Source organism: Dermacentor andersoni, chromosome 3, assembly GCF_023375885.2.
Source record: "Dermacentor andersoni chromosome 3, qqDerAnde1_hic_scaffold, whole genome shotgun sequence".
Lineage (NCBI taxonomy): Eukaryota > Metazoa > Arthropoda > Arachnida > Ixodida > Ixodidae > Dermacentor > Dermacentor andersoni.
Genome location: NC_092816.1, coordinates 120174307 through 120246395, shown reverse-complemented (window position 1 = coordinate 120246395; position 72089 = coordinate 120174307).

The window sequence follows — 72089 nt, the reverse complement described above, 5'->3', positions numbered from 1 at the left end:
TTCTCTTACGCCTTGAAAGTTAAATCAGATATTCAGCATCCATGTCATTTTGCAATTAGCGACTTGTCCACTGCCAGGCTATTCCGTAACCGCCCAGCCATCAGGCCTCCTCTGTCCCTCCGAGTGGAAGCACTGTCAGAAGAAACAGGCGTCCCTTTTGTAGAAAATATCCTAATGGCTCCTATTCGGTTCCCACCGCCTTGGGACTGGCAAACTATCCAATGTGACATATCTTTCCTAGAAATATCGAAACGAGCGCCTGAGGCTCACATAAAATCACATTTTCTTGAACTAAAAGAGAAGTATTCCTGTGCTGAATTCTACACGGATGCTTCGAAGTCTGCTGATGGTGTTGCTTACGCAGCTCTTGGACCATCATTTTCAATATCTGGGACACTAAACCCACACACAAGCATCTTTACAGCGGAAGCATACGCTATACTCTCGGCTATTAAACACATCAGGCTCACAAACATCGCTAAGGCTGTTCTCTTCACAGACTCGTTAAGTGTCGTGAGAGCACTAATTAGTTTACAAAAACATAAGAATTCCGTTTTGAATGAGTTGTATAACTTATTGTGCGCCCTATATATGTGCAATCAAGTGACTGTCATATGCTGGGTACCCGGTCACAAAGGTATAAAAGGGAACGAAGCAGCTGACGAAAGCGCTACATCCGTAAGTTTTAGCGACAGAGATGGAAATATTCCCATCCCTACGACATACCTAAAGCCTTTAGCCTTTTCTACGCCGTAAATTAAGGAATCATTGGCAAGGCAAGTGGGATACACAAGTAATGAATAAGCTTCACATAATAAAACCAAAACTGGGGAACTGGACCAGTGGGAAAACAGCACGTTACAAGGAAGTAATTCTTTGCCGACTAAGGATAGGCCACACATACGGTACTCACTCCTATCTCTTGACTGGAGGCGATCCCCCGACTTGTGGTAAGTGCGGCAAGAGTCTCACAGTACTCCATGTTCTTATTCAATGCCCTGCAATAGAAACAGAGAGGAAAAAGTATTTTCCTTCTGCATATCGTGAAAATACACCTCTTCACCCTGCATTTTTTCTTAGTGATGAACCGCTTTTTAACATGAAATTAGTCTTACAGTTTTTATTGGAAACAGATACTCTCAAAATCATTTGGACAGGAAATGTTTAGCACACGACTAACAGCCCTTCTGATAAAAGGGCTCTCTTGACTTTCTACTATCACTGTTATGTGTTGCCTTGTTCCATCATGTTTTTTAACGAAACCGAATTGCCATCGTCCGTGCCCTAATCAGTGTCATCATTTTAGTACCTATTTATTTTACGCCATTTACAGCGACAGTTTTTAGGCCTTTTTACAGCCATGTCACATTTACCATGATAAATCCACTATCCACTGCATTCACAATACATTGTTAAAATTACCTTTTGGCATGGCGCTCTTTGGTCATACTTGGCCCTTGCGCCATTAAACACCACATATCATCAGTAGTCTGGTGCTAGCTTGATGATCCGGGGCGACCTTGGCGTAGGCTTCGGAGTTTGCGCACCGGAGTTTGTTTCAGAATTCACCGCCTTTAACGCGGTGAATACGACACGTGAACATAAAAGCACCTCCACCAGATGTCACATTGTCTTGACGGTGAATTAGACCACGGCACAACGGCGAGTTACAAAACTTACGGCGAGTTACAAAAAATGTTACACTCGGCAGAACGACAGTGAGGGGAACGTGCGTCGATCGTCGAAATCTGATCCGCGGACAAGATGCATAGGCTGATTCTACATGACTCATTGAACCTTATAACGTAATCGCTGTTGGTGGCGTTAGTTCTAAAATGTACACCACTATCCTCGTCACGCACGCAATTTGACCATGGAAGGCTTGGCGTCAACAGAAAGATCAGATAGAACGAGCCATAGCAGTCACGAAACTTCCGATACAGGAGAGCGCGTCTGGAGCTTGGAGATAACTTTAACACTTGTTAGCCGCTCAAGGACTGTAACCGGGAAAAATAAATAGATAGGCATTGGAATATGTCCCTTCAAAAGATTCCACCTTTTTTTTTTTCTAGCGAGGGTGATTCACCGAGAAGACGCAGCAAATGCTTGTAAATGGGTCCAAACTCGCAGGGCGCTTATTAGCAAATGAAAACGCATATTCTCTCAGAATTAGTCACATCGAAGGCGCCAAATAAAACAACGGACGAAGGAAGGAGACACGAGACAACCACGTAGGCGCCGTGTCTCCTTCCTTCGGCCGTTGTTTTATTGGGCGCGATCGTTGTAATCATGCATAACCAACTCGCCCACCAGCACGTGCTCAGAACCAGTCGCCGTCCCTCACTTATTTAGAATGAACGATAACAGATCGGCAGTAAAGCTTTAAGTGTTTGACTGTTTTTTACGCGAGAGTATCAAAAAACAAGCAGGGATATAGAGGCAACGAGTAGAAAGGCAAGCTGAGTCATAAATAGCTGAGAAAAACCGTTCTCTACAGTTAAGACATCGCGGTTATCTATTTGCACCACGTTTCTTTTTTGAGAGAATCAAATAAATTGGAATGTGGGTCAAGCTCATTTTCATGTGAGCCACATGGGGCACCAGCAGAAGTCGAGATGAGTGATGAGCTCCATGAATCGCTGCATTCTGAATGAGGAGAAGGAATATGATCATAGCGTTGAAAGTCATTACATGATCATAGCGTGGAAAGCCATTAGACAGTTTTAGAATAGCGTTCGCAAGCAAGCCTAAACACATTACGTACATTAAGAAAGAGCGTCGTACTGACTGCGCATGCTCCGAAGGTTATTGCGTTTCTGTGGGTTACGTGCGTTATGATTAGGTACATTAGTTCGCTAGTTTGATACCGGTGTCACACGTACACTTCTGATCACAATCGGGGCCGATCCGGATAGGATTTCTTGATTGAGGTCAACAATGGTCGCCGCTACACGGTCCTAGTGATCCGGATCGAATTATTGTCTGCTGATCGTCAGAAACTCTCGGAACTGCATAATGTGTTGACTGCAAATTCAGATTTGAAAATATGGCTAAATTCGCAGAATATTTCAATATTGCGGCTTATTATTGGTGGTAAAAGGTTTTTATACTTTTTTAGTGAGCTGCCTTCACTGCTTGTATTTAGCGTTTTCGGTATACTGCGCGAGAGGGCGCAGACGTCAACCTGCGATCGCGATCGCCCAGATCCGGATCACGCAGGATTCCGATCGCAAATGACCATGTAGCAACACCTGATCCGGACCAAGCTTGATGCAGATCGGCCTCGATCACGATTAGAAGTGTACGTGTGACGTCGGTATAACGTTCGTGATCTTTACGGATGCTAATAAATAGCGTTGTCGAACATGGCTGCGCCAATGGCTCCCGCTTGAGCGTGAATTTTTGTGATGGCTACACTCGCACGTCATGTGGCGGCTTTCGGGTATGGGCCAGCGTTGTAGTGGGCGCTCACAATGTGGCGATGCAATTTGAATGTACAAGCTCCAGGAAGCTTCGCATCCCAGGAAGCAGGGGACGCACTGGGCATAGCAGGTCAGTCTCTGTTGCGGGAAAGCCGTGACGTCTGTAAGTGGTGATGCCTACGGAGCACTGCTGCGCCAATCATGAACAGGTACAAACAAGGTGCTCCAGAGTCTCGGGGCCCCTGCACCTCTCGCAGGCAGTCGACGTGGTGCAGCTCTTGGTACACAGCAGGGCCGCAGTCCAAGTGCAGCCAGTTCGGCAGCGCAGGACCGTGGAACGATCTCTTCTAGAGAGGCCATTCTCTGGAAGCGGCTTGGGAACTCTGGCACCAGCCACGCGAGGCTTCGGGTGGATAGAAGTGAGCAGGCACCGTAGTTGATGTCTCGTGTAGTCCGAGGCCTCTACCGCTTTCGTAACCGGGACTCCATTGTAGTGGACAGCTTTGGCGTAGTTGTCCACCCCATCGTTACCGGCTATACCGACGTGTGAGGCCACCTGTCCGTCGTCGGTTGATGAGGGCCTGGAGGCTTAGTTTCGCAAAACACCGCCACCGCCTACTGGGGAGGATCCTCAGCAAGGAGGACGGCAGCCAGATGCAGCCACGCAAGCTTAGTTGCAGTGGGGCTCGCTGCAGAAGAAAATCGGCACTGCCTGTGGCAGCCGTGGGCTGTAACTGTTCGTGCAGGCGCTGCTGACTAGAGTAGGAGGACCGAGCCAAAACGTGAACTGATGTTGGTGCCCTTACACCTGCTCCTAGCACGCCTCCTGCAGGTGGCGTTCTTTGTTTGTCTATCCATCCCTTTGAGGTAGAACATCAGGAGGCTGTTGACTGGGAGCAGGAAGAGCGGCTACCATAGGTATTCGGGGAACTAACTCCTTATGAAGGCCGCAAAGGGTGCCCATGACGAAGCTAGTAATCTGCGGAGCCGGGTGAGAAAAGCTTAGCCGTCTAGTGTGCTGTGCAGCCTGTCAATGTGCCACAGTCCCCGCTACAGCACGAGGAGTGAAAATGGCCATTAACCGGCCTTAGCCTGTGCTACGGCGATCAAGGAGTTCCTAGGAAGCTCAAGGACATTTGTGATGGCCGTCCCATGCAGGTCCTCCCGTTGACCTGTGCTGACATGTGTAAGTGAGCAGGGCATGTAAGAAGGACGACGTTGCTGCAGGATTGTTTAGGCGCAGGGCCCACTTCATGGAGCATCCTCGGCCTTTCTGCAGGAGTCGGCCCACAGCTTCACGTGTTCGGTGCCCCTTGGTGCTGAGTGCCTTACTAGCCGGGATCCACGTCACCCGGTTGTCTGTGGTGAGACCAAAGTAGGTCACTGGGGGGAGTGGGCAAAACAGAACAACTGCTGCCGTGATAGCGCGCCAGGTGTTCTGTGACGGAAGAATGCATCGCCGTGGCGCCACTGCAGCAGCGCGCTTTAACGCAGCAGATACGGCGACGCGACGCCGCGGGGCGTTGCGTGGCTGCCCCGTTAATAGCCGCTGCTCTTCCCTTGGTCTCTCATCGCGCCGGACGTCGGTGGCATGTGGCGTCCTTGATTTCTCAGCAATACCGCCCAAATGATTACTGCCTACAGCCAACGTTATTTATTCACAAAACTCCATAACATATCCTGCAGCGAAACTGGACTACGTTACTAGCTGCGCAAAACTCGATGAACCACTCTATGGCGTTCAATTTGACATTGCTTTCGCATTCACAACTAATAAGAAGTACTCGGATGTCCCTGAAATTTTAGTGGCGCTTATTTAATTTATATGCTTTTCTAAAATGATCACTTTACAAATTCACGAAGCCATATCGAGGACAAAGTCTAGGCAAATACATGTACAAATTTGACTCCCATCCTGGCTGAGAAAATATTGAGTCGGAGTATTGTGCGGCTATAAGTAGGTGGCGGTAGGCGTACAGAAGTTTGTGTATTTACGGAAGTTCACCAGTTGAAGCCTAGATGCCGGCACAGGTATTTTTGGACATGGAACAAAAGCGCGAGCGGAACGGAGCAGAAAATTGCCTCGAGTGCTAGCCAAAGAATGACACGCATTGAAATGGCTTTTATTCTTCGTCTAAAATCAAGGAAAGGACAATTGCTAAGAAGCGCAGTTTCACCGACAACTGCACGCAATTTGTCCGCCGAAGCTCTTATCGAGTCTCTAGACAAGAACGCGGGGATGTCACAGAGCAAATCGAACAAATGCTGTGCAATGGCGACATTCAACCATTACAGAGCTCCTCGGCATCACACTAGAAGAGGGATGAAATGACAAAATTCTTCATTGATTACAGTCGGCTGAGCAGCATTATAAGAAACACGTCTATCCGCTACCAACCATCGACGACACCTTCTAACAGCACCATCATGCTAAATATGCCTCCTCAGTGGGCTTACAGGGCGTACGTTGCAAATTGAAGTGGTTGAAAGGATGAAAGAAGAGACTGCGCGAGCCACTTTCGAGACGGTTGTGGACACTATGCTGGGTAGCCTTAAGACGTGCCTTGTCTATATGATTGACGTCGCTGTCTTCACATCAATGAATACTTTATTTAGCACAAAACAACAGACACAAGAAAGACGACAGGACTTGTGTCTGTTGTTTTGCGCTAAACAAAGTATTCATGTATTCGCACCAACTAGCCCGCCAACGCATTGTGCTGAGCTATCTTCGCAACAAACTTTGACGAATGGCTGAACAGTATAGAGATTGTGCTGGAGGCAATTCAATCTTAACAATTTATTCTGAAAGTAGAGAAGTAACGGTTTGCTTACCAAAGCTTTTACTTCTTGGCCACATCACCAACAATTATGGGGTACACCAAGATTAGCCTGGAAAATGGGTACACCAACCTTTACCCTAAGGAAAAAAACACAAAACTGTCCGAAAGTTTTTGGGGCGATCTGTGCAGAATTTCTCCAATATGGCTAAACCGATGACACGCCAGAAAAAATCAGATGTTAACTCGACAGCGTTCAGGGCCCCCTGTCACAGGAAATTGAGTGTTGCCATCGGCGTCCCCGTGAGCGAAGATTTCGGTATATATTTAGGTATATCTATATACCACGCCTTGCTATGCGACATGCGGCACATCCGGTTTGCTTAGATTACCGCGCGGTTGTTTGCCCGGGAGTGTATTCACAGTTGCGTGATTGCAATTGTTTTGGCCACCCCTGAGGCGAATCCAGAATGGGAAAAATAAATAAACAACGAAGCCGATTGTTATCGAAACATAAGCAAAACAATCCATCAAACAAACTAAAGACCAACAAGAACGGTCATTAAAAAAAATTAAATTGTGGGGTTTTACGTGCCAAAACCACTTTCTAATTATGAGCCAAGCCGTAGTGGAGGAATCCGGAAATTTCGACCACCTGAGGTTCTTTAACGTGCACCTAAATCTAATTACAGGGGTGTTTTCACATTTCACCCCCATCAAAATGCGGCCCCCGTGGCCGGAATTCGATCCCGCGACCTCGTGCTCAGCAAAGAACGGTCATGCAGCTCTCCATGTTCTTAGACAAGTAAATAACTGTACGAAATACTAAGGTCCGTGACCAGTCACAATTACTTGACATACGTCCAGGTGCAACTGCAGAGCGTCGGTCGCGTGAGTATCAGTCGCAGCTTGCTTCTTTAGGATCGCCCACAGCTCGACCAAGGAGTCTCAGGAGGAGAGTGGCTTCAGCACCATGTCACCAGGACCCGACCACAGGCCGGATCGTCGCTGCAGTCTTGAAGATTGGGCCCGCAGCCCGCGAGCTTTGCTTGTCGTGCTGACGAGGGTTTCGACGGAAGTTTAGAGCACAGGCATTTGCTCTCGTTGCGCTGCTGCGAACTTTGTCCTGAAATGCCTTATTTTGAGAAGAGATGGCACACAAAGTTTTTTACCAGCATACTCTTGAAGAGTGCTCTCTGCCGCATCTTTCACACCGCTCTTAAGAACGTAGCTCATTCGCCACGTTATTCTCGGCATGTTATCGCAATGGCGTATACCCATTGCTCAAATTCGGCAGTCAAGGAGTTTCCTGGAACAGTGGTATCTACCATATCCCGCATCTACAGTGACCCGTGAGGACGTGAAAGAATTGGTTGTAGGTTGACACTTATTTACACATTGTCACATACACAGTGACACAACTTGGTGGGATGGTTGCTTTCAGACCCTGTTCTCAGCAGCCCTATGCGCTGCCTGTTCGACCACGATCTACCCAGTTACCTAGGTAGGCGGGGAAACGGTTACCTACAAATAAGCGTACATAGATATAAACAGATAGACACATATGCATCCATAGCCGCCGGAAAGTGGATAAAGTGACCGATCAATGCTACCGTATTAAAAGCCTACTGAAACGGAAGCTTCGCAAACGGCCGAAAATTGTGCATTGATCAAATTTGTAAACTTGCAGGCGCAAGTTGGAATCAGCTAGAGTAGCGCAGGGGTAACTTGTGGTCGCTGGTAGAGGCGTTCTTCCTGCACTGTACACAGAATAGGCTGATGATAAAGAGTCGCTGTGTGATACTGGGCATGCCTCTCTTTTCAACGAGCTTCTATAATGCCAACTTGGAGCACTAGATACGTGTTCCTTGATCTGTGCCGCTCTTTGATACTACCTTTTATTACTAGGTATGTGCCACCCCGTCTGTGCCACTCCTCAATAATATTTTCGAAGCCAACTTAAGTAACGCGATGTGTGCCACAGCATGTGTGCGGCTGTTCTATGCTTATTCTTGGCGGCTATTTGAAAAATCCTTTAAAACTTCTTCGGTGCTCGGTGGCATACTCGTGGACTACGTGGTTGAGCCAATAGCTGGCACAGCCTGTGCAGTTGCAAGCGCTAGATAAGATCCTAGCTGCATAAGTGTTTCGGCGTCCGCCATGCGGTGTGTCACTGCATTGCAGAAATGCTAATGGCATTTCCGCCGACATTTATCCTGAGATGGGTTATGCCAGAATTAATGCGTTAGCATTTTTTGGGTACTTGACGCACCTTTCGTGGGTTTATCTATCTATCTATCTATCTATCTATCTATCTATCTATCTATCTATCTATCTATCTATCTATCTATCTATCTATCTGTCTGTCTGTCTGTCTATCTGTCTGTCTGTCTGTCTGTCTGTCTGTCTGTCTGTCTGTCTGTCTGTCTGTCTGTCTGTCTGTCTGTCTGTCTGTCTGTCTGTCTGTCTGTCTGTCTGTCTGTCTGTCTGTCTGTCTGTCTGTCTGTCTGTCTGTCTGTCTGTCTGTCTGTCTGTCTGTCTGTCTGTCTGTCTGTCTGTCTGTCTGTCTGTCTGTCTGTCTGTCTGTCTGTCTGTCTGTCTGTCTGTCTGTCTGTCTGTCTGTCTGTCTGTCTGTCTGTCTGTCTGTCTGTCTGTCTGTCTGTCTGTCTGTCTGTCTGTCTGTCTGTCTGTCTGTCTGTCTGTCTGTCTGTCTGTCTGTCTGTCTGTCTGTCTGTCTGTCTGTCTGTCTGTCTGTCTGTCTGTCTGTCTGTCTGTCTGTCTGTCTGTCTGTCTGTCTGTCTGTCTGTCTGTCTGTCTGTCTGTCTGTCTGTCTGTCTGTCTGTCTGTCTGTCTGTCTGTCTGTCTGTCTGTCTGTCTGTCTGTCTGTCTGTCTGTCTGTCTGTCTGTCTGTCTGTCTGTCTGTCTGTCTGTCTGTCTGTCTGTCTGTCTGTCTGTCTGTCTGTCTGTCTGTCTGTCTGTCTGTCTGTCTGTCTGTCTGTCTGTCTGTCTGTCTGTCTGTCTGTCTGTCTGTCTGTCTGTCTGTCTGTCTGTCTGTCTGTCTGTCTGTCTGTCTGTCTGTCTGTCTGTCTGTCTGTCTGTCTGTCTGTCTGTCTGTCTGTCTGTCTGTCTGTCTGTCTGTCTGTCTGTCTGTCTGTCTGTCTGTCTGTCTGTCTGTCTGTCTGTCTGTCTGTCTGTCTGTCTGTCTGTCTGTCTGTCTGTCTGTCTGTCTGTCTGTCTGTCTGTCTGTCTGTCTGTCTGTCTGTCTGTCTGTCTGTCTGTCTGTCTGTCTGTCTGTCTGTCTGTCTGTCTGTCTGTCTGTCTGTCTGTCTGTCTGTCTGTCTGTCTGTCTGTCTGTCTGTCTGTCTGTCTGTCTGTCTGTCTGTCTGTCTGTCTGTCTGTCTGTCTGTCTGTCTGTCTGTCTGTCTGTCTGTCTGTCTGTCTGTCTGTCTGTCTGTCTGTCTGTCTGTCTGTCTGTCTGTCTGTCTGTCTGTCTGTCTGTCTGTCTGTCTGTCTGTCTGTCTGTCTGTCTGTCTGTCTGTCTGTCTGTCTGTCTGTCTGTCTGTCTGTCTGTCTGTCTGTCTGTCTGTCTGTCTGTCTGTCTGTCTGTCTGTCTGTCTGTCTGTCTGTCTGTCTGTCTGTCTGTCTGTCTGTCTGTCTGTCTGTCTGTCTGTCTATCTATCTATCTATCTATCTATCTATCTATCTAATGTTTTCCCGCTACATACCCTAAGTAACAGGGTTCGAAACCAACCACCGGACCAACCTGTGTCAATGAGTATGCGGCAATGTGTACATAGGCCTCTCTTCACGAAGATCTTTCACGCGGACATGGGTGACTGTAGATGCAGGACTGCGCACGGACCGCTGTCAGAAGAAACTCTTTTAAGCCGAGTTAGAGCGCTTGGTATGTGCCTCAAAGTATGTGCTAGTCTGCAATCAGCCTCTTTTTATGCTTTGTTGGGTCAATGGCTAGGTGCCAGTAGATGTGTGCCACTCTTCGATAAACGTCTTTGACGCCAACTTGGGTGTCTAGGTATGTGGCACTGGGAATGTCCCGCTCCACAATCACAAAAAAGATCGCTTAAATATATGCGATGCTATGCGACACCAAAGCAACGTCATAAGAAATCCTCATGGACAGCAACTCGACGCATCAGCAGGCAACGCCGCAAATACATTGGGTATGTCCCGCTTTTTAGGGGAAGGCCTTTCACGCCAGCGCTTTAGCGAGCTGAGCCATGAACGCACTGGCCATGTGTCACTCTTCAATGAACTTCGCGAGAATTTGGGTCATTGGGTATGTATCGCTGTGTGTTCGGCTAATCGAGGGAACAATTGCTTTCGCTTGTCGTCACTGGCGCGCCAAGCTTTTCGCACGGCGTGCCGCGCTTGACATCACGGAGGCCAGGCGCGGACTTCTGGGCAGTGCCACAAGATGGCACAGCGTGTAAAAACTGAAGTGCGAGGGAGCATCCGGGTTGCTCATGACTCGTTTGTCAGCATTCACATGCACCCGTTAGCGAGGCATTTCCGATGCCACCCCAGGCTTCGCGGTGGCGGCGCTTGATGGAGCCGAGTATTCTTATGGAAGCCCTCAGTAGTACATGTCTCACAGATAACTAGGCTTGACAGTCCCAATACGTTGTGTGGCTATATTAATTGAATGCTAACGCATTACCGTCGGCAGTCATCGTGAGATGTGTTCTGCCGACTTTCTGGTGCGAGAAGCATCGAATGGACCATTGAGATAAAAAGCCGGCGTCTGTAGCATCGAAACGGCACCTGAATTTCCATTGGCTGCAATGCCACGTCACGAGCGCGCCTCGACGGAGTGGGCGAATCGGAACACATGCACCCGCCGTGGTTGCTTAATGGCTATGGTGTTGGACTGCTAAGCACGAGGTCGCGGGATCGAATTCCGGCCACGGCGGCCGCATTTCGATGGGGGCGAAATGCGAAAACACCGATGTACTTAGATTTAGGTGCAAGTTAAAGAACCTCAGGTGGTCGAAACTTTCGGAGTCCTCCACTACGGCTTGCCTCATAATCAGAAAGTAGTTTTGTCACGTAAAACCCCATAATTTATTTAATTTAATTTAACACATGCGGCAACACTAGCGCGCCAGGTGTTGCGCGAGGGGCGGGAGCATTTTCACGACGCTCCGTCGCCAGCGCTCCGCGACGGAGCACATATGGCGACGCGACGCAGCGGGGCGATCCAGGTTTTCATTGCCGAGACACTCACGTGACGCGTGCGTGCAGGTGCCGCCGTCTCCTTCTCCGAAGGAGGCGCACAGATCGTATCTCTGCATCTATCTCATTCTCTCTGAGCTTAGCTGGAGCGCGCGCCTGTCGGATTTGGTGGCCGCTGCTGCTTCTTTGGTCTCTGGCCGCTCAGCACGTCCGGCGGTTTGCGCGCTGGCATCGCAGACTACTGCTGCCTGGTGGCTCGGGCAGCACGTACCGCTATGGCAGATTACGCGCAGCGCAGCTTCTTCAAGGACAGCTGAGCGGCGTTCAGTTGGCCATTAATGCTTTGCCATTCACAACTCATAAGAAATGCTTGGGTGTCCTTGGTTTTTTTTAGGAAAGTTTATTCTAGAATGATAAGCAGGTAAAAGGACCGTTTCAAGCATGTCTACACGAGATCAGCATTAAACTGAGGAAACCTTTTAATTTTTCACGTCGTTTATTCTTGATCGGGAGCAAATGAAATGAAAAATATTCAAAACTTACTTCTACACACATTTTTTTCACCGTAATGGCAAATATCTGAACAATTCTTTGGGAAGGTAGAGATAAAGGTCGAAAACAGAAGCAAAGTTGTCATAGGCTCCGTTTTCTTTTTTTGATATTCGCGATTCGTGTTTGCGGGTTGGTGTTCATACTTGCAAGAGGTGCGCTGACGCTTTCGGTGACCGACGTGAAAGGTCCTTCGCCTGGGTCAGTGCAAGGGATCTCTTGCTAAAGCCACACGTAACGAAAGCATGTTATAATATTATTGCTTATCACTTTGCAACCGTACTACCTACGTTCCTACCTTCGTATTGTAGTGCAGGGAAAGGAAAGCATTACTCAATCATGCATTGGTCGCGCGCGCAGATGGCGCCGCTTTCTTTCCCCCCGGTAGCGGATTTGTAGCGAAATAAGCCTCTCGCTTGTCGTTCAGAGACATATCTGGGCAGTAGATTTGTCCATCTGAGCGGGCGTGGTAGCGTTTGAGCGAGCTCGCCATTCCAATCTAAACCATGGAACGCAAACCTGTGCTCATACTACTCCTACAAATTTGGAATATTTTGCAGAAATATCACGCTTGCTCGGATATGGCGACCTGTGCGCTTGGCCACCTAGGGTATAGAAATCACGTGAAGAAGAAACTCGGGAAGCAATACACAGGGATACCTAACTCCCTCAGACCTCATCGCAACGTGTAAATGGCAGTGGGAGGCGCAATCAGACTGAGATTGAGTTAAGCGCAGGAACCCCAGTGGTCTACGACTGAGGTGGGCTCGAGCAGCGCAGGACAGTCGCGAGCGTCACCTGTAGGCGAGTCATTTCTGTGACCTTGTGACCAAGCACACATTGCGAGAAAACGGACCCACTGCGAATAGTGAACGAGCGCGGTTGAAAAATAAGAGCGAGACCCACATTATAGCTGTAACGTCATTTAAGCATGCACGTTTTTTAATGCGCGAATAAATGTTAGCTTGTGTACTTGCTTACGTCATTTCTGTACCTTAGTACGTACACTCACTCCGAAGTACTGTGGCTGCGTCCCTGGTACAGCCTACCCGACTTTTTTTCTAACGCGGATATTACGACCTAACGCAACGGCGCTGTAGAAGGAAAAACATTTGAGTTAATTGTCACTATGCAATGCTTCCGAGAATCTTGTAAGTACTCCAGGCTAAATATTTTATCTTGACTGAGCAACTGCAGCTCCACTGAACAGACACAAATGCTCTCTTCAGAGAAAGCTCGTTTATCCGACCTGGACGTACAAAGGGAAAGCGGAACCAAGCAACCTGTCTTCCCATCTATATAGTACAATTTGAAATCATCTATGTCAGCTTTGTCATCTATGTTAAATAAAGACAAGGAGGGCGTGGCAAGCGATTTGAACCACAAACACTGAGCATGCGTATCCACTCAAAGGAAAGCAGGCAAATAGTCAATGCGTGAGCCACTGTCTCCGATCTTATTGTGCGACAGTTCCCTCTGTATAACTCTTCACAGCAAGCATTGCATATTAAGGTGAGAATCAGCACTCTTTCAGCACTCTTAACAAGGCATATTGAACGTGATGCTTCCGTTCAGAAAACTTCAGCACATACAAAGCACCAATCGGCGGACACATGCAGTGCGTTTGTGACAGTACACGAAGGTCTGTCTGTCAGGGCCTCTGTCACCAGGCAAATAAACATGTTTACGCATGCACACATGAGCAATATCGGCGTGAAACAGTAATATTGAACTCACGTGACGACCGCAGAAAAGACAAAAACGTTACGTCCTGCTCAGCGAGACTTCGGAAAAGCACAGTGAACTGATTACAAATAAATAATGAAAACAAAAGTACTTCGCAAGTAAGGACGCAAAATTACATATGACCCGAGTTCTCAATGCTTGCAGTACTAAAAGGCACGCGCTGTGTACAGTCATGAACAGAACACAAACACGCCAGGTAGCGATAAAATAAACGATCGCTTATTCAAGGCACGAAAGAAAGCGACAAAATAGCTTCAACTACACCAAAAAGCTCCAAGCCAAGTACTAATGTTTCCCAGCGACGACCAATGGCCCGGAAAAACAGTCAGCCTAATTGTTGCCTTCCATAAGGACTGCCCGACTATACAGAAAACCCTATCCGGTTTCAAGCTTGCTTGTGTGCACGATGCGTATTAAATACGCGTACACGAGCAGGGAGCGACCGCCGAGCCCCTTCACTCGCGCGCACGTCCCTAGATCAAGCGAAAAAGGTGCACCTCCTCCTTGGGTTCATCGGCGACCCCAGGGGGCAGCGGAATGATCGAGCGAAGGCCTCCGAACTGCGCACGGCCTTGTTGCAGTCCACAGTTTGCGGACCGACGGCTCCGGGCAACGTGCACGTCATGTAGCACAAGGTCATGAAGAACACCTGGTCGCCCGAGAGACCACCGGGAATGCCCCGCGGCACTTCGTCGCCACCATCGATCAACGAGTGGCGGTAAGCCGCATAGGCCACCTCGACAGCGGGGATCTCGGGGAAGACGCTGGCTATTTTTCCGGTTCCGCTCTGGTTGTGCTCGGCGTTTCCACCGACGTACCTCTGGCTCTTGGCCAGGCAGGCGTCCCGTTCTTCGAAACCCTTCGCCGAATCACTGAAAGTGAATCGAGGGATCAACGTCACGGTGACGGACAAGAATTTGTTGGTGGACAGAACGCCGTCAGCGCACGGAACGCCCAGATGAAATAGTATGGTCCCTGTCCCCACAAAGATATTGATATTCTCTTGTGTTTTACGGATTGCTTGCTTTATGCTTGCTATGATTCACGGTTTGTGCAAAGGCAAGCGCACTAAGACACATTTAAGCCCAGGCAACACTGCAAATCTTAGATTAGAGGGGCTATCAAACACGTTTCTAACTAATCATAAAATGACCTAACTATTGTGGTGCGTCGTCGCACAAATCTCATGACCCAAATTTTTTTCGAATCCTTCACCTATAAGCGCAGTTATCTCACCGATACCTGGCTTTCTCTCTCTTTTTGTCTCCGTTAGCGTGCTGCCAGCTAAAAAGCGGAGAAGGCAAGATAGCAAAAAGCACCGATGAAAAAAGCTAAGTGTCGCTGTGGCGAAAGGGCTCGTCGCGGCACATTCTGGCGGCCGCGTAATATTACGCTATGCAGCACAGCGCTGCCATGTGTGAGGCCACGCGCAGCAGACGCACCTACGCGTAGTGCAAAAACGAAATAATTTTTATCTGCGCCTTTTTGAAATCGCAGACGTATATATTTTTCATTGATTTAACTAAAGATTAGAAGTTATGCATTACTCGGAATGTTATTGCAGTCCATAAATCAGCCCAAATAGCGTTGGTGGACCAACTGCATTCGATGAAGATGATTGCGGATGCGAGAGCAAGGGACTGCTCAGTGCTTTTGACACGACGTTGTAAATTCCTGTGCTGCATGCAGTGAAAGAATATTTGGCACACATGTCTGCAGGAAGCTCGTTAACCGATCAGCAATGTTTTTTACTATTTTCAATAAGTGTTTCAAAGCCGCTTAAGTATTGTTACGACGGTAATTTTACGCACTTTTTCGTATTCTTCCCCACGCTTGTAGAGAAGTCGTGGCGACCGGCTGAGCGAACACGCCTGGAATTTGTTGCGTACTTTTTCGGACAAGAATCCGTGAATAGAGCAGAGCAAGGGTCGTCCGCTCCTCAAAGTCATGTCACAGGTTCAATAACCGACCTCGATAGCCGCGGTTTGTTGGACGCACGTTACAAAACCACTGATTTACACCTACACTTACCTGCCTTTGGGAGCCAATTTCAGACGATTCATTAAAAATATATTCATTGAATCATTGTGATTACCTACGTGGACGTCGACCTGTTTATGCAGACCATTTGCGCATGTTGTAGGAATTCGCCTAGAACTGCAATACCGCACAATCTTTCTCAGGCAATGCATAAAATGTTTTTGGAAACGGTAATAAATGAAACGTACAAATGGCCTAAATGTATTATGTTTCTTAAAAGCATTCACTAAAAAAAGACAGAGCTTGTGCTACCCTTATATTCTTAGCACACGGAATATGCTGTGCCGCTCTATTTTGCTCACGACATGCGTAATTACCACGAGAGTGCGCGCTTCCTAAAGCTATATCGTGACACAGTATCTGAAGTCCTCGACTGGTGCGAATATCAGTCGATAAACTTATATTTGCCCTGGAATACCATTAAGTGACGATTATTATTCATTTAGAAGGGTTGATTGAAATATGAAGTGTTGTCTTGGTTCTATGTGATGCAGATTTAGGCGGGGGTTAAAAACTCGGGTCGAAAATTCTCTTGAACTCTCCATTACGGCGGCCCCCCAGGCCCAGATGCACATTGTGGAGATAAAATAGTCGCGCAATGAAGGCGGCCAATCTCATGGCTCTCTGACTATTACGATGGGACACTGAAAACACAGGTTCAACTAGCTAGTCTGTGTCACATGCAATCGTCAAATGGGAAGCGCAATAGAAATGCAATATTCGAGGCAACAATTATTCTGTCAGGTACGCAATTGTCCTGAAAAGCTACTTACAGTCGTTATCGAAAGTTTGAAGTCAGCGGCATCAGGCAAAATTATATTTTCTTCTATTGGAGATCTGCCACGTAGAAATGATTTAACGCAGTGCATTGGCACAGCGCGCGCACCTAGGCTTTACATTTTGATTTCAGCCGGCCATGCATGTACGGGCTGCGAATAAATAATTTTTTGAGGCACCTTTGATTTCCAGACTTGTCCACGGGAGGGTATGGTAAACCGAGCAGCACAATTTTGACATTTTCATTTGCGTATTCTGTGACAGGAGGTACCCTGCAGGCTTGTGCTAGGGGACCTCCTTCTGAATACTCACATATCCATGTATATGTACAGTCGCCGACAGAATAAAATCGACCACGGGATCTCTGAAAACGTTCAATTCCCGAGCAGCCTGTAGCACTAACCAGTAAAACTGCCCACGACAACATTGTTAGCATATTCTAGTCGAGGTCCAAAATGCAAATACCAGATTGCGTTGTGAGGTTGCGGAGATAGTCAGCTTTTTCTTAGATTTCATGGTCCGCAAGATTCTGTCCGCGACTGTACATATTGTGTAAATAAATAAATAAATAAATAAATAAATAAATAAATAAATAAATGATTGATTTATTGATCTCAAGAACACACAGACCACCCATTGAAATTGCGCATTATATTCAACAGATACTTTGCTTTTCTAGAAGTTTTCTTCCAGGCCTATTCGATAATCACGCCACTGGGTAAGCGCTTATTTCTGGCGCGGCCCCCTAGAATGGGTATGATGCGAACTAGGGTCGTTGCTTGGGCTAGTTGATAATTCATGATCAAAAATAACGTACAGAGCGAAGGACAAGGACTGCGATATACGACATGCACTGCGCTGTACTTCCAACAATATTTTATTGCGTTGCCACATCGTGTGTATATATTCAAGAAAGGGCATGCGCAGAAAATGTAAGACAGTCACATGGGGTGTTCTAACAGCAAGTCAATGAACTAAGAGCATGGTCACCTGAAAAAAATAAAAAGAAACCATTACGATTTCTATCTGTTTAGATACGTGACTTCACCAGGTGTCAGCGCGACAGAGGGGGCACTAACGCAATTACTACCAAGATTTCTGATGAAATCAGCTTCCACAATTTCCCGGGTGAGCTGTGAGCTGTGTTTCGCTAAAACTTCAGTATCTTCAAAGAATGGCACGCAGCCGCAGTACCGGCAATGGATGCCCAAGTGGCCTCGTACAGCGTTGTGGACGTTGTTACAGTGCTCTCTTAGTCGATCGTTTAAGCACCTGCCTGTCTGTCCAACATATTTACTGCCGCAAGACAGGGGAATTTCGTAGACTACATTCCTTGTGCACGTCACAAAACGTTTTCTGTGCCCGACAGAACAACAGCTCTGATGCGATTTAGGCGCGTTTACACGCTTACAGAGCCTTGCCAATTTATCCGGGGCTGAGAAAACGACTGTGATTCCTGCACGCTGCCCAATATTCTTGAGCCTGTGGCAGACTTCATGCGCATACGGTAGCACTGCAAACCTGCGTCTTTCAGCCCGCTGGTTCCCTGATTGAGCGGGATCATGACGTTTTGTGCGCCTCAGAAGCTGTTCCGTTATGGCTGAAATTAAGGCCAAAGGGTAACCAGCCCAAGAAAGGCGATCAACCTGAGCAGCAAGACTATGTTGCATCTGGTGTGGGCACGATTTATTGAGGCTGTTAACGAGACAACTTTATAATACCTCGTTTGACGAGTTTTGAGTGTGCGGAGTTAAAGGGGCTTCTTCTCGGTTCGAAGCACCAGCACACATGTTTGTTAGCAACGCTCAGCGTCAGATCTAGAAAGCACAAGAGATCATCAATGGGGACCTCATGCGTAAGTTCTAGAGGCTCCAGCTCTTTCTTAAAGATCTCCAAGACTTCAGAAACAGTAGGCTCAAAAGCGGGATTAGTGCAATCACTAAATATCAGGTAGTCGTCCACGAACCTGCACACTTTGACCAAAGGGGACGCGGCTAGGTGACCATGAATATTGCGATCATGATGAGCTAGATAAATATCATTTAGTATGGGCGCCAGACATGATCCTATACAAACACCATTCCTTTGTATGTAATTTTGTTCATTCCATGAGATGTGGGTTGATTTCAAGTGGAAGGTGAGCAATTCAAGAAAGCCGCTAACAGAAACACCTGCAGCCTTCTGAAAGCCAACTGATCCAAAGTAATCAATGCATTCTTCAATAATTAGAAGCAACATGTCATGCAGGAGTGAATAGTACAGATCTTTAACGTCGATCGAAAACATATTGAGTCCCTTTTCATTCTCTTTTAAAAAACTAATAACTTCACCAGAATCTTTAACGAGGAAATGATCTCGCAAAAACAAGCCAACAGCTTTCTGCCAAGTCGCTGCTTCAGTTACGATAAACCGCAGAGGTCAGTCATTCTTATGCCTCTTAGCTGAGAAGAAAATGTCTAGGCTTAGCTTTTTAGTTTTTTCTATCACTTTTGCTAGCTTGTCAAGGCTAAGGGATTTGCATAGTTCTTTTGCTTTCAATTTCACGTTTGGAAGGAAAACACTGTCATCACGTTTAAAAACTGAATCAATAACAACGGTGGCATTCGCACTGAAGTGGCCCAATGGCAGGACAGCAAATCCACCTCCTTTACCAGAGGGTAAAAGTGATAACGAGTGCGCTTTCAGAAACGATGTAACATATCCGATCGGGAGTACCTTTGTGGAAGGTTTGCAACGCGTTAAAACGTCCACACCTTCCGCAACACACCTTTCAGATTCGGTGTCCGGGGCACGTCCAGCACCTTGCCTAACAAGGGAGGGAAGTTCGTGTGGCGAATTTCGAGGTTCCACGGCAAACTTAGTCCCAAGGGCTAACACATGCTGCACCTTTTCTGGAAGCGTCACATCTCCAACACGGTGCACATTGTTCCTCGGCAGAGGTTTCTTCTTTGGAGTAATGGCACGTAGTTGGAGAAGCGCATGTTGCCAGAGCCAGAGGTGATCCCGCTCAATCAGGGAACCAGCGGGCTGAAAGACGCAGGTTTGCAGTGCTACCGTATGTGCATGATGTCTCCCATAGGCTAAAGAAAATTGGGTCAGCGTGCAGGAATCACAGTCGTTTTCTCAGCCCCGAAAAAATTGGCAAGGCTCTGTAAGCGTGTAAACGCGCCTAAATCGCATCAGAGTTGTTGTTCTGTCGGGCACAGAAAACGTTTTGTGACGCGCACAACGAATGTAGTCTACCAGATTCTCCTGTCTTGCGGCAGTAAATATGTTGGACAGACAGGCAGGTGCTTAAACGATCGACTAAGAGAGCACTGTAATAACGTCCACAGCACTGTACAAGGCCACTTGAGCATCCACGGCCGGGACTGCGGCTGCGTGCCATTCTTTGAAGATACTGAAGTTTTAGCGAGACACAGCTCACAGCTCACCCGGGAAATTGTGGAAGCTGATTTCATCAAAAAACTTGGTAGTAATTGCGTTAGTGCCCCCTCTGTCGCGCTGACGCCTGGTGAAGTCACGGATCTAAACAGATACAAATCGTAATGTTTTATTTTTTTATTTTTTTCAGGTGACCATGCTCTTAGTTCACTGACTTGCTGTTAGAACACCCCATGTGATTGTCTTACATTTTCTGCGCATGCCATTTCTTGTATACATACACACGATGTGGCAACGCAATAAAATATTGTTGGAAGTACAGCGCTGTGCATGTCGTATATCGAAGTCCTTGTCCTTCGCGCTGTACGTTATTTTTGGGTATGATGCCTTTGTTATTTACATCTTTCTTGTATTTTAGTGCTTAAAGTGTCTGATTTTGCTCCATTATTTATTAAGTAATTTCTTTACATAAGTTTACACTAACAGTTTAGAGTGCTTTGTCAAGGTATTTTTATGTGAAATCCTCTATTTGATTTCTTTAAAATGTTGAAGCATTGTTAAACTTGCAATCTTATGTTGTCATTGTCATTACTTGGCTCTTGTTGATAAATTTGCACAGTATACCATATAAGTTTATGAATTTACTATTTACACACGTGAGAGGTGTTTATTGCATGTGTTCGCATGATGCCATGTAGTTATGCCATTATTGTTCTTTTTATTATTAGCCTTTTTTTTCATTGGGTGTGTATGTTTGCTGCCCTTTATCGCTCCCATATTTCGCCAAGCTGTTAAGAGTTCTGAATCCGTCTCTTTGTGGCTTCTTCTTCACCATCCTTCATTGTTCAATGGAAAACAAAAATTCATTCATTCATTCATTCATTCATTCATTCATTCATTCATTCTAACTTTATCTGAAGCAAAGAAAACTAGCTTATCGCACTAAAATTTTACCCAGAGCCGGTCACTTTTTTAACACTACGGCCTTAATTCACATAAAGTTACATAAATCATTGTATCACAACATGGGGCAACATTTACCTAATTAATTTATCCCCTATACAGCACGTACAAAACAAAGCCATTAGAATAATAACGTCAAGTTCATATCGCCGCAGTGGCTCTTCATAGCTTCGTAGTTCTGATATAATCGAAATTTCTAGTTTATTTAAATGTCGCCTCGTCATTATCGTGTTCGTAATTGAATCATCTTATACTATCAAGTGCACTTTGTGGTAGCTGATCTTCTTAACACTAATCCTACTAGATTTGCGTCAGATGGAAATTTGCTACTATCTGTAATACGGAATAATCGTGGTCGACTTACCGCATATTTTTCTGCTATATCTAATTGGAACGCTCAACCAAGATATCTGAAACACCATTCATCACTTGGTTCGGTACTTTAAAAATATGATGGTGTTTTTACGCACTAAATTATTCATCTCTTTAGAATAATGTTCCTTGTATGGCGTTTCCGTCTCATAATTTTTGTACATTTATCTGTGATCTTCCTCTTTTAATGAAACTACGTTTACTGCTGTCATAATCCTGTTCTAGTTAAGTCACCACACTGTTTGTAACCTTGGACAGAAGTAGCCTAACAGCCTAGTGCTCTCAGATGTCCTTTTGTATATTTATCTGCACGTTGTTTTTTTTCTATGAACTTAATAAAGTTGACTTTAATTCTCACATCACCACGTTTTTTCAACTTTTTCTACATCAAACATCGTTTTAGTTCCGGTGCCATTGCACAGCCGGAAGCTTAAAGTGTGCTTATAGATGAAATGCTTGGATTGTGGTATCACTTGCGAACAGCGTAGTGCATAAAGATAAACACTACATGAGACTAAAGCTTTAACTAGTGCGGTGCACAACATTGCAAGAGAAAAACGTTGTGCAACTCGAACTCATCGATTCTGTCACACAAGTGGCTGAAGCTAGTGTGAAAGTAAATAATTTGTCATATATAACCAGAGCGTGCTATCCGGCTACATTGTTGCCATCACGAATGGACCGAAAAGGTGGCCTTAAATTTTTTCAACGCACTCACTTCGACAGAAAGGAGTCGCCAAAGGTGCCGCTGGGATGCCATCTGATCCCTTGACTGTCCAAGGAGGCGACCAGTTGCAGTGCCATAGAAAAACCCAGCCCGCCGTACAACATTGCTTTTGTGCCGCCAGCGTAGTAAAGAGGCTTGGTCACGGCGCCGACGGCCACCTTCACTGAGTTGCTTGCCGCGTCGTAGATTAGATACGGCAATGCGTAGTTCACTGTATAGCCCAAGACATCGATGCCGGGGCGCGGACGGTAGATGTCAGCGGCGCAGCGGCTGGACTTGACCCAGTACTCCGAGAAGGACGACTCGGCGCTGGGAAAATCTTTGTACAAGCTGTCGAGCGCATCGCTTTCCAGGTACTTCGCTGGGGGCCACAGCTTGAGGCGCGTGGATGACAGCTTCTCGGCGGCGAGCTGCCGGCTCTCGGTGTCCAGCCATTCCGAAGCGTTCACCATGTCCACTGCGGCCGAGACGAGGCTGTCGAAGCAGGCGCTGACGGTCGAACGCTCCTCTCGCGAGAAGAGTGCCACAGAGCCGAGCGCTATCACCAGGAAGCGGTAAGGAGTCTCCACGAATCGCTCGCAAAAGTACGGCCGATATATCGTGACGCCCTGGTCGTAGCGGTTCTCCAGGAGCCTGTAGTCCACCGCGGGAGAAAACAGCTGCACGAAAGACCAGGCTATCAGAGACAACAGTTCGGGGTCTTTGTACGATGCCATCACGTCTGCGAATGCCCGAAAAAAGCCCGCGTCGCTTAAGAGAACCTGGTCGTTATGTTGCACCTCAGGCTCGAGCTTGGACTGCCGGAAGGCGTGAAGCCACTGCTCGGAGTCCACCGACGGCGTGTGCGCTCCGATGTCGGCGATTGTCGCCAGCACTGGATGCACGAAGGCCGGCCGCATGTTTGTCAGGAGTCTCCTATAGACATCACCTTCCATCGTTAGTGCTGAGTCTATGAGTGTCTTGTTTACCGCAGAACCGTCGTGCTTGCCGCTCAAGATGATGTAGAACGTGGCCCAGTACTTATCGTATCCCCCTGAATGTTTAACCGTGAGGTGATGTTGGTACATCAAGGGTATAAGGGAACCAGGATTCATAGTGATCCGCCAGTTTGGCGCAGATTCTAAGCGCAGTGCCCTCACTTGAAAGAAGAGCGGGACCTGCCACTTGAGCGCCAGCGTCATCAGCACTTCGAGAGCAGAGGCGCTAGCTGGCTCTGATTTTTCCGGCCAAGTGAGCCTGCATTCGTTGAAAAAGTTCCAAAATATTTCCACGTTAGAGCCGTACTCTGAGCGGTCGCCCATGCAAGACGAGTACATGGCTAGTGGCTTGAGGCCGGCGCGAATTATCTTCGACCCCTGACGTAGCACGTCATTGAATCTTGGGAACCACGACTTGCGTACGTCATCCATAGCCGAGTTGGAGTGTTCGAGGTAGCCCTGGGGAGGCGACCACGCAGAGCAGACGTAGGCGCTGAAGTTCTCGCACGGATCGAGACTGCGGTTTAAATTGCCCAAAAGACGATAGCTGTGACGCAGACAGTCTTCAGTCTCGCACAGCGGCTCGGAAGGCACAGACCGGTTTTTTCGCATGAACATGATCGCAACGATAATTGACGCGACTGTGATGAAAAATACGAAGATGGTGGTAACGACGACTTGTCGTTTGGTTATCGGCACGCCTGCTACCGTGACCACGAGACCAGAAACACGCCTTGCCTGCAGCGAGAACAATCGAAAAGAGAAGTAACAGTAGTTAATCTGGGTAGTCTATTTAATGAACAAGAAAAACCTCCATGGCTGTTTTGTTATTCGTGTTAAAATTCATCGTCACTCGGTGTGTATGACTGGTCCTCTATAGTCTTGCTTCACAGTAGTGCAATAACACTTCGAAACCTGATCTTGAACGCTCTGTATTAGCCACCGCGGTAGCTTAGCGGATATAATGCCGCGCTGCTAAAGACTACGTCGTGGGATCGAATCGTGGCGTTGCGGTCACATTTCGATGGAGGCGAAATGCAAAAACGTACGTGTCCCGTGCGTTGGGAGCACGTTAGAGATTCCCTGGAGGTCTAAATGATTCCCGAGTCCCCACTTCACGTGCTCCTTAATGGAGTCATGGTTTTAGCGCGTAAAACCCCAAACTTCAATTCTAGATACAGCTGTCTACATTAGGAGAAGCACCTACAACGCATATGAAACCGACCATGGCGAGACATACCAGAAATAAGTTACGCCATGCATAGTTATATAAAGTCGCAGTTGCACTGTGTCACCTGATGGCATAGGCATTGCGATTTCGTTGTACGGCGAGGAAAAAAAACTAGATCTTGAAAAATATCTACATCGTTCTTCTGGCAATCTGGGGCGATTACTCAATGCCCGTAGATGTGTTTTTACTCTGTTTCACAGTACAGCTGCAGGTGACTGTTTGGGTCGGTGATCCTTGATCTATGTTAGTTAATAATAATAATTATTGAATTTTACGTGCCAAAACCACTTTCTGATTATGAGGCACGCCGTACTGGGGGACTTCGGAAATTTCGACCACCTGGGGTTCTTTAGCGTGCACCTAAATCTAAGTACACGGGCGTTTTCACATTTCGCCGCCATCGAAATGCAGCCGCCGTGGCCGGGATCTCTGTTAGTTGTCAGCGCGGAAATGAAGGCGCCATTCGAGCAATCATCTTGAAGCTTGTAGTTTTAATGCGCAGCTTTGTCGCATCGAAGCGGCAAAATAACCACAAATTCCGCTTAATTGTGCAGCACAAGCTATGCACAGGATAAGGAAGAACCGTTGCTGGGAAACAAAATGCAAATAATGTTGAAAGCGAAGCGCGACAGAATGACCAAGTATCAGTGATTGTTCACATGCGTCATATTCCTTGCTAAATAAAGGAGGCAGGTACTCGTGCATGAGTGCAAAAACTTTTTCATATATCTCGAGAAAAACTTGTTACATTACAACAGAAATAAACATGAGGGTTCGAATGACGCACGCTGCAAGTTGGAAGGGGAGGGAGCGAGAAATCTTATCAAACGAAAGCTTATTGGGGCATCGTCGAACAGGTCCCCGCACGGCCCCAATGCGCTCAAACGAGACGAACGGGAGAAGTAGGCGAGTGGCGCGCCATCTGTCGGGGCAGCGCCGTACATTGCGAGGAGGCGGTCTTCTGTGTTTGCCGCAAGATGGCTCTGCCTGTGCGCCAAGCGCAGAAGAAATGTAGCGGAAACGTACTTCGCTACTCGTTTAACTGCGACTTCTGTAATTTACATGCTCATAATTACCGATATGCACCGCAGTATAACGTCTTACGGCACGTTTCTAAGGCAACACCGCATTCCCTAGACGCGCTTTTGTCCGTCTTTGAACCATCGAACTCATGGCTGAGTGGTAGCGTCTCCGTCTACACTCCGGAGACCCTGGTTCGATTCCCAACCTTGCAAGTTGCAAGTCTTGCAAGTTGTTTTTATTTATGAATTGCCTTCCGGGATTTTTCACTTATGGCCGACGCCGCCGACACCGGATTTCCTGCGACACGAGCTCCTTAACGCTGTCGCGTTAAAACCGTATCATGCTCTATCAGCCATCGCCTTCGTTACTCGAAATGTGTAAGGGAACTTGGACATTAGATACCATTTCGTTGTTGCAGCTGTTACGTGTAAGGCCGCATGGGAATGTGTATAAAAAGATAAATGACTGCCTGGGTGAGCAAAATTACCATTTGTACGATGGTAAATAGGTGTTATCAATTCATTTCACGTTTTTTCTTGCTCATTTTTGTTTAATCAAATGAATCTTATAAGCGAACATCATGATCAACTCAGTTGTGGTATCATTAAAGCAGCCCATATTGCGCGGGAAGGCAAACCATGTGCAAGCAAACCATGTAGTAATTTATCTCTGAAAGAGCTGTCGTTTCGGATGGAGCGTGCGAATACAATTTAGGCAACAGAATGCAATGTTTTATCTAGTTTTGGATCTGTGCAGCACTTCTTTCGGATCCCTTCCTTATTTGTTTGCATTATGCAATCCGGATTCCCAGGTTTAAAGTCGGCGCTTGACCTTGTGTAGCATTCAGTTTGTCTTCGTCCAATGTAGCACTCTGATTTTGAACAATGACTAATGGTCTCTCCTCCTGGTAATGAATTAATATTTGCATTACCAGATGCGAATTCCTTGCAAAGAGAGAGAGAGAGAGAGAGAGAGAGAGAGAGAAACAGATGTCCATAAATTAAAAAAAGAGAAATGTGCATTTAGTAAAAGGCAACCCCAGTGGTTTAACCAGCTAAGTGAAGAAACACGTCAGTGGGGCGACAATAAATGTGAACGAAAAAAAAAACAAACTAACCAGGCTTTGTTTGCTTACTCAGAGGTCTTAAACGCTCAGCGCTCATTGATGTCGGAGGCAAAAAATGCTTTTTAAAGCTGAAAATCTGATCTTTTTTTCGTTACATCAATTCAAATATTATGCACAAGCACTTCTGTATATTGATATACTTGCCGGTCGAGAAATGCTCCAGTTAAAGAGCTCTGTCTGCACAAGGCCTAAGCTATCTCGTCACTTTGTTGGTGTAGCAGGGTCTGCGTAGAGCTTAGTGCAGGAGGATACTTTTATTGAGGTAGGAATGCCGCACTGTGGTACATAGGCGCCATACGCTGTCATGCCATGCCAACTATAGCGTCAGGAGCCCACTGCCTGCTTGTGGCCTCAGTTGAGGCATTCAACTGCAATCAGAAGGGGAGCAACGACCACTGATTTGGGGGTGCATTCTCATTTATACTCGGCAAACTAGAAACGTAAAGGACCAACTAGAGGGGCGCAATTTCCTTGTATGCCTATGTCCCACGTACTAGAGTATGCCTACTTGTCTGACGCGTGCTTCCTTTTCGCCTGTTTAGCGTCAGCCGACATCGTGACGAGGTCAAATGTCCGGCGGGCGTCGTGAGCCTTGTGACTGTAGGACGCCGATGTGTGACGCTTAGAGATTTTGCAGCTCGGGGCTTGAGGCCATGATTATTAGGGTAACAATAAACTAAACCTTGTATTCACCCAGATATGATTGATAAAATCGGTAAATCCCTCCTAAACACTGCGTGAGTACGTTGCACATAAGGCTGCATATTTTATAAGCCAAATTGTTGTTTGGATACTTGCGCGTCCGCATCTAGTGCGCGCGTAATATACACCAATGTAGGCTCCGCTGGCACATTGTGGGCGCAATATAAATCTAGTCACCAGAAGAACTTACCGCTTTTATAGAAATGCCAAGAGGGACATGCCCCCGCATTTCAACGTTGATCAGGCGATGAAACATATCAGTAACACATTTTCACATTAACGTGTGACACAACGGACAGGCGATTACTATAGTTTCGCAGATGTCCGCTACGGTAATAAAAGAAGAGCAAAACATTACGCAGATACTATGTACTGTGGGAATCAAAGTTTTGCGAAGCATGTCGCGGGTACCTGACTATGGCAGTGGCCCTGAGAAGGCACGCCTCGACCGGCTCTGTGACTCTATCGAAGAATTCGAGCAGGCGTTTATAATGCAGCTCGGGCATATGCTGAGGGTTAGAAATAAACTGGGCTCGCCTAGCTGCTCGATCATTGCGGACACCTGCCTCTTTCTCTGCGCTCCGCAGTACATCAAACTCGACATGCCCAAGTAAACCTCCCATGAACACAATTTCCGGGGTGTGTTCATGAGTTGGTGCGGTTGGCGAAGAATTCTTCGCCTTAAAACATACAGAGTGGAAGCAAAGTATGGTAACGCCAACCTTTCCAAGAGTGCGTAAGGCAGACCGCTCAATGATCGCGCAAAAGACAGCAAGGTAAAAAAAAACACACACACACACGCATACGCGCACACGCGTGTGCATACGCACGCTCACGCACAAACGGATGAATATTTATGCGTGTTTGCGTCTTATTTACGCCTGCTAAATGTTATGTCGTAGTCGGCATGCGCAGTCTAGACGCTCCGGAAGAACATACTAGCGAGTGCACGCTCTAAAGAACGAAGTAGAACTCCTCTTTACCCGCCGTGGTTGCTCAGTGGCTACGGTGTTGGGCTGCCGAGCACGAGGTCGCGGGATCGAATCCCGCCCACGGCGGCCGCATTTCGATGGAGGCGAAATGCGAAAACACCCGTGTGCTTAGATTTAGGTGCACGTTAAAGAACCCTAGGTGGTCGAAATTTCTGGAGTCCTCCACTACGGCGTGCCTTATAATCAGGAAGTGGTTTTGGCACGTAAAAACCCCATAATTTAATTTAGAACTCCTCTTTATTGCATACTGAGCAGACATCTATAGGGCAGAGACCAGGTGCGCCAGCAGCGTTTTCTTGTAGCTTCATTGACGCTTCGGGCGTTGTAGTCGGTGCATACCGGAAGTGACACTGAATTCACTATACCACACTATATAATCATCACGTTGTCAACCCTCGAATACAAGGGCCGAATGGCACGTGCTTGCGTTAATTACTAGTACCGGCAGCTCTTTTGGCTAATTAAAAGCAAATAATTGGGAGAGGGGTTTATATTTTCATTCCTTATTAAGAATGGTGTTTATAAAGACAGTTTACTTTATAGCAATATATTCGGTCTCAGTGACTTAAGAGAGGGCCTTTTTTTGCATCCTTGTCGCAAGACTTCAACGGTGATCTGTTCAACGCGGTTGAGTTTCGGCACCCGTAAAGGTTTCTCGCGCGTCAATTTCCCGGCACGCAGTGACTTGCACTCTTGTGTTTCCTTTATAACGGCTACGTTTTCTCACTACCCTGTAACTATCATCGTATTTAGTATCGCGCGCATGTAGTGGGATTCACGGTAAGAAACAGAAACGGCCACGTTAGTAGGACTGAACTGAGGCTACTCACGTCGCATTCGAAACCCTTGGACGAAAACCCCCTGGCCTGCTGTTCTTTGAGCCGGTGAAGGAAAGACGAGAGGGAAGCTCGGCGCTCAAGCCTCGGATCACGTGGCCCCGACAAGCTTCGCGAGTAAAGTGATTTAGAATACTCTCCGTGCTCCGCTGTGTCAGGAGCGACCAGCTTGGCGGTGGCGCCTGGGCTAGTACTTGAAGGCGTAGCGACAGACATTGTCGCCTTGCTGCCGGTGTCAGGTAAATTAGGGCGGCACTCCGTCAGATTCGCGTCGCCGGCCTGACGCACTGTAGATCTAGTGGACTGTGCAGAAAGTAGCTGCGAAGAACTCCCGTCTTGTTCCTTGACCCAAGTCCGATGCGAAGCGTGGGGAGTACTCTCGGCAGCGGCGGTGGCAGCGGGCTGCGATGAAGACTCAAGCAGTGACGAGTCGCGCTCTCGTGCAAGCAAATGGCGGTCACCTTGGACGGCTGGCAACCCTGGTGGCAGGCCATCGGTCTTCACGGGTTGTTTCGAGAAAGACGGTGCCGCTGACGCGGTGGCTGTGCGATCTGGCGGACCGCCGTTGGTGGAACCGTCACGATGTGCAGCGGCGTCAGACGCTTTCCGCTGCTCGTCACTGAGGAACGATAACCTTCGCTTGCCTTTCGTAGGTTCGCTCGTGCCAGCGACTTGTGCCGGGTTAGCCGCGGTGGTGGTCGTGCCTGCGAGTGGAACCGAATCCTGGGGGAAAGTGTCAGTCCCATCTTGAATGTCAACGCTGGGGATCTTCCGTTTTGCTTTGATCTTGCCCGAGGAACTCGAGGAACGAGATGTGTCGCTTGGGATCGAAGCCGATGACTGCTTTCCAGAAGTGCGCAGCTTCTTGCTCCTTTCTTCTGTGGTGCGAGGAAGCATATTTTTCGTACGTATTCTTGCTCTAGCAGATTGTGGGAGTGCGCTTCTTGAGTGAGCTCTTCTTCTATTGCAGCCACGGAGCTCAAACGGCGCGTGCAATAGATGACCGATTGAGACGAATATGATATTTATTTTTTATTTAACATACTGTTAGTCCCACTGGGACTGTTACAGGAGTGGATTTATCAGCAAGATACAGGAATACAGTGCAGTACAGTAATACGCCAGTTACACATCAAGCGGGCAATAATACAAACAGTATACAGTATAGTAATAGTAATATGCCAGTTACGCACCGAGTGGGCAACAACACAAAATCAATACAGTCTGAACGTGATCATCAGGTCTGGATTGTTGTCAAGACTGACAAGGCAGCGAGCTCAGCGAACTTTTTCAAGGAATCCTGCGCAGTTATAGATTTATCTAGGCCGTTCCATTCTCTTATGGCTCGAGGGAAAAGGGAAAAGTAATATGTGTTGTTAGCACAAGAGTATTCATTAATCGTAAAGTCATGCTTGTGACGTGTTTCTCTAGAACGATTAAAACTAATGTAAGTAGCGGGATCCATGTTAAATGCGTTATGAATTAATTGATAAAGAAACTTGAGCCTATGGAGCGTGACGCGGCTTGACAAGGTGTCTAGGCTTGCGTTGGAAAGCAGCTCTGTGGGAGAATCAGTGCGCCGATATCTATGGTAGATAAAACGAACAGCTTTTCGTTGAACTGATTCGAGCATGTGTACATCTTTTTGCATATATGGAAACCAGACGACGTTTGCATATTCCAAGATTGGACGGATAAGGACTTTATATGCGAGTAACTTGGTATCTGAAGTCGCAAAGCGCAAGGTGCGCTTAAGGAAGTATAAATTGTTCATTGCTTTTTTGGTAATGTTTTGTACTTGGGTTTTAGAGCTGAGATTATCCGAAATAATCACACCAAGGTATTTCTTTTCAGTTACTGTTCTGAGAACGCTGTTGCCAGTACCGTAAGGGAAATTAAGTTTTGTTTTCTTATTTGTGACAGACATCACTACAGTTTTTTCCATGTTGATTGCCATTTGCCATGTATTGCACCACTTTATGACGTTGCCGAAAGCTGTGTTTAACCTAATTTGGTCTGCATGAGTGTTTATTTTTTGGTACAGCACGCAGTCATCCGCAAAGAGACGCACCTTCACATCAACGTGGTATGTTATGTCGTTTATGTATAATATGAACAAAAATGGTGCTAGCACAGAGCCCTGCGGCACGCCAGAAATGACCGGAACGATATCAGAAGCATGGTCATTGTATTGCACATATTGTCGGCGTTCCGATAAGTAGCTGGCTATCCACCTCGTAACGGGACCATCGCCAAGTATTTTGTTTAGTTTGAAATTCAGTTTAGCATGTGCCACGCGATCAAAAGCCTTTGAGTAATCAAGGAAAATTATATCAGTTTGACTTTGATGATTGATTCCCTCTGCGAGGTCATGAAAGATTTCTGCCAGTTGGGTAACAGTGGACAACCCTGCTCTGAAGCCATGCTGGTTTTGGTGAATGATGTTTTTAGTCTCAGTATGTTCTTTCAGTGTTTCAGTATGTTCTTTCAGTGTTTCAGTGTTTCAGTATCAGTGTAACTGAGAAAAATTCTGCTCAGTAATTGCGGCAACTGAATGTGAATGAATTTAATAATATTTAGAGGAAATGCAAGAAACGCGTAAATATTTGTCGTGACCACAAGTTTGATTTCAATATCGATTTCATGCTGATTGATTCATTGACTGAAAACTTTATCATTCCACCGAGCTGGGGTGCCCGCCTCGTAACCTATACATAGGTAGGGGGGGAGGACGAAGCAGACCCCGCGCGTTGAGGACGGTGAGTCTTCACGGCCTCAACGGCCAGGCGGATTGCTCGACGCTGGTCGTCTTCAGCCTCGCTCTGGAGCAAGGCCTCCCAGGCTTCTCTACTGTCAGTGTTTCCTTGGCCCCTGGAGCCAACACACTCCCATATTATTATTATTATTATTATTATTATTATTATTATTATTATTATTTCATGCTGTAGGCCAAAGCATGAAGAGATATTTTCATGTGACCTATGTGGCCGCGAGATTTGCAGAGTAGACGGCACTCCCTCTCTACGGGAAAGCGTTAAACCATGCTTGTCAATGTGTCGCTTGAGTGCGAATGACCGCGTTTACCGAGGTCGGCACACCCTTGTGTGGTAAAGCTTTGTTGTATTAGTAGGAACCTTTCCACTGCCCGTCATACCATGCAGGTTACCAAGAACTTCCACTATGGAGTTAGTATAACCAACTCTAGAGAAAAACCTGCCCATAGCACTCATTCACTGACATCGGCAACCACAAGGGCGCCGTGTGTGTAGTGACTTTTGAAGGAGAGGAAGAGCGAAGTGCAGTGCCGTTAACTGTCTCTCAGTGGAGGACACCTGAACAGCACTGCACAGGGAAAGGGGAGTGGGGAGAGAAAGATCAGGGAGAGAAGGAAAAGAAGGCGGAAAAAAATAGCAAGAAGGGTGAAGAAGCTATGCGGGGCTTACAGCCGCGCTCTCAGCTGCGTGTCACAGAAAAGTCAAGTAGGGCAGGAAGCACTTTCTTGACAATGGAAGGGTGGGCTGCCGGAAAGAAAAGTGCTCCCTCCGAGTCACAGGGCAGTCCCACACGACGGTATGATGCAAATAGCGCAGTGCGCTCAACATCGAAGGCCGAGGAGCAGAGCAGAAGGTGCTCAAGCGTCTCCTCTTCGCCGCAATCCAAGCACGCGGGGCTGCCTCTTCCGTGCAGTCTGTGCATTCTGGCGGCCGTGTTGTAACAACAAGGGCGCCGCTGTGTTGCCACTCTGTACAGACACTCAAGCGTAGACGACGAGCTGCTATTCCGGCGAGAGACGCGCAATCGACACGATGTCGAGCGTTCCTTAGCGCGGCGATGCGATCTAGTTCAGGCGCCTGCAAACTCATCCTTTCGTGCGCCGTAATTTCTTTCATAAGCCCTATGATAAATAGGAAACCTGAGCAGGGTGGCAAAAAAGAAAAGATGATTGCGGCGTTAGACACGCGTCCCCTTTTGTGCCTTGAAACACTAGTATAGCTTATCAGATCACTCAAGTGCAGCAAGACTTACATTGGACAGAGCGGCAGGTGTAATAATATAAGACTAAAAGAACACAAACATTCACTCAACAACCCTAATGCTTCACATCTAGCGTCACATATCTTCAATTGCGGTTGTGAACCTTTGTTTGAAGACGAAAATTCTTTCAAGACAGAAATGCCAAACCACACAGGAAATAATCGAGGCATTCCACTTTAAAAGATTAGGAGAGACTCGCGTTAGCCATGCATCTTTGTCACTGTTAGAACGCGAATTTCAGTATCTTCACACCACGTGTGTTAATCTGAAGTAGTCTTTTTGTTGTTTCCTTTCTTGACTTGCCTACTTCCTGATATGTTTAACTGATGTCTTCATACCTTGTCATGTTCTTATGCTGCGGTTTTTTGCAACACCTATATATATACATATGCTCTTCGTTTCAATAAAAATTTGGTTGGGAGTTAGCGCGCGTCCTGTCTGCTTCTAGACTGTGCCCGTGTCACTTCGCGCTACAGTCCAAGATCTTGTTACCGTACCAACTCGCCCAACTTTCTATCCTTTTGTTCACATAGACACACTCAGACTTGTTCTTTCTTATGTGGCTGTTTATTTTCATACTTTATTATAAGATGCAGTGCTTTTCAAATGAAAACTTGTGATAGTTCGTAGTGAGGTTATTTAAAAAAAACTTTTCTGCTTGAAATTTAATTGAACAAGCCTGTGCTATTATTCAGTGCATATGTCTTTGTATTGGTATGGTTTTACTCCTTATCTTCTTTTTTACTTTTAAAATTTGCAGACATTATTATGTAACCATTTCTGAATGTGGGGTGTTAATTTACACCCCTCTGCTTGGGGTGTAGCAATACACTCAAAAAGGGTGTCACTCATGGGACAAGTCATTTACACACTTAAGGGTGTTAAATTTTTAGAGTGCATTCGGGAGGCTCACCACTGGAGGTTGCGGCTGGCTGTCTTGGGGTATTGGAGAGGCGGCGTCTTCTTGTGGGCTGCTTGGGTTAGTGTATATTAATACACTTGGCGTACTTGGAGGTGCCACATCTACATAATTGCCACTATATATGCTATTTAGAATTTGTGACGCCTCCGTAGGCTGAAAATCTTCCATGCCTGCGAGGAAAGCGAAAGTATGATTAACATTTCACAATGGATTATTATTCATGTAGTCATAGCTCCCTAACCTTTGAATCATTAAAGTAAATCTTACTGGATGCAGTAGCTAAACAAACGTTTGTTATATAAAAACTGATAATTTGCAGGATACATGCTGCTGCTTAACAATATACTACAACGTGCGATTAGATACAAGCATATTACAGCATCACACTTCTCATTCCATCTTCATTACTTGATTGAAAAACTTGCATTACCGTCCTCTTCTGTATTTTCAAGTTGGGCATAATGAGCTGCTGCTGCTGTATCCCTTGTTTGGGCTGCAGCCAATCGCTCAAAATTTGCAGCTCTGCGGTCAGTTGGAGTCGCAGGTGGTATGTCAGGCTGCGTTTCAGCAACTACCTTTTCCAAGGTGGTTCCTCTAATGACATATCCAAATTCCTTTGTGAGGGCTAAAATTTCTGTCAGAAGCTGCTCTTTTTCAGCATACTGCTCCTCGATTCCAGACCTGCAATACCAGACAGTTAGCTTCCTATGTTTTCTGTACGTCACATACTTTATTTAAACTTGGTTCACTATTGAGTTAACCCTTTGGGAGTCACTGACGTCTCAAGTCTCAAATGGTCGATGCCGTTATTTACGGCAGTATCTGGATGTTTCAAATACGTGCCAATTTTTCAACTCTTTTTCTAACCCTTTGTAGTACCTTGTAGGGACGCAATAAATATTTTTCTGATGTCGTCGGCCTTGTGTTTCATTTCCACGGTTTGTTTAGGCCGGCGCGTCGACTGTCGCTCATCTATCCGGTGTACGCGGGCGCGCGGCGATTAGTGTCGAATTCGTCTCACGGGTGGTTTCCCTTTGTTGTGCTGGCAAAAGCTGATATCTTACTGGTTTCTAATCCTTTAGAAACCATACGGCCGTGATTACAGCTGTTCAGAGGTGGGCGCCAGCATATACAAGTTCCCTCACCGCGGGTAGCTACACGTGGCAGGGGAAGCGGATTCGCGTTACTCTCGCAAGATTACGGAGGCAGCATATCGAAGGCAAATAAACATTACATAAGGGCAAGCAAAGCACACACCTAACCGGCGCCTTCTGCAAGCGGAAGAAGTTGTGCAGTAAACATGTACTTACTTTTTCAGATTTGCAGTATCCTTGTGCAAAAACTGTGCCATAATCAACTCGCAGTGGTTGCGTATCGACCACAGCGAGAACGTCTTGCTTGTTGCCTCTACAAGATTTTTCGCAACCTGCGGCCACAGCCTGGCGTCTTGAAACGGATTCGTTCCGAGTACTTCTCGCAATATGCAGAGATCATCGTCTGTAGTAAAGTGCGAGCGCGCGCACGACGTTCTCGGAGCAGCCATGCTTGGCTACAGTGTACTAGAATAGGGGCAGTGTGTTCAGGAAGCCCTCGCCGCTGAGGCGCTTCACGTAGATAGCACGAGATGGCGCTGTAAGAACATGGGCTGTTCCGCGTGATTCTGACTCGACAAAGGGCATTGTACCCTGGGCTCCTGCTTTTTCCGCGTGGTCTCAAGGTAGGTGCCGCTCCTTCTAGCTTCCTGCGGCTGCAGTGTCGCCTCACTCGGGGCGTGTTGCGCTGCTTCACTATAGCTACGCCCATTCACCGGCGGCGAGCTGGCGACCGCTTGCTTTGGCTCCCTGCCTCCCACTTCGCCTGTAGGGTCTACCCTACTTTCTGAGTCTTTGCCACCGCTTTGGTGACCTGACCCGACATTCTCCGCTGCACGCGTCTCAAGTGCGTTGAGCCGCTTTTTCAGTTCGGCGCTCCTTTCTTTTTCATCGTCAAGCTCGGCCACGGTCCTTACTAACTGCGCGGCCTGCACCGCTTCCACCTTGACCAACTCGGCGACTTTCTCCTGCAAAGCTACCCGCTTCTCCCGCTCCTCCCTCAGGTCTGCTTTCAGCTCTTCGAACTTGGCTGTCAAATTTCCTTCCAGTTTTTGGACTGCTTCCCTGACCCCTTCGCACAGCCTGCACGTAAAGCTAGACTCCTCCGCGTCTGCTAAGCTCTGGAAACTGGTCTCGTCGAGGGAGCACCAGCGCAGGCACTCGTCGCACTGCACTTGCTGCGCGTCCCCCACGGCCTTCCCTTTCTTCGGGAGGAAGAAGAAGTTCGCGAGACGCTGGCCGTGCGTTGCATGGGCTCCGCATTTTTCGACCAATTCGGACCGCTACCCATCAACGAGCCATCAACCACTGGTTGTGTCTGATACCGCTCAAGTTTCCGACCACCTGGATACCGGTTTCAAGCCGATAGGCCCGTTTTTGGGGTTTTTATCGGACTTTTGAGGCCTCCCGCGTGGCCGAGCGGAGCGCAGGCGCTGGGCCTGATGTTAGGTCCAGCGCTCTGACGGCGCTTGCGGGCAGCAAGACCGACACCATGGCATCGACGCAGCCTGAAATTGGTCTCCGCCACACGAATTTGCCGAATTCTGAATCAACACTGAGCGGAGTCGCCAAAAATCCGCTCGAAGCTCAAGAAATGGAAGCCGACCACCTCGAGGCCACCTCCGACCTAGAGGCAGCGGAAACCGAGGACTACGAAAGCGCCTTTATGCTCCATGAAGCAGCGGACCCAACAAATCATCCGAAGAGTGAGTACGATTGGACACTCTTCCTGACCAAGCGCCAAATTAAGGCCCAAAAACGCGGTTTACGGAACGCCGCCATTTTAAAGAACGGAGAGCCCCAGGCAGGGGCAAACAATGGCAAGGTGGCGCCGGCGAGTGCCGTCACAACGAGCGACGCAGCTGGCTGCGCGGAAAGCGCAAGGGCGCCAAACTTAATCGGAGGGAGAGCAACGCAGTGGCCTAGGCAAAGGGCGCCACCGCTCCCGAAAAATGACGCGAAGATTATTATTAGACCGAAGGATGGATTGCCGGTGAAGGCACTACAAGGAGCCGATGTAGCGAAAGCCATCGGTGCGGCCTGCGGAAACAAGATTAGAGGCGGCAAGGACTTTATCATCAGATTGCGACTAGGCTCCAACATCATAATAGCGAGCACACCAAGCGACGAGACCGCGAAGATAATTCGAGGAATCACCAGCTTGAGTTTCGGAGGACGCTCCTTTCCAGTCAACACCTACGTAGCGACACCTGAAGATTGCAAGCGTGCCGTGATCCACGGGATAGACGCCGGGACCACGGAAGAAGAATTGATGGAAAACCTGACACTGCGCACCCAGGGTGTAACCATACTGGGGGCCAGAATGCTGGGGAAGTCGAAGACAGCCCTCATTACCTTCGACGGACCCTTCATTCCCAGGATGGTCAACTGGTGGGGAGGCGAATACAAATGCCACCCATACCGACCAACGAGGCAAGTGTGCTACAACTGCGGACAGCAAGGCCACAGATCTGACGTATGTCCGACGCCGGATGCCAAGGCCTGCAGGCAGTGCGGAGCACGGAACCCGCCGGAAGGACATCAATGCCAGCCAAAGTGCCTGGTATGTGGAGGCGACCATGCCACCGGGTCCAGGGACTGCAAGGAGCGCCTGAAGCAGTTCAGGGAGCTTCGCGGGCCGGCCTATGGCGGGCGGCAAAGCCGCCAAAAGAGCCGGAGCGGGCAGCAGCAGCAGCAGCATCGGAAGAGATGGCTCAGCTCAGAGGGCGACCAGAGCCAATCCCGGAACCAGAGCCAGGAGCGGAGGGGGAGTTCGCGGAGTCGTCCACGGAACAGTTCGCGAAGCCGATCACGGACCAACGCTCCCCAGTCGTCCCAAGGCATCAAGGGAGGCAAGCAACAGCCGCAGCAGCAACGGCACCAGAAGAAGCAGAAGCCCAACAACAACGTTAACATCGGCAAGGTGAGCTGGGATGCAGGCCCTCCCAAATCGCTTGTTCCGCACTCGGGTAACAATAGTCGAAATAACATCAGTACACACGAGACTCAGTTAGAAAAAGAAAATAAGGTCCTCAGACAGAAGGTAGAGGAGTAGGATAAAAAGATTGAAGAGCTAATGAGAGCAGTTAGGGACCTCCAATCGGGAGCCCCTCACAGGGCATCGCATCCACAAGAACAGGCATCAGAAGCACCCGATTACTTTGTCAAGTTCATGGCAGAGATGAGACAGAAATTCAACATAATAGAGCAACGAATAGAGATGCAAAACACAGACATACGCAACATGCGTAAACAAGAAAGAACACAAGGGGTCAAAGACAAATTTGACCAGCGACGTCCAACATTAGGCCTGTATCCAGATAACTAATCATGGCCAGACCCAATAAAGGAAAAGGCAAAAACGAAAAGCTTGAAATCTGGCAGTGGAATTGCAGAGGCTACCGAAGAAAACAAGGACAATTACAACAGTTCATCAACAAGCAGTTAATTCCGCCCGACGTAATTGCTCTGCAAGAGACCTGGGGCTTCACGCCAAAATTACAGGGGTATACATGCCAAGCAAACGAGGTCACTGGTCGAACAGCCATTCTGATCAGCAGCACCCTTGCCGCCATAGCACACGACAAGATTACTGACACAGACATAGATCATGACATTACCGAAATTATACCGAAAAAGAAGAACGGGGGAAGTACTTTTATTGTAAACGTATACAGTCCTCCAAAGCAGAAGAAGGGAAAATTCACGCACCTCTTCCACGGTGTGAGCAGGTTGGCTAAAAACAACACGCTCGTAATCGTTGGAGACTTCAACGCCAAGGATCCTAGCTGGGGATACAAGACCACCGATAAAAAGGGTACGACAGTCAAGGAGGCGGCTGACAACATAAACTGCCAACTCTTAACGGACCCAGAGGTCCCCACCAGGATGGGAAACAGCGTCCAGGAGGACACCAGCCCTGACCTCACCTTCGTAAGAAGAGCGAGACAGGCGGTCTGGGAAAATATGCTGGAAACCCTGGGTAGTGATCATTACATCATCAAGACGCAAATCGGAATGGCTCACGTAAAGCGTCGGATAGGTACAGCAAAAATAACGGATTGGGATGCCTTTAGACAAGCCTGTGATGGACATCCGCTGGGCGCGATACTGTCAATCGAGGAATGGGGGAACATGCTGAAGGAAAGGCAAAGCGAGTACACCAAGGAGATTCACCGCACAGAGCACATACCGGAGGTAGACTCTAGACTGCTTCGGCTATGGGAGGCAAGACAGAGCCTGACCAAAAGATGGAGAAGACAGAAGTTTAATAGGAAGCTAAAGCTGAAGATTGCGGAAATTACGCAAAAGACAGAAGAGTATGCGGAACAATTGGCGAGAGCAAATTGGCAGCAATTTAGCAATTCCTTAAGCGGAACCCTGAGTACCGCCCGAACGTGGAGCATACTCAAAGCACTCCTGGACCCAACTAATACCAAGTCGGAGAACAACAAGGCCATACAGAGGCTGGTTCACCAGTTTCAGGGCTCAGAGTATGAGCTCATAGAAAGAGTAAGGCACAAGTGCTTCGGGGACGGTGACCCAGCAGTCTACACGGAGTGCTACAAGGGGAAGGAAAATTCTGATCTGGACAGGCCTATAACCAAAGAAGAAGTATACGCAGCAATAAGAAATACCACTAAGAATACGGCTGCAGGCGCAGACAAGATAAAAAACGCGCTGATTCGCAACCTCAGTGATGAGCTGGTAGTCGAACTTACTGACTATCTCAACAAGCACTGGGCGGAGGAGACAGTACCCGAGGCGTGGAAGCATTCGGAGGTAGTGATGATTCCAAAACCTGGCAAAAAACTGCAAGTAGAAAATCTTAGACCAATCTCTCTCACGTCATGCTTAGGCAAGCTGTATGTGCGGGTGGTTACAATGAGGCTACAAAATTATATGGAGGACAACGAGCTGTACCCCCCCAGCATGTTTGGGTTCCGTGCTAAATTATCGACGCAAGACGTGCTCCTCCAGCTCAAGGAGGAGGTGCTCAGCAACGTCCCACGAAACAGCGAACACGTCATCATGGCACTGGACATTAAAGGAGCCTTCGACAATGTCAGCCACGAAGCCATACTCACAGGAATGGATAGCCTGAACTGTGGCAGAAGGATTCATGGCTACGTCAAGGCCTTCCTCTCTAACCGGACAGCAACAATCGGCCTGGGAGCAGTCAGATCAGAGAAGTTTCGCACCCCAAACAAGGGAACTCCTCAAGGGTCGGTCATCTCCCCCATCCTCTTCAACGTCGCAATGATCGGGCTAGCAAGACAACTCGAACAACTTGAAGGCATACGGCACGCCATTTACGCTGACGACATCACGGTATGGGTGAACCGAGGATCGCTCAGCGAAAAAGAAGAGTGCCTGCAAAAAGCGGCCACCTGCGTAGAAACCTACGTTAGGGCCAGGGGCCTCACCTGCTCGACGGAGAAGTCCGAGCTCCTAAGGGTGTGGCGAGGCAAACAAAATCGAACGGTCCCTACAAACGATGAGCTCAGCCTCAACGTATACCTCGCGGGACAACGCATTCCGGAGAAGACCACCATTCGGATCCTGGGGATGTGGCTTCAGTCCAATCAACGGTGCAATCATACTCTGACACTGCTGAAGACTGCCACCATGCAGGTAGCCCGTATGATCAACAGAGTATCTAGCAAGAGACACGGCATGAAGGAGAGCGACACACTTAGGCTAGTCACGAGCCTTGTGGTTAGCAGAGTGGTGTATAGCCTTCCCTACCACAAATGCACCAAGCAAGAAGAAGAACAAGCTGACGCCATACTGCGAAAGGCGTACAAAACTGCGCTTCACCTGCCGCAGCGCACATCGACCGAGAAACTGCTGGCCCTGGGACTGCACAATACCTTCAGTGAACTAAGAGAAGCACTACTATGCTCTCAGGCACGTAGGTTGATGCAGACCCCCACGGGAAGGGTGCTCCTGCGAAGATATGGCGGCGGCAACATTATCCAAGAGATCGAGCGTACCGAGGCCATTCCGGACAAGTATCGCAGTACACTGCGAGTCGCACCGATACCCAAGAATATGGACCGGAACCTGCACAAGGCGCGTAGAGAAGCAAGAGCGGAGTACGTGCAGAGAACCTTGGCGAACAAGGACAACACAAGGTATACGGACGCGGCAACGTTCGTCAAAGACGGAAGACACAACAACAGAGCAGTGGCGTCGGTGGTTAATTCGGACCTCAAGGAGATCACCAGCGCATCACTACAGGACTGCACGGTAGTCGAGGCCGAAGAGGCAGCTGTGGCTCTGGCAGCACTGGAGGGCTATCGATCTGGCAGGTCCCTAACAATAATAACAGACTCTCAAGCAGCATGCCGTAATTTTACAAACGGCAGAATTGGGCGCAGAGCACGCCACATACTCTGCTCATGCGACCATGGAAACAAAGTTCAGCATACCATCATCTGGGTACCAGGGCACACTGGCATAACAGGGAACCAAGAGGCGGATAGGATAGCTCGAGGGCATACCAACCGGGCGTCCGACACATCCAGCCTTGAGGAACCCGAGTCAGTACCCATGGGCTACTCAGATATCCTAAATTATTATAAAGGGGTCCGACTGAAGTACCCACCCCCGGATAAGGACCTAAGCAGAGAGGATGCTGTTGTATGGCGACAACTGCAGACGGGTACTTTCCCGAATCTAAACCTTCTGAATAAAATTTTCCCTACACAATATGAGGCTAAATGCCCATGGTGCGGAGAGAAACCAGATCTGTACCACATATCATGGGCCTGTCAAAATATTGAGTCCCCAACTATCTATAAAATTAAAAACCCGAGTGCGGAACAGTGGGAGAGTATGCTTTCCAGCGTAAGCTTGAACGGCCAAAAGCGCCTAGTAGAGCGAGCTCGCGGGTTGGCCATACTCAGTGGAGCCTTGGACTAGGGCACCAACCCTGTGATTGCAGACAGAAGATTCCATCAGAAGATGGAAGAGGCCGTCTGAAGCCGCGAAGATCTCTTTTCTAGAGCTCAGTAAATGTTTTCCGATCCGATCCGATCCCTTTCTTCGGTTCCGAAACCAGGCGATCACCGCCCGCCGCCGCAGAAGCAGGCGGGCAGAGTGGTCCCTAGCAGTAGGGTCGTCGCGCCGCTGGCGGCGGCGAAAGGCGTAACTCTTGGGGAAAAACTCCCATTGCTTCCGCGGCGCATGCGAAGGCCGTAAGAAGGAAAGCGCGCGCTCCCCCAGAGACCGGCCGTGGGTGAGAAAGGACGCGTGGAGGCAACGGTCATGAGCGTGGTCACGTGACAACGCTGTCTGGGTTTTTGAATTTCGGCGCACTTTGCAACTTTATGGCCGCTATTTCGCTCATGGAAGGCTTAGACCAACCCGACATCGAGGACCTCGAGTCTCAGAAATACGCCGAGCTCCTAGCATTGGCCCGGGTGCTGGGGTACACCTACAAGGGCAATCCGAAGAAGGCCAAAGTTGTCAAGTTCATCCGGCAGTCCATTGCCTGTGGGCTGGCTAAGGGCAAAGTTGCGTTTCTTTCTTTCTTTTCTTTTTGTGCACATTTACGTTTTGCATAGACATCGCATGAGATTGAATTCGCATTTAATCAGCAGGGTCGTAAGTGTGAGGTACACCCAATTTTTTAACAACAACGCGCGAGTGTCGACCGCGAGGCATGTCTGTAGCCCTGTAGCGGTGAGGTGATACCCTAAAACCGAACAGCGCTGCAGAATACATTCGAACTACTTTTGAAGCACCGTTTTGGAGGGCAGCTCTGCTGCTCCCCAAAACGGAGTAACTAACGTACAGTGAAACAAACCTTGGAAAACATTGGAACACTGCAGTACATGTTTTCCCTATGCCTTGCACACGTGTACGGTTCATAGAAATTCACCACTGAATGTTCTTTTTTGCTGTTACATTTGTTTACGCTCGTACGGTATATATTTAACTGCGCGTGCGAAAATAAAATGTATAGTTGAAAGTGAAGCGCAGTGTATGTGTTTCTTCCTACGTCCATTCGGGATACCGGCCAGTTTCTGAACCGTAATTCTAGTGCTTTCGAATGTACCGCGTAGAGATGAACAATGTAGTTAGCCTACATAAAGAAAAAAAATGTTCACGTACAGAGTGCCGAAGACGGACGCTCTAGAAGGAAACGTTGAACGATCGAGATCTTCATCAATGGAAGTTTCTCTGTAATCTCAGTCAATACACCCGCACGATGCGTCATCTTTACAGGCTAAAAAACAGTGCTAAAGATCATGTGCAATATGTACAGGAAACGTAAGCAACGTCCAGTGACCCGAGATAATATTTACTTTCATCGTAAGGCCGCTGTCGCTGGCAACACTATAGTACGGCGGTGGAGTCATGCAGACTGCTGCATGTGGGGAAGCGAAAAGGCTTGCCTAGCTTACCCCAGAGGCCTGCATTTAAGAAATTGAGGGGGAAAATATTTTACCAGAATGCGGTGCATCTTCAATGGCAAAGAAATATTCCCACGCGGAGAATAACAATCTGTGGTATCTGGCGCTTCAACATTTATTTCTCTCCTGAATTGATCTCGTCCGAAAATGCAGACTTCCACGTCAGCTGCTCCGTCATCTCGAGCTTTTATATCGTCGACTTCATCTCAAAGCAGTGTTCACCAATGAGTAACTACGAGCGTCAGCTTGGACTGACCGCTATGCTGTATTGTGATAACTGTGGGGCATCCGAAACTGTGTAACGCACTTTGTTGGAATGTCGAGATTACAGTGGCGAGAGAAGGTGCTATGTCGTTAAAATGGACTGTCAAGGATCACTTGATTTAGGAAGATAAATAGAACATATGACTTTCACTGCAAAGCAAGGGAAGCTTTAAAATTTCTTTTCATATTCGTTGAAGGCAACAGCTTCATTTGCTAGCTATAGCATGTTTATTCAAACAGCCATCCCCTTTGCATCACGTGTAAATACCAAGAACATATTCTGCCTTTTTCCCCTTACCTAGGTAGAATGGCATGCAGGGGCGTTTTTATTAAGAGGCAGAATTATGTTTATTTGAATAAAGCGATTAACCTCTCTCTCTCTCTATCAAGCATAACGCATACGGCGTAGATGGAGAAAAATCGTTCACGTAACACGAACGAAGACAGAAGCTCTAGAAAAAGCAAGGTTCTTTAGAACTCTCGCGAACTTTCTCAATGTAAGTTTCTGCCTATTGTGAACACTTGTGAAGTCTGGTAATTGGCACGACTAATTAAGGTGTTTAGGAGAATATAACGTATTTCGTGACTCGCTCCTTAATATGGCGAGCACGCATTTCGACCGCGATAGAAACTTACTAAGGGTGAAAAGTTTGTTTCCTTCTCTATTGTTTCTCGTTTCTTCTTGTGCAATTCCTCTCATATTGCGAGGTGTATGTTAGTGACATGATATCTGAAATTCGTATTTTTCCATTTTTGTTCTATACGCAGGTGTCCCTCTAAAGCGCTTCAAGGGATGCCGCTGTATCAGCGAGCACCAGAGATGGCCCCGAGACATTGTCACAGGAGGACAAGCTGGATCTCAACTGCAGCCTGTTGTCGTTTGCCAACGGTGCCGGAACGTTGGACTATTCTACCGTGGATGACGTCTTCATGGAAGAGATCATGGCAATGGCCCACGACTAGTGCGAAAAGAAATGAACATGGTATCGACCGCGAATGACAAAATTGGAAAGGCATCGATTGTTGCACATGTGACGAGATCGGGGGCGTGAAAATGGTCACATGACCTTTCGTTCTATTTGTTCATTCATTGTTGCATTTGTTGAAGAACGTATTTTATAGCGACCAATAAAATCATGGTTTTATTCACCTTGCCTTGCGCGATATGGTTTCTGTTTATTTTAGCAGTTTACGGTATGCGGGATTTACTCGTATTTAGGTGGTATACTAATAGCTGCCATTACCCAAAAATACACTTCGTGTAGAAGGAAATACAAATTTGTGTTTATGTGAGTTTTGAAGTGAATCTTTCTTTGCCTTTTCTTTCGACTTTCCCACTGTTCTTGATGCTGCGCCTGCTGCTGTCGGCACACCACCGCGTGCAATAGTTCGGAGCGTGTATACACATGGACGGAGCATGGCAGGGACGAGACGCGAGGAACTCGTTTGGACCGCACAACGTCCAATGTGCACAATGCCCTTTGGAGCTCCTTGGTCAACACCACATTAGCTTCTTGACAGCTGTAATTATGCGTGGCTTCCCGCACGCGCTTACCGATCTCCCAACGTGGGTACATTTCTACCAGAGAATGGGTTGAACTCACACAATCGCGAAATGAGTGAATAACGGCCTTGCCGCTCTTGGCTCGCAGTTCTCATCGAAATACAAGGGGAGGGGGGAAGGAAAAAGGTGACGTGAGAAGGTAAGGAAACGCGCATCATTTAGACCGGGGGGGGGGGGGGGGAGCAGGGGCATATAAAACGCTCAAGCACTTTGATTTAGGGACACGTTAAAGAATACCACAGTCCCAAATTAATACGGAGTGCGCCACTGCGGCCTGCTCATAATCCCGTTGTGGGTTTGGCAGGTACAGCCCCAAAATAAAACGGTTTGAAGGGAGCATGTCACAGTCACTCAACATGTTGTGGTTTCTTGCGAGAAACCGTAGGAGAGGGTTTCTTATGGCTATACACGCATAAAAGCGAGGCACTAAAAGCACATTTCTGACCAAAATATGAGCTGGAACTCGCTGGCTCTAAGCCGCGCCCTCCGGCACCCTCCGCGATGTTGCCAAGGCATGTGTGACGTCATAGGCAGCATGGAACAGAGCCATCGTCTGCTACAAAGGTGGCCAACCCGCCATGTGAGGTTGGGGCGTAGTATTACCGTATTTGCTCCAGATGTCGCGTGCCACGTCTTAGACACTGCCAACTTCGCGTGATGAAGCAAGCGAGGAATCTTTGAAGAGCACATGCAGCGATGACGTAGTATACGCTGCGCATTTTGACCTCGACTTCATCGGCACCAGCTGAAGTGACGAAACACGGCCTCCGAGATTCACCCGCGCCGGCTTGCTTGCGCAAATCTCAGAGGCCACGGACCAAGACCACCTAGTATTAGTGGTCAACATAGATGGCGACATTGGTGTTGTGCTAAATGCTGCTGTCGCCTTTCCGCAATCTCGATATTTCATGCGTTGCGCACTGCTTACCCATCCGTTCACGGGAGGCGAAGTCTGGCGTTACTTCGCACAATGCAAATTGTTACGCGTGTAGATTGTTTGTGGGCATGCATTTCTCTAGGATCCATACTAAACAAAATTCTTTTCAACCAGTTTTTTTTTTCACTGTAGGTGCGGGATGCCAATGCAAACAAATGCCCGCGCACATGTGCCCGCAGCGCAAGGATTTGGCGCGATGTACGCTTTGGCTGAACCTTCACTTGAAATTGGTGATTGCACCCGATATCCATGAAACATATAGCAAGGCTTACGTTTCTCCGGGGCGCTTCCTACCGGATGGGACCGTGTGCGATCACGGTCGGCATCGAGTTTTGCCGCAGCCCCAGCTTTTTCACGGTTATCCCAAACTCTGCGAGCAGGAGCAAATCGTCGTTGTAGCTGCCTGACGTGAAGTGTTTTTTGTCATGAAGCGGTCCTTCGTCATGACCCGCAGCCCAGAAGTGCATTGCCTGCCGTGGTGGTGAGCATTCCCTAATTTCAACGGATGTCTTCATTTTCCACTAGTGGGGGCATTTTAGTGCTTATTTTATTCATGTGTATATAATTTGTTACTACAGGTGGAAGCCATACTATTAGCAGCCCAACACCATAGCCACAAAGTAACAACCACCAGCCAGTTTGCAACTGAGACATGAGCTGTCATGTTTTTTGAAGAATGGTGCAAATTCAATGAGGGATGAAAGCAGCAGTATTTTGTTCGCAGCAACGTCTTGGTGCGTCGAGTATCCTTATATTGCTTCGGAATAATAAGTAACAAATAATTATTGAACTTTGAAATGAATGTGACTAGTGCCGATATGTGAACACCATGTTCAGAACATAATCGGATACATCCATATCAATTATTCACGGTGCGCATGTTTGCGGTGCACCTTTCGCAGCGTTTGAAAGAAATCCCGCGAAATATTACTAGAAGAAAAAGAAAGGTCTCTGCTTGCAGGACGTTGCAGTACTGCTTTCAAAACACGGGGTGAACAAAATCCGATCTGAAATACAACAGTTATTTCAGAAATATCACATGCCGAATTTCTTCCATGTGGTTCCATCATATTATGGTTCGCTATAAATTGAAGTTTATTCCTTGTGATGCAACATTTCATAGCTTGGATATGGCAGTGTGCTTAATCCCTGTACTGCTGCGACGGAGATACGCCGCATCGCGTCGGCATATTATAAACAGGTTGTGCTTAATTAAGGGAACCTTTAAAAACAGACAGCTGCACTATAGTAATACGCAAATGAATACATCTGTTTATCTATGATGTGCAGCAAGGCAAAATGATGGAGTGTTTTGCGTAATTGCATAATTATTCGTGGCTGATTAACCGAACCGCGAAATATTACATAGGCAGAAAAGTTCCAATGAGTAAACTGAATAAGGTTTCTGTGGAACATCCCTCTCAGCAGCTTCAACTGCGTATTTTATTACGCAGTAATTCTTTATGCGCCGTAAAGAAAGCCTGCTAAATATAACATGCGTGAGAGTCAACTAGACTGTAAAAACGTTTACACCCTTAAAGAAATTTCCCTGTCGCATTGGTACCACCCTTACCGTTAAGGCCTTATATCACTTTTTCTCGATTGGCTGCGTCATACCTAGGCAAAGCTTAGCGGCTTTCAATGCCACTGCTGATGTGAAAGAGGTGTATGCAAAAACATGCAGCAGTGCCCCAGATAATATATTCCTTGGACCAAACTTCGTGGAGAAATTTATTAGGAGGAAAAACAATGAATCGGCGGGCGACCCACTGGGGTTTTGGAAATCTATATCCCGGAACTTACCATCAGGCAGGGTGACGCACATTCACATGATAAGTTCTTACTAGCCGTGGGTGGCGTCGAGCTTAAGGAAAAGCGACCACTATTTGTGATTGCTGAAAGACAGGAAGGGAACGCTGGTGGCCTATCATTCAACAAATTATAAGAGAACAATCAAATAGTTATTCGTTTTCTTGACTGTATGTAAATGCAAACAGCATCAAACGCGTCCCTTGGTCTCTCGCTCATCTCTTCTTCTTCGTTCATTCTCTTCGACGCCACCCAACATGTACGGCCCAAATCGTTCCCTTCTTCTTAGTATTTGGTTTTGACGGCGCGTCAGACATAGCACGCGTCGCTTATTCGTCATCGGCTTCCTGCGCTCTCCCGTGCGCTCTCGATGTTAAGTTGTCTTCGCCGCACGGCTTTCTTTATCTACGAAACTGGCTTCATGCACTGTCACTCAGTAATGCACGACAATCCCTCAATATTCAACATCACTTTGAACATGAATGACCACATAACACCGGAACGTAGCATCCTAGGTTACATAAGGCGCAGCGAAAGATCACATCACTATTTAGTTAACGTGAAGGTGGCTAACAAGTTTGAAATGGCTACCGGTCCCGCGTGAAATGGGTCGCACGGTTAGGTGATCATGTAACTTCAGTTGCATTCAGAAGTCTGCGCCGAACCTCGAGAATAGGTGGCGTGAACATAAGCAAGGGGTAGTGAGAAGGCTGAGAATAGAGTATGCTGCGGCGGAAGATGAAAAAAGATGAAAATTAAGGGGGAAATGGCGAAGTGCGGCATTGGCATTGATTGTGTTTACTGGCGTATACACAGCCACACCCATGCGCCTTATCGTCAATGGTAGCGTGGCACGGACCTGCGGTTTCTTTCTCATAATAGCTACAGCCAATCATTCAGTTGTGCATATTGTTTGTTCATTCATAATGCTTCTTCTGCTCAAGAAATTTGGGACAATTCACTTTAAGCTAAAATAAGAAGTTCTAACACTCTGAAAGCGCGAGTGCTTACTGGTAAATGCACGCATTTATGTCGTCGCTTGTGATTTGTTGGAACGCAATCTTCAGAGCCATGACATGGTAAATATGCAACTTTACAGCACTTATCTACAGTCCCAGCTGATACATGACTAAGGGAACAATATTTCTTACTGATTGGCTTTACTATACCTTTAACCAAGCCTACAGGGTGTAGATAAATATGCTTTACTCGGCACCCCGTTCCCGTATACAACATACCTGATGCGTCTTCGTGCTATTCAAGCCAAATGGTGTAGAACTGCTGCGGTTCATAACGAAAAAGCCACCGTGTTTCCCTTTAACTGGGCGAAGACGAAAAAATGATACCCTCCTCGACTCTTATGGCCGCGATGTCCCACTGACGGAAAAATAATTTCAAAAAGTTGGCTATGGTGGACGTTGAATCTTCCGAGTAACACCATTCGAGTTAAACAATATACAACGCTGAATTGGAGCACGAAGCCGAGCGAAGGAAACGCACCTGACATACGGAACACTGAAACATAGAGCAGCCAGTTTGCAGCTCGGACTTTAACTCTGCTAGGAAAGGCACCACTTTTCTTCCCCGCGTACCGTAAACAGTCATGACAGAACGTCAAATGTTTAAGTGTGCTTTAGTCTCATTTTCAAACCTGACTATATATGCGTTCATTGGGAGAACAGTATGGTGCGGTTGTAATTTACGGCTGTGGTGTTGCTGCCGTCGGCACAGGTGGGAATGTCTGGGTGGGGCCAAGGTAAAAATGTTCATAGTTTCTTTGTATTAGAAATGCGCAATTACTCCTCCGTTTTATGTTCAAATGTCTCGGATCCAGCCCGTGTGGGCGGGCGCTGCACGAATGTGGGCGGGGCCTGAGATACTTTGACCTTGCACGGACGCTTCCTAACCAACCACCTGATTGGTTGGGGGAGTAGGAGAGGGAAAGGGAAAGACACGCGTTGCCTTGCGAGTGAACAAAATTTTATTCTGCGCCTGAATTCGCTCCGTGCAGACGTGTAGCGCTGTTACTGAACAGAGAAAAGGAACCATGCCAGCTGAACTGGAACCGGTAGCCGCCATGGGTTGCGTCGACACTAGTTGCCAAGCCACGTCAACTAGAAAATCAAGGCGAGTGCGTGTCACCCTGCCCAGTGGCCGCGTGGTGTGCCCAAGGAGAGTGGAGCTGGCTGCAAGAGATACAGTCATCCTGGCTACAGGCGCTGCAGTGGCCTCCAAGCGGGCTGCTAGCGGTGACGCTGTTCCCGAACTCGGCCCTTCGTCAGGACCCGCAGCCCAGAAGCGCATCGTCTATCGTGGCGGGGAATAGTTTTTTACATATTAGGGTTTATGAGGGTTTTACCTACTGCTGTAAGGTTCTTTAGTGCTGGGTTTATTTATATGTACAAAATTTGTTGCCAGACGTGCAAGTCATGTACGATATGTCTCTGTTTCCGTGTATCATGTTTTAAGAATCCCTCGCCTTCGATGCAGATAAAACAAAATTATTTCGTTCGCAGCAGCCTCGAGAATGTGCCCATCGTTTTTGTCTAATTCTTAATTATTAGGTTTCTAATAATTATTGAAGGATTGAAATAATGTACTTACAGCAGGTATGCCAACGTAACATTTTAGAAGGAATTTGAAGATATTATTACCCTGTAATATTTACGGTGAGCACATCTCGTGTGGCCCGCTTTGCCACATTATAATAGCCACCGAAATATATGAGAATAAAAAGCTTTCGGCTTGCTTGTCGCCGCAGTGCCAGTCTCAATCATGTGGTGAATTAACTAAATTTTAGTAGGGTTTCACAAACCTTGGCCGGTTCCTGTAACGCGGTTCAACGATGCAATAAGTGTGTCGTTATTTTTCTGCGTATTTCGCCTAAGCGCTGGGCTTCGAATTTCGAACTGAATTTATTCTATAGTGCAACATTTATATCCAAAATATTTCGTATGAAATTTTTTCAATGTGGATCCTCGACAGCTCTCCTTGTTCGGGTTCGCATTAGGTGCAAATGTGATCTTTAGGCCGAATTTTCTTTTTTCTTGTGTCTTAGCCTTGGCAGTCCGCTAAGCGATCTCAGAAAAGGTTAGCACAGAGGTGACGCTGACCGCTAGGAGGACTTTCTTCAGCATGCAAGCATTTACATCCTGTCCTATCACTGCAAATACTTTTGATGCGCCGTTCTGGAGTGCAGCGCCACGCCGCGTCAGCATTTATTTTTTTTAATACAAGGCATCCTGACAAATTCTAGACAAGGCATAAAATTTCACCGAAACACTTGAGGAAAGCGCGAATAATGTAGTTTGTTTACTGTTGTACGCACCAGGTCACACTGATATCGTCATGCGTCCGATTTAATCGGACACATGATTCGGTTATTTAATCAACTTTGGAAAATGTACTTGAGCGGAAGACTTCCAATGATAGAACTGCATTGCTTTCGGTGAAATGTCTTATTAAGCAGCATCAACTTCCTAAGTGATGAGGAAAACGAGAACAAGGCGAAAGCGAGAGTCAACGTTTTGACATATGCTAACCTCGGCATAGTATTTGTAGGTAGCGTTCTTGTAAAGGGTCTGAGGCGGGTAAGGCTGGTGGATGTGGTAACGAGGAGGGTGTAGAATTGAGAATAAAGGTGTTCTGTATACAAGGCCGGTGAAACACCGTCTGCCTGCCACATGTCAACGGCGTGCACAGCGCCCCTCTATTACCTGCTTTGCTGGTTGTCATAGGCTATCGTGTCTCTGAAAGAGATAATACAAGGAGCGGCAGAAACCGCTGTTCGTAAAAAAAAAACTATTTCAAGAAAATACTGCAATGGAATAACGATATACATAGAATGAAAGAACAGCGCAGCAAAAGAAAACACTAAGCATCGAAATTATTTTTTTGCCTATAGCTTGAAATTTAGCATAGCTTGTTTCGTCCATAGGTTGCTTAGTGTTCTTTTGTTTTTTTCTTCGACTTTCTTTTCATTTATTTACGTATGCCGCTTCAGTATCTTATTGATATACATATTGTTCTACGAACAGCGGTTTCCGCCACTCCTTCAATTATCTCTTTGAGATGAACGATAGACCACGAGAACCAGCGAAGCAAGTAATAGAGGGGTGATGTAGGCGCCCTTGATGCGTGGTTGTCAGACGGCCGTGTCACAGTCCTTGAGCACAGAACTCTATTTTCAATTCTACACCGTCGTGGTTAACGCACCTTCGCTAATTGCCGCACCCACCAACCTTACCCCCTATCTCTTTTCGAAGAACCGTGCCTATGAATACTGTGCCGAAAAAAGCATATGTCGCTTTGAAAAAGACAAGTCCACTTGTCGAAACGTTGGCTCCCTCTTTCCCCTTGTTCTCCATTGGCTCATCGTTTTGTATTTCCATCTCCCACCTTTCCCATGTTTTACTTCGCAAGCGCTAACTTCTTACGCATCCTAAGGAACGACTGTGAAATATGAAAAAGACAGGTTCAACAAAGTGTTTACGCTAAACAAGAGAACGTTTATTTACCAGGTCGCATAAATGTTGAAGCGTTCATAATATCTGTCTATTCTGTCCAGTTTCCATGGCCATTACTTATTTAGTCGTACCTCATTTGCTTCGCATGTTACGCGCGATTTCATCGACCGTGTCTCCAATTGATCCGGCGCATTCGTTCACGGCTTCTTTCTTCGACCGAGAGGTAAGGTGAGATGATCACGGAAATAAGTCAGCCAGTGGTGCCGCGAGGATAAATTTCGACTATATTGACGCTAACTACGTCCGTACTCCTAATTTTGCGCCTTTTGCCACGTATTCTGGCTTCTGGTGGGCACCGGGAAAGCCACCTTCCGTGCAGCATAGTCTCGGCAGAGCCCTAGGCGCTATAACGTAAAGCTATTCGAAACGTTTCTATTTCAATCCGGAAATCAGTCTTCCATGATTGGTAAAAAAATTTTCAAGCCACCCCCACTTCGCCTGTCTCTCACGCTACGCCACGGAAACTGCGAAAACGCCAAATGTGATATGATGTGCGCACACTGATTATTCATGATTAGACCGAACGACATAAGAGATATCTATTTGTTATGCGACGCCTTTTTCGCCATGATATTCTGCTATTCATCAAACGTTTTTGGGCGGAACCCACTTCGCCTGCATTTCACGCGACGTCACAATAGCGCGAAAACTCATCACGTCACAGTGATGTGTACGGGTTAAAGGGTCATTAATATGCCGCAGAAAACTGATTTTCTTTAGAATGGCAAGAGACCACACCGTTCCGAAAGGAATAGATGATGGCTACCCGCTGACCACTCTGGCACTAGCTGTTCGGAGCGGCCTTGGAGCATTGATTTATTTGCGTATAATAAACATTTTCCCGTGGCAGATTAATATTATGGAGACCTTTCGGCACGTATGCAAGGTCACTTTCCGAAGTCTTCTTTGTGAGGGTCCGTTCTGTTGATATTTTTAACGCTCCGTTGCACGCCGTCGCACCAGCCTTCTCAACCGGTTACCTACTTTCACTTTGCTGGCTAGGCCCCATCGAAACCCTCTCGACTTGAGCGTGTTCCTCGGATCTTGTGAGCAAATTCGACAAGAAAATCAGCTCGGTGTAGGCAATACTATTGGCTTTGAAAAAAAAAAGGAGCTATTATAAAGGAGGAGCGCATTTGACTGGGCATTTCAAGGAAGGCTGTGGGTTACCACCCGATGCTTGCGTCGGTGGCAACGTAAATTTGACGTCAGGAGATTGGAATAAAAAGAGGTTCGAATATTTTTACGTTATTCGGCAGCTGCTTAGTACATGTGAAGTGGATGCATTTCCCAAAAAGCGTGCCGTGCAGTGGCTTTGCTTCACCATACATATATCTACGGCGGTGCATCCTTTACAGGAATTTAGTGCAATTTGGACAATTTCTTTTTCCTTTATGGGCGCTAATTAACTCGTAGCTTTCATTTCCAGATCCAGCTACTGATTTTCGTTTTTTTTTTGTCTTGTCTATTCTTTGATAACTCTTCTCTAACCCCCTGCGTTTTGATACCTCTTCCACCTCGCTACGATGCTTTGCTAGCGCGCAAGGGCCGTGATCTTTTTTCTTTGACTGGCTGCAGTGAGGTGCCTAAAACGAACGTCAGGATATATGTCAGCTTCTGAACCGTGATTCTAGTGCGCTCAAATGTGCTGCGTATGGACGAACAATGCAGTTAGCCTCAACAGAAAAAATGTTCACGTGCGAACTATCAAGATGGTCTCTCTGGAAGAACCGTTCTCTAGAACTCTCGAGAACTTCAATGGAAGTTTCTCTCTAATCTCAATCAATACGCCAGCACGATGAGTCATCTTTACGGACTAAACAACAGTGGTAAAAATCACGTGCGATATGAACAGGAAGCGCATTAAACATCCAGTGACGCGCGATATATGTTAATTTCATCGTAAGGTCGTTGTCGCTGGCCATATTATGTTGTTCAAACAGCTTCCTGCACATGGCGGCATATGCGCAAATGAAAAGGCTTACCTAGCTGAATTCTAGAAATTCGGGAGGAAAAAAAATTTTTAGAATACGGTGCATCAGCAATGGCAAAGAAATATTCCCACGCGTAGAGGCAAAACCTGTGGATGCTGTCGCTTCGACATTCATTTCTCCCCTGAATAGAAATCGTCCGAAAATCTGGACTTCACCATCACCTTCCCCGTCATCTCGAGATTTTATATAATCCACTTCATCTGAACGCCGCGTTCACCAATAACTTACTTGCTGCACCAGCTTGGACTGCCCACCATCCAGTATTGTGATAACTGTGGTGTATGCGAAACTATGCAACGCATTTTATTAGAATTTCGAGATCACAGAGACGAGATAATGTGCTATTTTGTTTGAATGGACTCTGTTTCCCGAGAATCAGTAGATTTAGGAGGATAAATGGGCTATATGCTTTTCACTTTTTACATTCCTTGAAGACAACGACGTAATTTGCAAGCTCTAGCATGTTTAGGTAAACACCCGTCCCATTTGCCTCACGTGTAAGTACCAATATCATATTTTTCCTTTTCCCCCTTCCCTAGGCAGAATGGCATGCAGTCTCGTGTTTATACACCGGCAGAATTGCCTGTATTTCAATAAACAACTTCACCTCTCTCTCTATCAAGCGTAACGCATGTGGATGAACAGCGGTTAGCCTAGACGGGGTAAATTTCTTGTTTTGTAGGTTTCTTCTTATCCTCAATCCTTGCTAAGTGTGGTTGTAGCATGTTTAAATAGGCAGTTAAGGAGAATATAAAATGTTTCGTGACTTCCTCCATAATATACAGAGCACGCATTTTGACCGCGATAGAAACCTACTTCGGTTGAGAAGTTCTTTCCTCCTCTATTGTTTCTTGTTTCTTCTTGTACAATTGCTGTGATTATGCGAGATGTATGTTACTGCCTTGAACTCTAAAATTCGTATCTACGAGAAGCCTAACCAACGCCCTTTCATTTATTGTGCTATGCGCAGGTGTTCCTCTGAAGCGATTCAAGCGATGCCGAAGTACCAGGGACGCTGCTGTTGGAGGAAGCATCAGCGGAGGCGCCGAGACAGTGTCACGTGAGGACAAGCTGGACGCCAACCGCGGCCTGGTGTCCTGTGCCAACAGTCCTGGAACGTGTCACCATTCTACCGCGAATGACGGGTTCATGGAGGAGATCATGGCAATGGCCGACGATGAGTGCGACAAGAAATGAGCATTCTGTCGAGTGCGAATGACAGGAGTCGAAAGGCATCGAATGGTGCACATGTCGCAAGAGTGCGATAGTGAAAATGGTCACATGACCTCTTGCTTTACTACTTCATTCAATGTTGCATTTGTTGGAGAATATGTTGTATAGGGACCAATAAATTCATGCTTTTATTCACCTCACAGTGTGTGATATGGTGTCTGTTTCTTCATTTTAGCAGTTTGCGGTATGCGGGACGTATTCGTGTTTAGGTGCTATACTAATTGCTGGCTTTAGCCAAGAATCATATTCTGCAGTAATAAATACAAATTTATGTTTATGTGAGTTTGAAAGCGAAGCTTTCAAGTGTTTTCTTTCGGAATTCCCAGTGTGGTTGCTGCTGTTGAGGCTGTTATGGTTGGGGAATGATTCAGCGAGTGCATATACAAGGAAGAATCGTGGCAGGGAAGAGACACGAGGAACTTGTTTGGACCATACCGCGCCGAATGTGCACAATGCCCTCTGGAGCTACCCAATTGTTACCACATTAGCCCCTAGACAGCTGCAATTATCTGTCACCTGCCGCAAGCATTTACTGTTCTACCAACGTGTAAGTCCAGAGGGTAGATAGATAGAATGGAAGAGAGGAGTGGGGACAGAAGGCAGAGACTGGGATGAACCGATGCAGTCGTGAAGCGAGTGAACACCAGCGTTGCACCTTTTCGCTCGCAGTTCCCCTACAAATAAAAGGGGGGGGGGGGGAGAGATAGGAAAAAGGTGACGTGAGACGGAAAAGAAACGCTAGATAAACTTAAGTTCGAGGTACGGTACGGTGCATTTTTGCTTTTTATGAAAAATAAACAATGCAGATATGTCTAGCGGACAACTTACGCAAGGCGTGCTGAAGCAGAGTCGCAATAATCACAATAATTGAAGCGCAGCGCAAGTGTGGCTATGCGACAGAACGGAAGCAGTCGCAAGTCATACCAACACTTTTATGAGCGCTGCGATAGCGTTGCGGCTATGACATTGTTGGAGGTCGCAGATTTGCCCGAGGCAGCCGCTTTCTTGTGGGGGCGAAATAAAAAACGCTCACGCACTTTGAAATAGGGACACGCTTAAGAACACCACGGTGCCGAAATTAATCCGGGGTACGCGACTACGGCCTGCATCAACATCAGATTGTGGTTTCCGCAGGCACAGTCCTATACTCATATTCAAGTTTAAGGTTTCTGCCACGATGCGATGCGCCATGTGAGGCAATGACCATGTTCGACCCTTTCAGTGGTCATGAAATATGGTGCTCAACAAAACTTCAAGCAAACACTTCGATCCTTGTGTTTCTTCTAACACATCAACATCAAGTCACCACTCTGGCGTTAACAGGTTGAAAATTTGAATATTCGCCTTCAACATCACCACTAAATATCGTTCATAAAGCAAACAGGACAGAAAGATTCGCTTACATCGATTCCCACAGTGCATGCGATCTGCACAATTTTATTTTTTCAGGGTTCACAACGTGCGGGCCTTGTCAACACTCACTGGAAGCAGTGGTGCAATACTGAAATAGGTATGGTATGGTATTTCTTATCTAACACAGCTTCTTTATCTTTACAGGTGAAGGAAAATCACACGTTAAACAATTCGTCTAATTTGACATGATTTCCTGCTTTCACAGTCGCTGAGATGCTTCGCGAAAGTAGGTACATCACCTCTATTACGCGTCTGAGAATATAGACGATTGCTTCTAGCTGATGGTATTCTGTAACTATAGAGGATGTTTCTGATTCCGCGATCACAATTGTTATCTCGACAGCTACAGTTTTGACGCAGGTAGAATGATGCAGAGAGAGCAGGATGAAAAACATTTTTACCGATTATCTGCACTATACTCAAGCTCAGCCTCCTCCATTTCGACGCCACTGCTGATGGCATATGATATCGAACACTTGGCTTTCCTCACGATTTGACCTTTTGTATTTAGCCAGGCTTAGGTTACGATAAGGCGTTCATTGACGATAAGTTCGGCTAGCCATTTACACAGCTTCATATCAAAAATAATTGCATGCAAATTTTGAACAATATTATGACTAATGACAAACCATGCTATTAAAGAAGAAGTAGATTTCAACAACAGCAAGGCTCTGACGTCGGATGAGCGTAAGAACAAGAAAGGCGTACACGGGACCATTGGTTTTTAATCCGAATAATTTTATAAGAAGCATTCGGCAAGTAATGTGAGGTCACTTTCGATGTTTCGGCCCATGAAAAAAAAATTTATAGATGACAGGAGGTCCCCAGAGACCTTGATCTACCCGGACGCCAGTCTACACAGCTGGTCCTGGTCCCGGACTTCAAGCATGGTTCAACAGTCTAAAGCTGGCGTCAATCCTCCACACGCAGAACCAGTCATAGTGCAACAAGCAGGTGGCCTTTACACCAGCTATGCCATTGGAAGAAATAATCCACATACCTCGCAAAGCGGTAATTCCCCTAATGGTGTATTGACCGTAGTATTTTTGAGTACGTAAAGCGCGTTAGCGTCGCCATTTCCAAGGTAGCCCAGTTCCGAAAGGCTTCATTAACCAATGGTGTTGTGAATTTCTTGGTAAAGAAATCATTTTTGCAGTGTTCTAGCTGAAGAATATGGGTGACGTATCTCAAATAGTGCCTGATAATTTATATCTGTTGTGTCGTTCTGAAAATTAATTTGTGCCGCAAGTCTATCATGACATGAGGGATGTATATATTACTGTTTAGAGAGCTTCCACGTGTAAAAATGTTTCATAAGGGTTCAACACTGGCAGAGACTGTAACAAATGAAGCAGGATGGGGATAGGTTCTGCTACTAATGACAGGGAAGAAACAGACCGTAGGTGTACAGGCCTCATCATAAATAAGATGACCTCTTTATTGGGTGAGCCTGTGGCCACAAAACAACTTACACTCCATCAGAAATATATGGACCAGGACAGGCGGTGATCGTCGAAATCTGATCTGTGGCCCAAGAAAGGTGTGACACTGGACTAGCTGGTATTCCTTATTGATATAACCAGGGCGAACGCAGACACAGAACACAAGGAGAAGTGACAAGGACAAGGGCTGACATCCAACTGGCAATTTGTGTGTCTGCTTTGGTACTGGTCGTGTCTACTAGGGAGCAAGTGCGCCGGCTGTTCACGCATGACTCGTCGAAGATTCCAGTGAAATCGATGGTGCTTGCGTGCGTTCTAGAATATGCACCACTATTCGCATCGCGCATATGCAGTCTGATCACAGATGGTTTAGTGACAACAGTGGAAAATCGTCCGATATATGCAGCCCTGTCTTGTGCTGAGAGATGGCTTTAACAATGGCCAGAAACTCAAAAGTGGTCACCGTAAAAAGGATAAGCAGTGAGCACGTGTCAATATGATGCGAGAAACGGAGTTGTTTTACCCGTATCTGGGTATTTTGGCATTTCCGGCCCTACGCGTGACTTAATTCCGATGACGTAACTGACGCAATATGGAAGGAGGTGGAGGAAACACCGTATTCTTCACATCGGCCGTGTCGAATAGTTTAAAAGGTAAATCACAAACAAAACAAAAGCGGCGGTGACGTCATGCTCCTCTCCTTTCGCCCATCTTTGACGGGTCCGAACGAACATTAAGATATTGCGCATGCGCATTTCATTGAGTTGTCGCATCACAGCTAGCAGCAGTTGTTTTTTTTTTTAGATCATGGGAGTTTGGAGCAGGTGGCGCGTCGGTGAAGCCCGCTAGATTTCTTTCTTCATGCGATTATGGTAGCATCCTTGATTACATCGTTCTATTTTATTTTACGCACCATTTCGGCAAGATCAAAAGTAACTACATCTGAAGCGTACCACAAGTCAATCTCCATTTATTTCCTAAATATGCGGCAATGAAAAGAGATCTGGTTCTCGTGTTGCGGATAGGCTGGCCCTTCACAACACCATAGAAAGTGTGCTGTGTAGATTTTGTCAGTAGTGACTTGTGGAGCCGGGCTGGTAAAAAAAAATTGCTTGCATATATACATTGTTCTATTTGCTTTCTTGCGAAGCTGCATATGGCCGTCGGTATCACGTATTTTTAATGTCCATGTGTCAACTATAAAAATGGTGAGCGTGGGCTGATCCTAGTGTTTGTGAAATATGGTGCCTACGGGTGGCTGAGGCGAAGGAGGCTTCAAGCACTCCACCGCTATAAGTATTAATTAGATAACAAATGCAATATGCAAATCAAGACCCACAGTCGATTTTCGAAGTGAAAATATTTGGGAACAGCACATGGCCTTACGAGCGGGAGGCGCTGGAAATACGCGAAGGACAAAATGTATTTACATCCACGCACCCTTAACTTGCAAGAGGACAATGGCACCGCCATCTGGGATGTCTGTGCCGCACAAACGAAACACAGAATTGTGATATCCAGTGGGTATATATCTCAAGGCACACCAAAGTTTGATATCGAGAAGTTCATCACCACACACTTTGCATGCGTAAGCAGCGAGCACACTACACCTGTGATCATCGTTGGAGACATCAATGAGGAGATTTAATACCCGGACAAGAAATGGTTCACTCAGTATGTGCTAGAAGAGTTTCGTTTGTTGAAACACACCAATCCAAGTCAAAGCTATTCAACAATGGTTGTCTGTAGATTTAGCATTTGCCATGATCCTGTCTAAGGTCGCAAGCACACCAAATAACTGTATATCACGGTAATCACAAAGCTATCGTCACTGTCAATACGAAATTACGAAAATAAATATATGTAACCTTGTGTAACCTTGTGTTATGTGCTACAGATTGCCTGATCAGCCACCACCACAGATTGGAATGGCTGGTCACTTTCTTTGTTAGAGACAACCAATGTGTTTGTCACAAAACTGAGTCCTGCGACAACCTATTTGCAACAGCAGAAAGAAAATAAAGAAATTCCTGGGATTTAGTTGCTTTAAATCCGATATGATTATCAGGCATGCCATATGCGGGACTCCGGATTATTTCGATCACGTGATGTCTTCTAACGTGCACCCAGTGCACGGTACACGGGCCCCTTCGCATTTCGCCCCAGTTCAAATGCGGCAGCCGTGGCCGGTATTAGGGCCTGCGGTCTCGGGCTTCGCAGCGCAAAATCAAATCTTGCGCAGCCTTCTCGTGGCCTCCGAAATGCACGACGCATTGTAAGCGAGTCAGTACCGAGACACGCGTGGCGGAGCCAATAAGTCTGGGCGTGGCCTCCGAAACAAGACACGTTGGTGGGCGCCAACACTGAGAATTGTTTCCTCGCTCGCCGCACACTCAGTGGCATACACTCAGGGACCCAAGAGGGCGAGACGTAAGTTGAAGGGGGGCGCATACCCATTGCATCAAAGGTGTAGACCTGAAAGGCGTTGGTATAAATGTTGCACATAGCCGGTGCATTTGTGACCAAGCCTGCTGAAAAGTCGGGTTGCTGTTCTTCATGAACCCTTGTGTCATAAATAAGTTAGCAGCACCCCGCTCGCAACATCTCCGATATTATTCTGCAACTACACCGACCACCGGAGCGCTTAGCTTGCTCGCGGGCGAGCCAGATTACAGGAGATGCAAGAACCATCTGAGGAATGCAAGATAAAGGGGGCGCAATAAGCGCAGCATCAAAGCAAAGTACAGCAGAAAATTGCATGTTGAAGTAACGATAACACGTCAACTAATTGCCAGAACAGACAAAAAAAAAAACTTAGTACATATGATGAGCAGTATCGTGTCGATAAGCTTATAGGAAATTGCTGTTCCGCTTAAGAAGTCAATAAAAATATTCAGGTCATGACATTTAGTGTTTTCCATCTTTTTAGGGGGCTTGTAGAAATTTTCGTTTAGCAATAACCATGTATGTGTCGCGTACTGCGCGGACGGTGACGCGCGCAGGCGCGCGTCACCAAAACACACTCAAGCCCTCTAAAGCTGCGAACAAGTCTTCTGGCAGCGGAAGCGGGTAATGCTCTGTTTTCAGCACGGGGATCACACTTAGCTTATAGCTACCACACAACCGGACGTCTGCCCCTCCGTCTTTTGACACAGCGACCAAGGGTGTTGCCCAATCGGTCCGTGTTACTCGCTTCACGACGCCGGCTTCCTCCCAAGTATCCAGCTTATTTCCCACTGGTTCACCAAGAGTGAAAGGTACCTTACGTGCTCTACAGAACACGGGTTTGCTGTCCGGTTTTATTAGTAATTGCGCTTTGAACCCGAAAATTCGTCCTAACTGCTTCGAATAAACAGGCGCAAATTTCTGTTTCAGCTCAGTTACAATGTCTACTGACCCTATGGCAGCGCGTTCGTTGCAATTTATCCTTAGTCGACTCAGCCAGTTTCTTCCCAATATGCTCGACCACTGCTTTCCTGCATCATCGACTATTATCAGGGGAAGGACGCAAGTCCGCTTGTTTTATTTCACTTGCACGTCGACCGAACCAAGAACTGGGACAAGCTCGCGCGTGTGCGTTCTTAACTGATCAGCATTCTACCGGTTTTTTTAACATTCTACCGGTTCTGTCCTGACTCCTCGCCTGCGGTTCTCTCTGACGGGGCGTTGTTGGCCTGAGAGCTTGCCCATTTGCCTCATTTCAGCTGTCAGGTCCGTCTGACGAGCTGCTTCATCAGAATTAATTTGTTGCGAATGCTTGGATGCCATTTGGCGGTTCAGAGCGATTTTGTAAGCCCCTTCAAAGGTCAAAACCCCGGCGTCAGCCACAAACAGCTTCCCGTTGGTGTCCGTGCATCGCAGCCCTGCCGCGAGCCTGTCCCTCAAGGCTTGGTCAAGAAAGTCACCGAATGCGCAACTTCTGGCTAAATTCTTCAGCTGGAGTATGAAGTCTGTCACGCTTTCTTGTTCAAACTGTACGCGGCGGTTGAACCTGCACCTTTCCGCCACGATGGCTTTCCGGGGGCTGTAATCGTTCTTCAGAATAGCTTTAGCTTCATCGCACGTTCTACTGGACGGCGCATGGGTGTACGAGCAGGTTTTTCAGTATTTCGTATGATTTCGGTCCTACGACCGTCAAGAATACGGCTAGTTTCATGCTATAGGCTACTTCACTTGCCTCCACGTACAACTCGAACCGTTCCACGTACGAGTCAAAACTTTCGGCCTTCTCGTCGAAGCAATCAATTCTTCCCACCTTTAACATGTCCGTTTCCTCGAGGTTCCGCCGCCCTGGCGTGGTTGCCTGCCGCGCTTGTTGTCAGTATCCGCCGTGGTACCGGGAAGCCACTTGCGTCGATCCCATCCTCGTCGCCATGTGTCGTGTACTGCGCGGACGGTGACGCGCGCAGGCGCGCAGCGTGACGAGAAAGAAGACAACGGGCTCCGGAACAGAGAATACTTTATTCGGAACAGCGCGCGCTTCTTATAAGCGCTGACGGTTTCTTATCCGCTTCTGATAACAAACACTGAACGACGCCTGTCGGCGCTATCACAGTATGTTATATTAATACCTCATCTTAGTGTACAGAAAACCGCACTTGTGTTAGCTGCTTTTGCCGCAGTGGCTAAAAGCTAGAGGTTAGCACGGAAAGGACGCCGTATTTTACTCGTGGTGTTTCGATTACTGTCAAACTGCGCTTCACGCTGGATGATTTACTAAGGATGCTTTTCGAAAGCGCAGAATCCGAAGAGAGAAATAAGGGATGCACCGAAAGGCACGGAGGTTAATCAGAGGCAGTTCCGATTGGATACCGTGCATGGGAAAAGGGGGATAACAAGAGAAAGAGGGGATGAGAGAGAGAAATAGAGACGAGAACAAACAAACCGCGTGCAGTATTGAGCCGTACGGGGCACAGTTCTTGGTGTCTATCGTGAAACAACGTAGATTGCAGGAATCTTAGTAGCGCGAATAAAGTCCTGTGCGATCATGCCCTTTGGGAGAACTGGCCTGGAGCTGTAGGTATTGATAGCGGGCGATTGTCTAATTGATCCATCACTCTACTCATAACTTGCCTCTCGGCGCTACAGCGTGGCAGCACATAATGTCCGTGAGCGTGTCTTCAAAGCGGCCGATGTCGCTCGTGGGGCTGTTGCCCATTCCAATAAAGACGGCATATGAGTTGGTAAATGCTGCGCCTAGCCGCAGACGGTATAGCATGGTCTGTTCAGGACGTGGTAAACCAGGTGGTAGATGCATCGGTATTTTCGGAGACAACGAACGTAACCGACACATGGTGTAAACGTTCGAGACGCCCAATGGAAACGTGCATTCACGGGTCTTCAGTCGCAGGCCAACAGAGGAGTGTTCGCGAAAGGGGAATCGAGACACATTGTCCAACTTCATGTGCGGATAGGGCAGGTTTGCCTGCGGCGTCATTCCCGCTGATGTTGAAATGTCCATAAAGCATTTGAAATATTTTGTTGTCTCCCTTGTCATGGCTGCGATGTCATATCTGTCGAATTTCTGAGGCCATTTGTTCATTGGGTCTATGGCAGATTGGGCCTTGTATCCAACGAACTCATCAAGCTTAGTCATCAACCTGATGTCATTTATTTGTATTCTCCGTATAATTATTTGTTCTTTTTCTATTGGCATGCTTGTCAATACTCCTATTCATACTTACTTTGTATGTATATTTTTCCTTCTTATTTGTACTTGTTTAGCATATCTACCATGAGAATAACTAGTATTACTATTTCTTTCTGTACCCCACTCCTGTAATAACCCTGTGAAAGGGTTGAGAGTATGCTGAAATAAATAAATAAAAAATGAACGGCTGCCATGGAGTAAATAAAAACCCTTCATTGCTGCGATGGTTCCTCATTAGTGAAATGAAGTGCAGCATGGAGTGCCGTAAGTTCTGCACCCGTCGGTCTGGCCGCACATGTAGTATTTAACTCGTTTTCTCAAGATTTTGTCCCGATAATGATTGCAGCAGCAGTGCTGATGAGTTGACGTTAATGAACAATCTGTGTACACATGTTCCCGGACTCTGTGCACGTTGTAAATGCAGGGACGGCGCTAAGGGGAGGGGGAGGAATATGAGTGCGCCCCAACGCCAGATATTGCCGTCTGACCTCCCGCCCTTTCCCCAGTCAAAGGGCGGCGGCCACGGTCGGGATCAAATCCACGACCTCGAGGCGTGAGACAGCCGCAGAAAGCTACTGCAGCGCACACTGAAGTGTTGATTTGACATGCCGACGCTACCGTGGTGTCACCTAGACCCTGCGTTTTCTTTAATAATGTGGCTATTCCCCCCCCCCCCCCCTGCGCAAGTTGTCCGCTTGACATATTTGCAGGCTGCTTCTTTTTCAGAAATGGCAGGGATGTACGTATGTTACCGTGCCTTGAACTTAAATTTATCCCGTTCCCACGCAACCGCTGTCGTGTGTATAGTAGTAGTATTTCGTTGCCTTTTTCATGTCATCTTTTCCCTATATCCTCCGCCCTTTCCTGCGAATCGGAACTGCGAGCGAAGAGTGGCAAGGCGTTTAGTTTAGCGACAGTGTCCGTTCTACACTTTATCTGCTTCCTTACCACCATCCTCGCAACCATTCTGTCTAGCTAGCCTCTGGAATTGCACGTTAGCAGAAAAGAAAGCGCTGCACTTTCAGCAATCCTTTTGCGGAGGGTCACGGATAATTACAGCTGTCAAAAGGCTAATGTAGCGAAGCCCAGGGAGCTCCAGAGGTTATGTGCACATTCGACGCGGGTTTCCACGTGAAATTCTCGCGTCGCCTTCTCTGCCGCGCTATACGGTCATGGATACACGCCCTCTGAATGCCCCCTCCCCCCTTTGCCCCTGACGCGTTGTGCCGGACAGCAGCAGCTGCGTCAGTGGGAAAGTCGAAGGAAGAGGAATTGAAAGCTTCGTTTAAAAGGGTATGTATTTACATTATGAACACGGGCTCCAGGTACGGAAGTCCACTTCATGTCGGAGCATATTAAAGGTCTGAATTCACACCTGGACACATCAGGCTCTCTGAACGAGAGGTCTAAGCTGTTTATTCCTTCGCCTTCCTTCGACTAGGCTATGGATTCTCATTATTGTATCACGCCGAATCACAAACCTCGAATCGGATGCAATATCCAGCCAGGATTTCATACCGTTCAGCCGAAGTCCAACTTCGACGGTGTGATATATGTCCTCATATTGCAACCTGTCGTAAGAAGAACAACAAACATTCACGCCAAGGCAAGCATAGGGAAAATTACTTGTACATTTAAATGAATTAAAGAAATTATAAATTAATCTAAATGAAAGTGGATGAAACAAGCTTGCCGCAGGCGGGGAACGATCCTACATCTTCGCATTACGCGTGCGATGCTCTGCCAATTGAGCTATCGCGGCACCGCTTCCCAATCTACTTTCTTGGGTATTTATGTTTCCTACAAAAACCCTGGGAGTGCTAGCCAGCGCCACCAATGACAAATTTTGCGGCGATGTGGAAAATCGTTTCAGCCACAGACGTCACGTGTATGTGATCTTTTTGTGTGAAGCCTGGTGTTCAATAAACCAAATGCCTTCTACCTGAGGGCATCAATGTTGCCGGATTGGATACCATCTTTATGTATTAAGCGAGAAAAAAGGGGGTTAACCGAGGAGCCCGATTTTTAATAATCATATCAAAAGAAGCCAGGAAACATTGACGCCAAGGCCAACATAGGGGAAATTACTTGTACCCAATAAATGAAATAAAGAAACTATATATATAATGGAAGTGGATGAAAAAACAACTTGCCACAGGTGAGGAACGAACGCACATCTTCGCACTACGCGTGCGTTGCTCTAACAAATGAGCTACCACGCCGCCACTTCCCCATAAGCTTTTCTTGGGTATTTATGTTTCCTACTAGAACCGTGGGTGTGTTAGCCGGCGCCACCAATCACAAACTTTGGCGGATCACAAAACAATGGTAGATGCAGTAACTGGAAAAAATCCACAGAGAAAGATGCTGGTTTCAGAAAGCCCCAAAACTCTCACGCGCACTAGTCTTGCTAGACATCGTGGGTTTTCTACACGCCGAAGTCTGGAGGACAGAGCAGGTCAGTTCAACACATCTCAGCGACACATACTCTAGGGAGGTACAGGAAATTCGCCTTTACATAGCGAGAGTCGCAGATATTTTGCGATTCACTGCCGCTCAAGGACTCACACAGAGGCGCCACGATGAATGTGCCACAAGTGAAAACAAGGGAAGTTTCGTTGAGCTCTTGATATCGTTTGGCACATATGACAATATTGTCAGAAAGAGACTGAATGGTATAGGAGGGAACGCGAATGACGTTCATCATTCGATACGAGACCAGATCCTCGAAATACTCAGCGACATCACATTAACAAGTATAAAGGAAGAGAAGGAAAGCTCCTACTACTTTGCACTTGGCGATCAAACGAAGGACCTAATAAGCAAGACGTTGCAATTATCAGTTGTAGTAAGGTACTACGCAAGTGGCGCTGTTCTTGAGGGGTTTCTTGGATTTCGCAACGCTGAGCAGTTGGATGCCAAGTCACTCCTGGTCTACGTAAGGGAAGCGTTGAATCGCTGCGGCATGGATTTTCAGCTGTGCATTGCTCAAACATATAATGGTGTGCGTGTCATGAGCGGTACCTCAAGAGGCGCACAGACGCTGTTCAGGCAGAAAGTTCCGCAGGTAGTGTACGTCCGCTGCACGAACTACCACTCAATGTAGTCATCGTGTGTGTCTGCAAGATAATACCGTAGAGGGATTTGTCTCACTTAGAATGCCTCTATATTTTCCTGATCGCTTCTGCATTTCACTTTCTATACCTAGATGTGCAGAAAAGGCTATCTTTGACAGTGATTGAGCTGGAGCGTCTCGATAATACAGGATGGACCTGCCAGATGGCGGCTTGCGCAGCAGCAACGAAAAGACTTCCTGCTACCTTTGTATGTCTCGGCGAAGTCATCGCTAGAAACAGCAGGCGGGCAACGGAAGTTAGGGGTAAGCCGGTATAATGATTCCACATCGCATTTTTGCGGCGCTTTCCTGGGAAAATTGTGCGGCACGGGTGTAGGACCGATACCTATACCGGTATCAGAACGCCTGCTTCACCATCGAATAAGCGGTGTTTCGTCTTATACTGTCCCAGCGCAGGCATTGGCATCTGCAGTTGTGACGAACACATCCTTTCTCACTGACATCGCTTTGAAAGAGACTCCAGATTGGGTACTGTCAGAGGCCACGTCGGTGGCCTAACTTGCGCAGGGAGCTGCGTATAGTCGGAGAACTATTATTTGCGTTTGTGAAACCTGCTGGACTGTATGAACAAACGTTACACTCACTGAAATGCCTATTGTGTGCTGCATGTTTGCAGTTTTTTCCTCTCTTCAATTTGTTATTGTAATCCTTCCCATACACCGTTTGCTTTTCTTTTTCCCATTTCCAGCATTTAGAATCACCAGCCACCGCCACAATAGTGTAAATTTTTTTTGTAAACTAAAGTCGGGTACAACTTTATAAAAAAGGGGAGGCCCCGCCCAGATGACCGAAGCGCGACAGAGGAATGCCTCCGCGACTAAAATAGCTATTTTAGTCAGAAATTCCAACAAGACCATGTTTGTTGGCTATGCTGAAATCTGGCATATCGGCTTGTTGGTGTGTTGGCTTGTCGGCCTGTTGGCACATTGGCCTGTTGGCGCATTCGCCTGGTTGCTTGTCGGCCTGTTGAAGCTCATGACCTAAGCCTATTAGGCCTAAGCCTATTAGGCCTGCACATACACAGCCCTGTGTTATTTGGCATAAAATAAGTCTTTCTCTGAATACCTGAAATTGTTCTTATTAACGAAAGTACTACAGTCTACAAAAAAACTTGCGGCACACACAATCGCTTCCTTCACACGTGTCCCGGCTACTGTGCAAGGTGCTTTCAAACATTCTTCATCCTTTTTTTCTGGTATTCGTCGCGCACATCGCTGCCCATGCATCACTGCCTAAGAGAGCTGCCAATGAAAAGCAAGGAACAAATTAAAAAAACATGTTTATAAGTGCAGTTGGAATGTATTTGTATACAGTGAAGCGTTCCATAAATATGCATAAGGCTCGAGTGCTATAACACTTGCTTGTACTCTTTTAGTCAATGTGAGTGGAAAGTAAATTTAGATGGCATGTTGGCAAAGAATGCAATGCACCTGTGAATACAACCAACGGTATAGGGGTTGGAAGAGGCAAGCTGGCTTTCTGTGCTATTTGTTTTGGGGCACCCAACCACTTATAAGAGGCACAGATGTGACCGTCCGCATGGATGTAGCGTCCCACAGACAAGTATGAGCCATTCAGCGAGAACCCACAAGCAGCAGCCACCGTCGGCAAGAGAGGTGCAGGCAGGTTCACTAAGAAAGCTTCATTTAAAGAATTATGTGGATCTCGTACACATCTGTGGGAATCGATGCAACTGCTCATTTGTGTTAAAAAGCAACACACTCTTCGTTATTTTCTTTTTTTGTGGTTACAATCTGCCATCAAGCAGCTTTAAACGGTGCTGACCCTACCCTTATTGTCTACACTGGAGCCCAAAAAGTGGCAGACAATGACTTTTGCATACTAACCCATGGTCAATGAAGTGTTTGAGAGAAGTATATCTCTGTTCATGTTTGCCAGATAATGTAGATTTCGTGCATACATTTATCGGTAGCGATGCCATGACATGGACAAAATACCGATTGGACAGGTAGCATGCAAGTGCATGTGCATGCAACAACGTATTGACAAGCCTTTTTGGCTACTTCTGGAATAGATCTTCCTGGCAAATTCATTATTTCAGATTCGTGATTATTGGGGCAATTAGGCACCGACCACCATGAACTCCCGGCCCTACGCTCAACAGCAGAAACTATAGTAACTGCGCCATGCACTGTGGTTTTACTTGAGTGATAAACAGCACAGCTAAACTAAACACACATTGACAAAGCACAGCCAACATAGCCAACCTTACACATGCAAGGGGCTTCGTGGTCCAATACTACAGCATACTGAATTCCTATGATTTATGAACATTGCAAGGTTCAAAAATCTGAATACGTGAACTGCACACTGGTCGGCCACCTCAGTTGAAACAGTAGTTCAGTATAAGATATAAATGCACTACATTGCAAACCTTTTAGTGAGGCCACTGTCTTGGGGGTTAAAGCGGGCCTCGGCTCCATCTGCCCCTTTGCCCGGCACTTATTTGACAGTGTTTCTGTCTCGTAGCGGTGCCTCAGTTGATCAGGCATCCAATAGACAGTGATTGCCAAGTGGCAAACAGGGAATCCACTGAGGCCGGAAACAAGATGCCCCAGCCTCCTTTTCGAGCCATGGGTTGCTCTCAGCATAGATCTGGAATAAAAAGAATTGCGTTAGGCATTATATTTCAACATGCGCAATAAACACCATTTAGAATATCCTGAAACAGCATGAGCTGCACATGCCTGTGCTGGTTGACATTAAATCTGACAGTTTTGGCAATTCACCCTTCTGTCTTTTCCTAAATGAGAGCCCACCACGGAAATAGCACAAACAATGAGTTGTTATACAAAGTTCTCTGCATGACTAGTGCGAACTAAAAAAAAATTCGTCTGTGCAGAAAGCCTAGCTTAAAGCAGCATAGCCAGGCAAAATTTGGCGTTCGAACTACAAACGGGAAAAAGAAGCCAGCAAAAAAATATGGTTGATCGCTCTTTCATAGGAATCAGTGGAACACAAAAGTGAAACATATCGTCACAGAAGCGGTTGCATGTTTATTGTACATGAAGAATTAGGTTGCAAGCAGTCGTCAATGGCACCCTACTACTGTACACGGATCCTCGACAATCGCCACAAGCGAATGTAGTGAACGACTTGTGACCGGGAAACATCCCCTAAAGACACTGCATTGCAAGAGCTGGAGCACTGTGCACATCTGCCCTAAACCACAGCCGTTCGAAAGCTGTGCAAGGGAAAGCGAGTGTGTTTTTAGTAAAACACTTCGTGAACTCGCGCTCTGCTGCAGTGTCCTGTTGGCAATTGGCGTCCTGCTGCCGAGCTGCTTCAGCGAAGGTACAAGCATTTTGGTCTGGTTTCGCAGTGTCTTGGGCAGCCACTTGTGATGCGCTCAGCTTCAGGAATGTGAGTGGCAGAGTTCATAGCATGCACCGCAAACGTACAAAGGCATTCTTCTTCACACTGGCGTGTCTCTCGCCAGGCCAAAGCGAGATTCGCCCATCGACATGTTACCGTTTTGCGCCGCTCAAAGCCACAGTTTCCGTAGTTGGTGCCATCACAAGCAAAGCAGCAGGCAGCATGTGAGCACTGCTGATGCATGTTATAGCTGCACTCCGTAGTTGGCGAGACGTCACAGGCTAATCCGACACGAAAGATAAACATTGCGCGAGAACTTTTTTAGAAACGAAAGTGTTTTATGCCGGGGTACACCATCAACTTTGTGTAACTGATGTGACGTCGGCGTGAACACGTCAAATATGCTCTGTGATGACAGCGATGGCGCCGCCATTTAGGAGCAGTGAAGCAAAGTACAGCACCATGACACTAACGAGCACCGACAATGAGCGTTTCAGTAATCTCACCGCAGCGGAGGCTTCAACGCCGTGTAGCCTGATGTAGGCAGTGTAGGCCTTCAGCTGAGGTTACCACGCAGCTTCCGCACATGGTTTGTCTTTCCCGTCCGATTAGCCTGTGACACATCGTCGCCTATGGAGTGCAGCTTCAACATGCATCATCAGTGCTTACGCACCGCCTACTGCTTCGCTCATGATGGCACCAACTAGGAAAACTGCTGCACTAAGCGGCTCAGAAAGGCAATGACGTTGACAAGTGAATCTCGCTTTAGTCCGGCTAGAGACACACCAGCATGAAACAGAACGCCTTCACGTGTTTCTATTGCTGAAGCTGAGTGCATTGCAACTGGCTGCCCAAGATACTACAGAGTCACGCCAAAATGCTCATACCTTCGACAAAGCGACTCGGCAGCAGGACTCCGCTCACCAATAGGACGCCCTTGCTAAGCAAGCCTGCAACATGGTCGCCAACCTGCAAATTGTGTGCCTTTTGCTACAGTGGACCATGAGTTCACAAGGCAAACATGCAATAGCTTCTGTGAAGACACACTTAACTTTCGTGTTCTAGAAATTTCTATGAAAGAGGAATCAACCATATATTTTTTATACTAAAACTGAAAATGCTGCCACTACCACTTGTCTCGCATGACCCCTGAGATTAGGCAGTGCCCGCAATATGGTATATTATCTTGAAGGATCTGTGTAAGGACTTTTACCTGTAAGGACCTGTGTAAGCACTGGCAGAAATTTTGAAATTAATGAATGCAAGTTCAAAATTAGAAAGCCTGACAACGATACCTCTCAAAGTAATAAATACAGTGAAAATGTATTGTCCTGTTTTATCTTGAAGCAATTCTTTGTGCAGTTTTCAATATGCTGTTTATTTATTGCTTTGCACTCATTGGAGTCGCTTTGCTCGAAGCTTCCACTTGAACTGCCTATAAGTAAAACCTAGCAGTGGCGCATTAGTTTGAGAT